This window comes from Nerophis lumbriciformis, linkage group LG24, assembly GCF_033978685.3.
Source record: "Nerophis lumbriciformis linkage group LG24, RoL_Nlum_v2.1, whole genome shotgun sequence".
In the NCBI taxonomy this organism is placed as follows: Eukaryota; Metazoa; Chordata; class Actinopteri; order Syngnathiformes; family Syngnathidae; genus Nerophis; species Nerophis lumbriciformis.
In genome coordinates this window covers 42,205,900-42,273,494 of record NC_084571.2, presented here as the reverse complement: position 1 = coordinate 42,273,494, position 67,595 = coordinate 42,205,900, and the positions used below count along the sequence as shown (strand labels likewise).

At 40.2% G+C, this 67,595-nt stretch overlaps 1 protein-coding gene across 3 annotated transcripts; it reads right to left on the bottom strand.

Moving 5' to 3' along the window:
- Positions 1-35,567: 35,567 nt before the first annotated feature.
- Positions 35,568-67,127, bottom strand: raver1 (ribonucleoprotein, PTB-binding 1). 3 transcript variants are annotated; one of them, XM_061982121.1, is made up of 15 exons: positions 66,723-67,127; positions 62,160-62,226; positions 57,521-57,990; positions 52,184-52,375; positions 50,608-50,731; positions 50,443-50,543; positions 50,282-50,317; positions 44,155-44,233; positions 43,913-44,088; positions 40,953-41,034; positions 40,789-40,892; positions 38,493-38,555; positions 38,335-38,427; positions 38,133-38,186; positions 35,568-36,443 (listed from the first exon to the last, which is right to left on the bottom strand). In XM_061982121.1, exons 1-15 carry the CDS (start codon positions 67,041-67,043, stop codon positions 36,309-36,311), a joined length of 2,097 nt encoding a protein of 698 aa, XP_061838105.1. In that variant the 5' UTR covers positions 67,044-67,127; the 3' UTR covers positions 35,568-36,308. The 3 variants fall into 3 exon arrangements, with proteins under 3 accessions (XP_061838105.1, XP_061838106.1, XP_061838107.1); XM_061982122.1 differs by lacking the exon at positions 50,282-50,317 and having other exon boundaries at positions 44,155-44,236; positions 66,723-67,126; XM_061982123.1 differs by lacking the exon at positions 50,282-50,317 and having other exon boundaries at positions 66,723-67,126.
- Positions 67,128-67,595: the final 468 nt, after the last annotated feature.

Here is a 67,595-nt window from a genome sequence, read left to right as displayed (position 1 = left end):
TGATTTTTTGATGTGGTGACATCCAAAAAGAGTCATGATACGGGAAGGGAGGGGGCGCACCGTGCGTGGGGAGGAGGGGGGGCGTAATGTTCTAACAAATAATATTTCTATTAAATAGGCTTTACTTTGCATTTTAATTAACGGAGATTATTTTTTTGTATTTAGAAATAATAGTAACAACTTTTTTTTCCTTTTTTTTTTTCTCCAACATTTGTTGCACTGGCGTGGCGCCCCCTGATGGACGGCGCCCTTAGCATTTGCCTATACGGCCTATGCCACGGGCCGGCCCTGGTTCCGGGACATTCTTCCCATGTTGGAAATGAATAGACAAGTCTTCAAACATTTCCACCGTCAACACATTCCAGTTAAGGCTTCTACTGATACCAATATCATACTCTACTGATACCAATATCATACTTCTACTGATACCAATATCATACTTCTACTGATACCAATATCATACTCTACTGATACCAATATCATACTTATGATACCAATATCATTCGTCTACTGATACCAATATCATTACTCTACTGATACCAATATCATACTCTACTGATACCAATATCATACTTCTACTGATACCAATATCATACTTCTACTGATACCAATATCATACTTCTACTGATACCAATATCATACTCTACTGATACCAATATCATACTTCTACTGATACCAATATCATACTTCTACTGATACCAATATCATACTTCTACTGATACCAATATCATACTCTACTGATACCAATATCATACTTCTACTGATACCAATATCATACTCTACTGATATCAATATCATACTTCTACTGATACCAATATCATACTCTACTGATACCAATATCATACTCTACTGATACCAATATCATACTTCTACTGATACCAATATCATACTCTACTGATACCAATATCATACTTCTACTGATACCAATATCATACTTCTACTGATACCAATATCATACTTCAACTGATACCAATATCATACTTCTACTGATACCAATATCATACTTCTACTGATACCAATATCATACTCTACTGATACCAATATCATACTTCTACTGATATCAATATCATACTCTACTGATACCAATATCATACTTCTACTGATACCAATATCATACTTCTACTAATACCAATATCATACTTCTACTGATATCAATATCATACTTCTACTGATACCAATATCATACTTCTACTGATACCAATATCATACTCTACTGATATCAATATCATACTTCTACTGATACCAATATCATACTTTTACTGATACCAATATCATACTCTACTGATACCAATATCATACTCTACTGATACCAATATCATACTTCTACTGATACCAATATCATACTTCTACTGATACCAATATCATACTTCTACTGATACCAATATCATACTCTACTGATACCAATATCATACTTCTACTGATACCAATATCATACTTCTACTGATACCAATATCATACTTCTACTGATACCAATATCATACTCTACTGATACCAATATCATACTTCTACTGATACCAATATCATACTCTACTGATATCAATATCATACTTCTACTGATACCAATATCATACTCTACTGATACCAATATCATACTCTACTGATACCAATATCATACTTCTACTGATACCAATATCATACTCTACTGATACCAATATCATACTTCTACTGATACCAATATCATACTTCTACTGATACCAATATCATACTTCAACTGATACCAATATCATACTTCTACTGATACCAATATCATACTTCTACTGATACCAATATCATACTCTACTGATACCAATATCATACTTCTACTGATATCAATATCATACTCTACTGATACCAATATCATACTTCTACTGATACCAATATCATACTTCTACTAATACCAATATCATACTTCTACTGATATCAATATCATACTTCTACTGATACCAATATCATACTTCTACTGATACCAATATCATACTCTACTGATATCAATATCATACTCTACTGATACCAATATCATACTTCTACTGATACCAATATCATACTTCTACTGATACCAATATCATACTTCTACTGATACCAATATCATACTTGCCAACCTTCACACCTCCGAATTCAGGAGATTGGGCGGGGTCGAGGTGGGTGGGGCCAGAGGCGGGGTTAAGGGAGAGGAGTATATATTCAGTGAAATTCAAGTATTTCTTATATATATATATACAGTATATACATACTTGCCAACCTTGAGACCTCCGATTTCTGGAGGTGGGGGTGGGGGTGTGGGGGGGTGTGGTCGGGGTGGCTGGGGGCGTGGTTGGGGCGTGGCTAAGAGGGGAGGAGTATATTTACAGCTAGAATTCACCAAGTCAAGTATTTCATATATATATATATATATATATATATATATATATATATATATATATATATATATATATATATATATATATATATATATATATATATATATAAGAAATACTTTACTTTCAGTGAATTCTAGCTATATATATAATTATTTTATTATATATGTATATATATATAAATAAATTTGAATTTCAGTGTTCATTTATTTACACATATACACACACATAACACTCATCTACTCATTGTTGAGTTAAGGGTTGAATTGTCCATCCTTGTTCTATTCTCTGTCACTATTTTTCTAACCATGCTGAACACCCTCATATAACTTGATACATGCTAACAATAGCCTGCTAGATTCATCTCCAGTTCTTTAAAAGCTGCATCAGAGGCTAATTGTAGTATTTGATCGGAGTTGTACGGTAATTCACTTATAAGGCAGTAAACTTTGTTCAAATGTTCCATAAAAGGAAACATGAAATATGTGCTGTATGGACTCGCCCTCAAGACCCAGCCTCATTCTTCATCTGGTGTCGGCTCTCAAAATCAATAAGTGTCTTGCTTCTATTTTGGGTGATAATTATCGTGCTCGTTTTGAGAGTGATGGCAAAACAAAACAAAAGCGAGTGATTCACCTCAATAAGTTTGGATCCGAGATCCTTCAACGCCAACAGAGGTCTTGCTCTGACTTACAAAAGCAGTGAAGTTGTCAGGTTGTGTAAATGCTCAATAAAAAGAGAATACAACAAATCCTTTTCAACTTATATTCAATTGAATAGACTGCAAAGACAAGATATTTCATGTTCACACTGACAAACTTTGTTCTTTTTAGCAAATAATCATGAACTTAGAATTGAATGGCAGCAACACATTGCAAAAAAGGCATTTTTACCAGTGTGTTACATGGCCTTTCCTTTTAACAACACTCAGTAAACTGAGGAGACACATTTTTGAAGTGGAATTCTTTCCCATTCTTGCTTGATGTACAGATTAAGTTGTTCAACAGTCTCCCTTCTCATATTTTAGCCTTCACACATTTTCAATGTCTGGACTACATGCAGGCCAGTCTAGTACCCACACTCCTTTTAATATGAAGCCACGCTGTTGTAACACGTGGCTTGGCATTGTCTTGCTGAAATAAGCTCGGGGCCCAGCAAAGCCGACGGCGTTTCTGGGTGTTGTTGATAAATGGCTTTGGCCATAGTAGAGTTTTAACTTGCACTTACAGATGTAGCGACCAACTGTAGTTACTGACAGTGGCTTTCTGAAGTGTTCCTGAGCCCATGTGGTGATATCCTTTACACACTGATGTCACTTTTTGATGCAGTACCGCCTGAGGGATCCAAGGTCACGGCCATTCAACGTTACGTGCAGTGATTTCTCCAGATTCTCTGAACCTTTTGATGATATTACGGAGCGTAGATGGTGAAATCCCTAATTTCCTTGCAATAGCTGCTTGAGAAATGTTGTTCTTAAACAATTTGCTCAGGCATTTGTTGACAAAGTGGTGACCCTCGCCCCGTCCTTGTTTGTGAATGACTGAGCATTTCATGGAAGCTGTTTTTACATACTTGCCAACCTTGAGACCTCCGATTTCGGGAGGTGGGGGTGGGGGGCGTGGTCGGGGGTGGAGAGGGGCGTGGTTGGGGGCGTGGTTAAGAGGGGAGGAGTATATTTTCAGCTAGAATTCACCAAGTCAAGTATTTCATACATATATATATATATATATATATATATATATATATATATATATATATATATATATATATATATATATATATATATATATATATATATATATATATATATATATATATGTATGTGTGGGGAAAAAAACCACAAGACTACTTCATCTCTACAGGCCTGTTTCATGAGGGGGTTCCCTCAATCATCAGGAGATTTTAATGGGAGCATTCACATACCATGGTTTATATAGGGCACAGAGTGGGTGGGTACAGGCTGGCGTAGGGGCGTGGTGATTGGCTCATGTGTTACCTAGGAGGTGTTTCCGTCTGTGGCGGCATGCTGTTACAATTTCGCTGCGCTTGTTGAGGGATGACAGGTCTGGACGGTAAATAATAAACAGTTTCTCTTTCAAGCATAGGTTGCATCTTTTATTACCACTATTGTAAGGTGTGCTGGATGCAAGAATTTGCCATGTTATTGAATATTCAACATTATTGTCTTTGAGGTCCCAAATGTGTTTGCTGAGTTCTGTGGTATTCCGCAGGTTTTGGTTCCTGAAAGAAGCCTTGTGATTGTTCCATCTGGTTTTGAATTCTCCCTCGGTTAATCCTACATATGTGTCGGATGTGTTAATGTCCTTGCGTGTTACCTTAGATTGGTAGGCAACTGATGTTTGTAAGCACCCCCCGTTGAGAGGGCAATCAGGTTTCTTTCGGCAGTTGCAGCCTTTGTTGGTTTTGGAGTCGCTCTGTCCGGGGGCCGACGGCTCATTTGCAATTGTTTTGTTGTGGTTTGAGATAATTTGTCGTATATTGTTCATACAGCTGTATCTCAATTTAATGTTGTTCTTGTTGAATACTTTTCTTAGGGTGTTGTCTTTGGGAAAGTGTTTTTCAATCAGATTGAGGAATTTGTGTCCAATGTTAGTTGAGACGTTTTTGCTGTATGGGGGGTTGTACCAGATGATGTCGTTTCGTTTTCTGTTCTTTTTTGGTTGGTTTCCTGGCGTGGGTTCATAGGTGAGGGTGAAATTGTATCCGCTTTCATCAAGGGCTTTTTGGTACGGGGGGGTTGCTTGGTCAAATTCAGCTTTGCTAGATGACAGCATCGATAGCCTTTTATTAATTCCGGTAGGTATTCTTTTCGTGGTGGTGGGTATATATATATATATATATATATATATATATATATATATATATATATATATATATATATATATATATATATATATATATATACATCCTGAAAAAAAGCAAACAAAACTGTGTTTGGATAATTGATACTTCAAACTTGCATTAATAAATATTAAGGAATATAACATAACTTGGCTTCTGAGAGCTTCAAAATGTAATGAATAAAATGCTAAAGTTGTTGATAAACAAGCAATTATTTTAATAATTAAATATGGTCATTTTAAATGAATTATTATGATAATTTAAAATTAATTATTTCAAATATGTTTATTTTAATGTATAATTCTATGGCTGGATGTAATAAGGAGTCAGAAAAAATACAAATACAATTAATTTTGATGTTTTTAGCAAAATATAGTAAAAAAAATATATATATATTTTTTAAATTAATAAATATATTTATTTTTAGGTAAGATAAACATAATAATACAATGTATGTCTAGTCTGGATGATTTAGTTCTTGTCACCCTGTTGTCCTCCCATCGTGAAAAAAGGCTGTCCTCACTCAGGTCCGCATGGAGCTGGAGGGGGCGTGGCTTCCAGATACGGCTGAAAATCGGGAGATTTTCGGGAGAATATTTGTCCCGGGAGGTTTCCGGGAGAGGCGCTGAATTTCGGGAGTCTCCCGGAAAATTCGGGAGGGTTGGCAAGTACCGTATTTTCCGCACCATAAGGCGCCCTGGGTTATAAGCCGCGCCTTCAATGAACGGCATATTTCAAAACTTTGTCCACCTATAAGCCGCCCCGTGTTATAAGCCGCATCTAACTGCGCTAAAGGAATGTCAAAAAAACAGTTAGATAGGTCAGTCAAACTTTAATAATATATTAAAAACCAGCGTGATGTGGGCGCGCATGGAGTCGTATATCAACATGGACGGAGCTGCGTGAAAAAAGCCACCCGGCCTCTTCGCGTAAACTTCCCTTAACCACTCGCTCATCTTTTCTTCATCCATCCATCCCTTCGAGTTAGCTTTTATGATGACGCCGGCTGGAAAGGTCTCTTTTGGCAAGGTCTTCCTTTTGAATATCACCATGGGTGGAAGTTTCTGGCCATTAGCATGGCAAGCTAGAACCACAGTAAAGGATCACTTCTCATTCCCTGTGGTGCGAATATTCACCGTACGTGCTCCCGTTGTATCCACAGTGCGGTTCACAGAAATATCAAAAGTCAGTGGAACCTCGTCCATGTTGATAATGTTCTCTGGCCGGATCTTTTTTTCAGCTATCTTGTTTTTACAATATGCACGGAAAGTAGCCAGCTTTTCTTGAAAGTCTTTAGGCAGTTGCTGTGAAATAGTAGTCCGTGTGCGGAAGGAGAGATTGCGTCTTTTCATGAACCGGAAACCTGTCGCTTAGTAGGAGCCATTTTGTGGTCTTTACAGATGTAAACACACAAAGGAAATGAAACGTACGGTAATATCCGCGCGCTTCTTCTTCTTCTACGCGGGCGGGTGGTTGCTTACAGTAGAAGAAGAAGCGCTTCCTGTTCTATGGGGGCGGGTGCTTACCTTGGCGGTTGCTTGCGTAGAAGAAGAAGCACTTCCTCTTCTACGGGGAAAAAAGATGGCGGCTGTTTACCGTAGTTGCGAGACCGAAACTTTATGAAAATGAATCTTAATATTAATCCATATATAAAGCGCACCGGGTTATAAGGCGCACTGTCAGCTTTTGAGTAAATTTGTGGTTTTTAGGTGCGGCTAATAGTGCGGAAAATACGGTATGTGCTTTTATACCCAATCATGGCACCCACCTGTTCCCAATTAGCCTGCTCACCTGTGGGATGTTCCAAATAAGTCTTTGATGAGCATTCCTCAACTTCCTCAGTCTTCTTTGCCACTTGTGCCAGCTTTTTTGAAACACGTTGCAGGCACCAAATTCCAAATGAGCTAATATTTGCAAAAACTAACAGTTTTCCAGTGTGAACATGAAATATCTTGTCTTTGCAGTCTATTCAATTGAATATAAGTTGAAAAGGATTTGTTGTATTCTCTTTTTATTGACCATTTACACAACGTGACAACTTCACTGCTTTTATAAAACAATTATAATGGACAACTGGATCATTTCATTTCTTGTGTTGATAAAAATCCGTAGAGTTCTTGCCTGTAAGTTGGAGGGTTGTGATGGTGTCAGTGCAGTGCGTGGCTGCATAAACAAACATGCTGATGGCCAACATAACGAGTATCAGGCTGCACGTCAAACCTTCTCAGGCAACAAGTCCATATCATGCACACTTCTTTCCGCTCCTGCACATATTGCAAACGCTATTTTACTGTTAGTACCTTTTTAATGGCCCCCGCGCCTTATTGCTTAAAGTGATTTGTCATCAAATATTCCACATCAGTTGTGTTATGTAAATGAGATTGAATAATTCATCCTGGCTGTTAAGGTGCAGCTGCTGTCTAGACTGAAGTCAACACTGGTCGGGAAGTGGATGTCTATCAATACATTTGCCATTAAATACTCCAAATAATGTTGCTTTTCAGTCAACCGACTGCCGCCAGGTGTGTGGACTCCAAAATGTTTACCAAGCTGCAGGTCAAAATCAGATTTAACAACTGTGGCTGTAGGCAAACTCCCCATCTTTGTGGTGCTAGTAAGTAGCCGCATTGAAAGTAGCAGTTCAATTGAAAGCCACACTTGTTTAAGGTGAACTCATCAGCGCTATTTATGCTGACTCAGCAGTTTGCTATGGCAACACATGATGTTAATAAATGGCCATGCGCTAGAGATGCGCGGATAGGCAATTATTTCATCCGCAACCGCATCAGAAAGTCGTCAACCATCCGCCATCCACCCGATCTAACATTTAATCAAACCCGCACCCGCCCGCACCCGCCCGTTGTTATATATCTAATATAGACGATGCAAGGCATTAGTGAGGTTATAAAGCTTTTGCCTGTTAAAGAAAGGAGACTGATCCAATGCAGCACAGACATTCGCGTGCCACGCTGTCACGACCCAGACGCACACCAGTGCGCAATCATATGGGAGCCGCGCTGAGCGCACCTCCAAGCGCGTCTCGCTGCCGGCGACGGCCGGGTATGGGCCCGACGCTCCAGCGCCATCCATTTTCAGGGCTAGTTGATTCGGCAGGTGGGTTGTTACACACTCCTTAGCGGGTTCCGACTTCCATGGCCACCGTCCTGCTGTCTATATCAACCAGGGTGAGCCCCACCCCTTTCGTGAGCGCACTGGGCGCGGAGTGACCCCTGTTGCGCGCCCCCGGCAACAGGGGTGGCGGGCAGGTAAGCTGCGCGGGCGGAGCGCGCAGAGTGACCCCTGTTACGAGCCCCCGGCCACGGGGGTGGCGGGCAGGTAAGCTGCTTACCTGCTGCGCGTGACGCCGGCCGCGGCGAAGGCGGACGAGGCGGGGTGTCGGTGCGGTGGGCGCGGTGGTGACCCTGGACGTGAGTCGGGCCCTTCTCGCGGATCACCTCAGCTACGGCTCCCAGTGGGGCCCTCTCGGGGGAAGGGGCCTCGGTCCCGGACCCCGGCGAGGCGTCCCTTCTCCGCTCCGTAAAAGTGTCCATCTCTTCTTTTTTTTTTCTTCTGTTGTGGCATATGCAGCAGGTGCCTGCTCGTTTTTCGTATGTGGGTAACAACATTTAACTATGTATATATATTTCCCAATTGGTTTAACTGCCACCCGCCTGAATCTATTTAAAATCTAATTTTTTTTTTATTTCATCCGCCCGATCCGCGGATAATCCGCGAACTCCGCGGTTGTGCCCGCAAACCGCGCATCTCTAGTGTACTTGTATTGTTTGTCTGGGTGGAGGTCCTGCTTTGGAAATAATTTGTACCCCTTTCAGACATTGCATTTAGTTCCCATTAAAACATTCACATGTTGCACAATGAGATGTAAGCAGGGGATCATGTGTACATTCCTGCAACTTGTAAAAAATATATTTTTATTAGTATTTATTTAATATACTAACAGCATTTCATGATTAATATTTATAAATGAAGATTCCTAATAAATGACACTAGAATAAGCACACATTTGATTGGTAAATCATAGGGTAACCACCTGGAATGACACTTTATGTGTGGTGTTGGAGTTGTCCCACTTTTTGTGTGTCTGTAAACGCATCACTGGCTAAGTGCCATATGTGCATGTGTTGGCGCAAGTGAGAAAGAGCGAGCGGTAGTGATGGGTCCGGCAACACCGATGCATCGGCGCATGCGTCGAGCTCATAGAGCGAAACCCTGTGTCGGTGCGCGTACCGCTTTTAGAAAGTCACGTGACCCATCATGAGCTGTTTTGGTCACGTGACCGATACGCCAACTGTGTCGCACTGACGCCTCCTCTGTGCCCTGTGAGCGGCTCTTTTCTACAGCCGGAGAAATAATAACTAAGAAGAGAAATCGTCTAAAATGTAATACGTCGGAAATACTTTTTTCTTTCTTTTTTTTAATAAAAATGTGTAAAAAAATTAAATTAAAAAAAATTCCCAGTCCACAATCATCCACAACACGTTCTCTTAGATTTCCATGTTATGATACATGTTCACATTATTTATTGACTGTATCTAAAAAAGATAAAAATATATTTTTATTTAAATGAAGATATGAAATAATCCTAAATGAAATACAATGACTTGGTTTATATTATTGTATATACTAGGGCAGGGGTCACCAACGCCGTGCCCGCGGTCACCAGGTAGCCCGTAAGGACCAGATCAGTCGACCGCTGGCCTGTTCTAAAAATAGCTCAAAGAGCAGCACTTACCAGTGAGCTGCCTCTATTTTTTAAATTGTATTTATTTACTAGCAAGCTGGTCTCGCTTTGCTCGACATTTTTAATTCTAAAAGAGACAAAACTCAAATAGAATTTGAAAATCCAAGAAAATATTGTAAAGACTTGGTCTTCACTTGGAATAAGCGGTAGAAAATGGATGGATGGATGGGTCTTCACTTGTTTAAATAAATTCATTTATTTTTTACTTTGCTTCTTATTACTTTTAGAAATACAATTTTAGAGAAAAAATACAACCTTAAAAATGATTTTAGGATTTTTTACCTTTTAAATTTCTTCCTCTTCTTTCCTGACAATTTAAATCAATGTTCAAGTAAATGTATTTATTTTTTATTGTAAAGAATAATGAATATTTTAGCTTCTGTTTTTTCGACGAAGAATATTTGTGAAATATTTCTTCAAACTTACTATGATTAAAATTCAAAAAAATTATTCTGGCAAATCTAGAAAATCTGTAGAATCAAATTTAAATCTTATTTCAAAGTATTTTGAATTTCTTGTTCTGGAAAATCTAGAAGAAATACTGATTTGTCTTTGTTAGAAATATAGCTTGGTCCAATTTGTTAAATATTCTAACAAAGTGCAGATTGGATTTTAACCAATTTAAAACATGTCATCAAAATTCTAAAATGTATCTTAATCAGGAAAAATGACTAATGATGTTCCATAAATTCTTTTTTTTATTTTTTCAAAAAGATTCAAATGAGCTAGTTTTTCTCTTCTTTTTGTCGGTTGAATTTTGAATTTTAAAGAGTCGAAATTGAAGATAAACTATGTTTCAAAATTTTATTTAAATTTTTTTCGTGTTTTCTCCTCTTTTAAACCGTTCAATTAAGTGTTTTTTTCATCATTTATTCTCTACAAAAAACCTTCCGTAAAAGGAAAAAAAATGTACGACGGAATGACGGACAGAAATACCCATTTTTTTATATATATAAATGTATTTATTTAGCTATTCTTGTTTAAATCACACTTACGTGTAACTTACAAATGACAATATATTTATTTATTTAAGTGTGTATCAAACTGGTAGCCCTTGGCATTAATCAGTACCCAAGAAGTAGTTTTTGGTTTCAAAAAGGTTGGTGACCCCTGTACTAGGGCATCAAATCAGTGTCAGTTGAGTCGGTCCATAGGTTGCCTGTAGGGATTTTTAATGTCCAGCAGATGTCAGTATTTAGTGACACAGTATCGACACAGTATCAATACAGTTTTGCAATGTGTCGAAACGCTTCATGACGCCTCATCAACCCATCACTAGGGGTTAGTGCGTCTGCCTCACAATACGAAGGTCCTGAGTAGTCCTGAGTTCAATCCCGGGCTCGAGATCCTTCTGTGTGGAGTTTGCATGTTCTCCCCGTGACTGCGTGGGTTCTACTCCGGCTTCTTCCCACCTCCAAAGACATGCACCTGGGGATAGGTTGATTGGCAACACTAAATGGTCCCTAGTGTGTGAATGTTGTCTATCTGTGTTGGCCCTGCGATGAGGTGGCGACTTGTCCAGGGTGTACCGCGCCTTCCGCCCGACTGTAGCTGAGATAGGGATCCAGCGACCCCCGCGACCCCAAAGGGAATAAGCGGTAGAAAATGGATGGATGGATGGATGGATATTTACACTTCTTGTAGTAAATGAACACTCCACTCTAAACAATTTACAACACATCTGCTATATTGCTATTCAAATGCCAAATTAGGCGGAATGTAAAGCAAAGCTTAGTCCGCCAATCAAGAGACATGGAGGCCGTGCACCCACCTTCTTGTGGACCGACGAGGACACATTTAGGTGTCTTGCAAGAGTTGACCACATGGTCCTGGACCTCCCGTCGTGCTTCTGCAAATTAAAAGAAGAGAATGAAAGAACGTGACTTGAAAGAAATCAAGTGAGGAGATTTTGTTTAAAGCATAAACAAAGGTGTTTCCCTCCAAAAGCAAAGGCAGCAATGGAGTGTGTGAGTGTGTGTAATGATGGCCATTACAGCCTCCACACCGTAATTAACGGTGTTAGCTAACCACTGACACGCTGACGAATTGTTCCCTTTTCATTCCATCTCCCAGCTGAAATTAAATCATTATTTTTATTTTGTGCTCGGGTCCAATAGCTAGCAGCAGCATCAATACAACACTGCTGCTCTATTTTCTCTTCTGATGGCAGGGGAATGAAAAACTGCTTCATTAGTGGAGAAAAAGACAAATTACAGTGCACGTATTGTACAGGTCAATTATTAATAATGGGTTTCAGCCTGATTCATTAACATGCATAGTTAAAATGTTTTTGTTTGATTTTATTTTACTAATTTAATATTTTCACTGTATTCATTCAAAGTTATTGATAATATTTAATTTGTTTAAACATATTGAATTATGGAGTTGTTAAATAGTATTGAATTCATTAATAATACTACTAATACTTACAATTTATTGTATTTAAAATAACTTTTTTATTTAAAAAAAAAAAAAAGCAAATCTGAAATAATTGTCCAAAAATCAGACATAAATACAAATAATAAAAAATATAATAAAATAAATCATTTTTGTGGTCCCCTTTATTTAGAAAAGTATCGAAATACATTTTGGTACCGGTACTAAAATACTGGTATCAGGACAACCCTAATATACACATAATTATACATATATACACATACATATAGAATTATGGAGTTAATAAATAGTATTGAAGTATTTAATTAATAATATTTAAAAACGAAATGATAAACAGCAATTTATTGTATTTAAAAAAAAAAAATTTAATAGCAAATCTGAAATAATTAAAAATAAAGTCTATAATGCCATTATTGTGGTCCCCTTTATTTAGAAAAGTATCTAAAAGTATTGAAATACATTTTGGTACCGGTACCAAAATATTGGTATCAGGACAACCCTAATATATACACATAATTATACATATATACACATACATATAGAATTATGGAGTTAATAAATAGTATTGAAGTATTTAATTAATAATACTTAAAAACGAAATGAGAAACAGCAATTTATTGTATTAAAAAAAAAAATGTAATAGCAAATCTGAAATAATTAAAATAAAGTCTATAATGCCATTTTTGTGGTCCCCTTTATTTAGAAAAGTATTGAAATACATTTTGGTACCGGTACCAAAATATTGGTATCGGGACAACCCTAATATATACACATAATTATACATGTACACATATATACACATTGAATTATAGAGTTGTTAATAAATAGCATTAATTAATTAATTAATAATACTTAAATAAAATAATGATAAACAGCAATTTATTGTATTTAAAAAAAAAAATTATTTTTTAAATAGCAAATCTGAAATAATTGTCCAAAAATCAGATATACATCAAAATACATTGCAGAGGCACACACACAAAAAAACATGTATTTAATACTGTCAGCAAAAGTATTGCATTATTATTAGTCTTAGTTTTGTGAAATGACCTTACCGACAAGTGACAAGACTCTGCAGCATCGCGTGGACATCGGGGGCGGTACCTCTGGATTGGCAGACCGGGGTGGTGGTTCCTCTCTTTAAGAAGGAGAACCGGAGGGTGTGTTCTAACTAACGTGGGATCACACTCCTCAGCCTTCCTGGTAAGGTCTATTCAGGTGGCCGGATAGTCGAACCTCGGATTTAGGAGGAACAGTGTGGTTTTCGTCCTGGTCGTGGAACTGTGGACCAGCTCTATACTCTGGGCAGGGTCCTTGAGGGTGCATGGGAGTTTGCCCAACCAGTCTACATGTGCTTTGTGGACTTGGAGAAGGCATTCGACCGTGTCCCTCGCAAAGTCCTGTGGGGAGTGCTCAGAGAGTATGGGGTATCAGACAGTCTGATTGTGGCGGTCCGCTCCCTGTATGATCAGTGCCAGAGCTTGGTCCGCATTGCCAGTAGTAAGTCGGACACGTTTCCAGTGAGGGTTGGACTCCACCAGGGCTGCCCTTTGTCACCGATTCTGTTCATAACTTTTATGAACAGAATTTCTAGGCGCAGTCAAGGCGTTGAGGGGATCTGGTTTGGTGGCTGCAGGATTAGGTCTCTGCTTTTTGCAGATGATGTGGTCCTGATGGCTTCATCTGGCCAGGATCTTCAGCTCTCACTGGATCGGTTCGCAGCCGAGTGTGAAGCGACTGGGATGAGAATCAGCACCTCCAAGTCCGAGTCCATGGTTCTCGCCCGGAAAAGGGTGGAGTGCCATCTCCGGGTTGGGGAGGAGATCTTGCCCCAAGTGGAGGAGTTCAAGTACCTTGGAGTCTTGTTCACGAGTGAGGGAAGAGTGGATGGTGAGATCGACAGGCGGATCGGTGCGGCGTCTTCAGTAATGCGGACGCTGTATCGATCCGTTGTGGTGAGGAAGGAGCTGAGCCGGAAGGCAAAGCTCTCAATTTACCGGTTGATCTACGTTCCCATCCTCACCTATGGTCATGAGCTTTGGGTTATGACCGAAAGGACAAGATCACGGGTACAAGCGGCCCAAATGAGTTTCCTCCGCCGGGTGGCGGGGCTCTCCCTTAGAGATAGGGTGAGAAGCTCTGCCATCCGGGAGGAGCTCAAAGTAAAGCCGCTGCTCCTCCACATTGAGAGGAGCCAGATGAGGTGGTTCGGGCATCTGGTCAGGATGCCACCCGAACGCCTCCCTAGGGAGGTGTTTAGGGCACGTCCGACCGGTAGGAGGCCGCGGGGAAGACCCAGGACACGTTGGGAAGACTATGTCTCCCGGCTGGCCTGGGAACGCCTCGGGGTCCCACAGGAAGAGCTGGACAAAGTGGCTGGGGAGAGGGAAGTCTGGGCTTCCCTGCTTAGGCTGCTGCCCCCGCGACCTGACCTCGGATAATCGGAAGAAGATGGATGGATGGATGGATGGACCTTACCGACAATACACTGTACTGTATGAGGTCATGTGATCCCTGGGATTTGTTAGTTGGTTAGTCAGTTGGTTAGTTAGTTAGCAACATAAGTCAAAACGTTATTGTCAGAATTTTCCGAAAATTTCAGGACATGTCAGCAATGGGATAAGGAACAATTGATTACATTTTGGTGCTGATCTGGATCATTTCTACTGCTACCTTAAGAACTTCCAATTTGTGTGTGTGTGTTTGTGTTTGTGTGTGTGTGTGAGCGCTCACACTCCTGATGCCATGCAGCATGCACTAGACACCATGTCATCAGTCTACCGCTCACTAGGTCTGGTGATCAACATTCAGAAAACAGAGGTTCTCATCCAGGAGAGGTCCCCATCCCCTACACCCCCTGTCTTTACCATCAGCGGCACACCCCTCAAGCTCGTTGAGCAGTTTTGCTACCTCGGCAGTATTCTGACCCCAACATGCCAGATTGATGATGACATCCAGGCTCGTATCAACTCAGCCTCCTCTGCCTTTGGAAGACTGCGCTCCCGGGTGTTTGAAAACAACCACCTTCGAACCTCAACGAAAGTGTTAGTCTACAGGGCGGTGTGTGTTTCAACTCTGCTGTATGGGTCAGAAGCCTGGACAATATACCGCAGACACATCTGCTGCCTTGATGCATTTAACATCAGATGTCTCCAACGCATTCTTGGCATCACATGGCAGGACCGAGTTCCTCATACGGACATCTTGCAGCGCACTGAGTCCATAAGCATAGAGGCCACCCTGGCAAAGCGACAACTCCGGTGGGTTGGTCACACCATCCGGATGCCCGGACACCGATTGCCTCGTCAGATGCTTTATGGTCAGCTCCTTTCAGCCAGCAGAAAGCCTGGAGGACAAAAGCTGAGGTACAAAGACCAACTGAAAGGGATATTGAAGAGGTGCAACATCAAACCCCACGAACTTGAGACAGCTGCAGCCAATCGATCGCTGTGGCGTTTGCTGTGCCATGACGGGGTCATGTATCTGGAGGAGTGTCGGAACCAACACCGGAGGGATCAGCGGAGGCGAAGACACCACCCTGCAGTTCCAGAACCATCCCAGCCCCCTGATCCAGGCCTGACATGTCCCCACTGTGGCAGGACGTGTGGTTCCAGGATCGGACTTCATAGTCATATGGCGTGGCATCGTCGCCAGCAACGATAGCCACCGACCAGAGCAACAAAATGGAAGCTACGTCATCTTCGACTACGATGGACCGCCTAAGCAAGTGTGTGTGTGTGTGTGTGTGTGTGTGTGCTTGCAGCCTGCCTCCACCCACAGAGAGAAAGAGGGCCGGGGTTAGAGGGATGATTGAGAAGAGACTTAACTTTATTTCATTCTGCTATTTATATTATATGTATATATTTATAAGTTACGGGCAGATTTTGATCAAATTTCCAGGAAATGTTAGAAATAGGATAAGGAACAAGTGATTACTTTTTGGTGGCTGATCCGGATCAGGACTTCTTTTTTACTATTGGTAGATAAGGCCTGGTGGAGGTCTGCGCTCTGAGTACTTTCTAGTTTATTATTAATAACTGTTGATTTTCAAAACTTTTTGTTGCAACCTTAAATGGCGGAATTTTTTTTTTACAGAAAGTTGTTGTAAAAGTTGCGATGTTTTGAAGCAAAAATGGTAGCTCTTGTATCGACGAGTACTTAAACCTATCTTCCGGCTCCTCATGGTTCAACACACTGGACCTTAAAAGTGGATGCTACCAAATCCCCCTTTCTCCTGAATCCCACCCTAAATCCGCTTCCTGTACTTTAGGGGTTATGTGGCGGTCCAAGGTCCTCAGTTTTTTTCCAACCTATCTTGTCCAGCCTCAAGGGCAAATAATATAGATGTCCGTATCTGCTGTGCAGATTGACTTTAGTGTGGGACTTCTTGTGTTGCAAAAAAGCGTGCAGTATAAGGCTGAAACGACGCGTCGACGTAGTCGACGTCATCGGTTACGTAAATACGTCGACGTCGTTTTTATGCTTCGACGCGTTGCATATTTACGTCACACTGCCGTCATGGCGGAGCGCAAAGCAGATGATGCGAGCGGTGCGAGCGAGGGAAAAAAAGCACGCCAAAAGTCGTCAAAAGTGTGGGAGTATTTCAATAAACAAATGTATATAATTCGGCATTATTTCGGCCAGTCGGCTTATAAAATCAGAGCCGATCAGTTTACGTTCACGCGCAGGTATAACGCGGCGCACTCCCGTCTCATCTGCTGGTGCGCGAGCCCGGTAATTAGACCGCTGTGTCAAATCAAGGAGTACAAAAGACGCCAGCGCATAGTGGAAAAAGGTTTAGTTCATTACAGATAACCCAGAGTTGTGACAAAAGTATGTAAGATTTAATATTTCTCTTCGTGGGTGTGGCGCACTTGTTGCGCTGGTGAGATGGGAGGGGGGGTTGTGTGCATGTAGCGTGCTTAGTCTGGAGGCTAAATACACACAGTGTGTTATGTAACTGTTGTTTAGTGTTGATATTCTTTGCTTAGTTTGATAAATGTTGGAGCAGTTTGCTTCATCAGGAGGGTGAAGTCGCTCAACTTAAAGTGTTGGATTTAACTGTGTTGGTGAGGGCGTAGAAAAAGGGGCATTTTTCTACCAGTAGACAGCGTTTAAGATTGAGTGTTTCACTGCTAAATTAATAATATATTTATATTGAATATGGATTTTAAATATGTATCTAAATAGGTGGTTAATTGGTTAGGTATTTATGTATTTGCATATTGGGTTTTCTGTTGCATTCATCTATTGTGTTTCTGGGTTTAAATGTATTTTATATGTATCTTGGTGCATTTATGTTGAGACAATTTATTTAAAATCTGTTTTAACTTAAAGGGAAAAGATGTGTCCATTTTCTTGCACTTGTTTAATGGTTAAGAGTTTGATAGCCTAATTAATAGTTGTAAATTATGGGATTGATAATTGATTGATTTTTTACAGCATGTTAATCTTGTGGTGTTTTGTCCTTAAAGGTTTTTCACCTACTAAAGAAGCTAAAGGCTACTAAAGACAGCTAATGACAGCTAAAGAAACTAAAGTCTATTAACACTGCTAAAGACTGCTAAAAAGACTAAAGAAGAAAAAAGAAGCTGTTTCTTGGTTGGAAAAACTGTTGCAAACTAAAGGAAAATAAAAGGAAAAAGTAACTATGGTCTGGTCTTTTGAGTGAAATCCAGAAGCCACATTCAGCATTGGTACATCCCTTCAAGTGTGGGATAAGCACAGAGAAAAAAGCAAAACACTTGACAGTTGTTGTATGCACACTGTGTCGAGCGGAAATGGCCTATCATAGCAGCACAACGGCTATGAAGGAACATTTGAAAAGAAAACACCCGACAGCGTTCTTGCCATCACCATCAACTAGTCAATCGTCCGCGTGAGTATACATTGTCATCATTACACAAAATCATGAATGTGTCATTTGTATCTGCGTTGTAAATTCATAAACTAAAACACTGTTTCGCTCTGAGAGGCGCGTTTGGCATGCCTGTTCAGTGTTTACAAAGACGCGCTCCTCTTTAACGCTAACGTTAATTAGTTGTGCAAATACCTTTTACAACATTAACAGTTACATATACTATGTACAAACCAACAATTAACTTTCACTTTAATCATACTATCATTGTTGTGTTATTAAGCAAAATAAGCAATACTTTTACTTTTGTTGAAATGTTTACACTGTTACAGAATATTTCGTTTGCACTTTTTTGTATTGGATGTTTATCTTTATTTTTGCACATTTTAAAGCAAAATAAGCAATACTTTTACTTTAGAAATGCTTATACTATTGCAGAATATTAAGATTTGCACTGGATGTTTACTTTTATATTTGCACATTAAAAAGCAAATAAGCTACTTTTAATTTTGTTAAATGTTAAAAGTTTTAAATGTTTACATTGTTACAGAATATTTTGTCATGTTGTTGTCAATGTTGACTGAGTGGCCATACTTTTTTTTTTGTATATAAAAGTCATGCCTTTTGAAAAAACTGGCCAACATTTATTTTTTCATCTTCATTTTAAATAAAAAAAATTATCGGCAAAAGGAAAAATAATCTATAGATTAATCGAAAAAAATAATCTATAGATTAACCGATTAATCGAAAAAATAATCTATAGATTAATCGATAGAAAAATAATCGTTAGCTGCAGCCTTAGTGCAGTATGTCTATGCTTCAAAGTGCCACGTTGCAGATAACTGGCCGCCTTGCTCCTTGAAAAGGTGAATGCACACAAGAAAAGCGTAAAGAAAAGTGTTTTTCTGCTTGGTGAATATTCTTTGGAGTGTCTGTTCTGTATGTTGGTGCAAATAATGAAGCAGACATGAAGAATTATGTGCTTTTGGCTTCAAATGTTGAAACGCCGCCAATAGAATCTTGATTTTATCCGAGGTAATGCTTCTTCTTGCTCTGAGATTTAGCAGCAGGGCTTTCCCCACCTAACGCGCTGGCATCAGGGGGAAATAATTGAAATGTCAAACGGACGGCGTTTTTGTGGTCCACTCAATGTTTTATAAATAATAGCAGACTCTCCATCACATGAGTCATGGCTGTCCGAGGCCGCTTCAGCTGACCTTCTGTGGACGTGGTAAATAATACATCGCTGTCAGCTTGCCTTTATTGAGAGTCCCAAACGTGCCGTTGGCTTGAAGTGGACCATTTGACGAGTTCAAGTGACAGCCAGCAGACCCCAAATCAAGAGGAATGCTGGGAAAGTCTACTACAAATATTAATGATGGCGGCTGCTGCTTGTCACATGACAGGCCAATGTTGACACATTTGGGTCTGTGTGCAAATAACTGCCAGGGTTCTTTAAAAAAAAGATAATAAAAACCTCCCAATGTCGGTTTGATTAACATCAGCAGTTATTAAGTAAGTAATGTCACCAAGTAGAAGTAGCTGCCTTTGAAGTCTAATGAGTGGTAAGAAACTCAAGGGTGTTTAAGTATCTTTTACCTATGAATTGATACGGAACCAAGGTACCTAACCAATCTGGCGCCCTAGGCAAGATTTTAGGTGGCGCCCCCCCACATCGGCAGTGAAGTGTATATACTCACAAGAACCCGAATAGCTTTGTCTTTGACCTTTTTTTTTTACTTACAACTATACCTAATATATAAAGGGGTGGAAAAGTGACGATTACCTGCAGGGCAAACATTAGCTAACCAGAAGGCAATAACAATGTAAACAAAAAACACCTGCTTAAAAGATCTAATACAAACATTTATATGCACGTACAACACTTAGAACTTTTAGCATATCAGTATGTGGAATTAAATGATGGAATGGATTAAGTAAAGAAGTTAAAAATTGTACTGATATGATCCAGTTTAAGAGGTTGTTCAAAATAATAGTGCTTACAGAGTACAAAGAAGAAGAATTATGAGAAATACTTTCAACCTTATTGAAAATAAGATATTCTTCATCTCAGTATGTTAATAATGACTGAATTAATTAATTAATTACATATTACAAAACTGTTGTATACTAATTCATAGATGTTATTTTATTATATAAAAAGGTCAGTAAATGATTCTATAAATTTGTAAACGCTTTGAAGTGGGAAAGGGGTAGGATTAAATAAGCTTTGCTTCTTCCTACTCCTTTTCGGGCATGATGTAAAATGAAATGATATGAAATTGTGTGATGTATTATGATGTAAGTGTGTTCATGTTCCAAATAAACTAAAGAAAGAAAGAAATGTCCCTGAGGAATGTAAGGTGGGAGTACTGTAATTACCTAACGTTACATTATTATTTTCCAAAACAATTTAGCCCCCTCCACAATATTAACCCGACGTTAAAACAGAACTAGCTATTTATTGATTAGCAATTGCCGAATCATGTAACATTAGCTTAATGCTAAAAAGCCAGGTTACTATCACATTCTGTAACAGACAAATAATTTCATGTAGGCTAACGTTACCTACCTGCTACCTCTGTCTTTTCTCGTTTCTCCTCTTCTTTTCTCTTTTTTCTTCCCTGGGCACCTGACAGTTTTGGCCGTTTTGACATCTTGTGTTGATTTTTTGATGTGGTGACGTCCAAAAAGAGTCATGTTACGGGAAGGGAGGGGGCGCACCGTGCGGGGTGTGGAGGGGGGGGCGTAATGTTGTAACAAATAATATTTCTATTAAATAGGCTTTACTTTGCATTTTAATTAACGTGGGATTATTTTTTGTATTTAGAAATAATAGTACCAACATTTTTCTTTTTTTTTTCTCCAACATTTGTGGCACTGGCGTGGCGCCCCCTGATGGACAGTGCCCTTAGCATTTGCCTATACGGCCTATGCCACGGGCCGGCCCTGTACCTGGGACTCCATACCAGGTAGTAGCATACTTGTCAACCTTGAGACCTCCGATTTCGGGAGGTGGGGGGTGTGGGCGTGGTCGGGGATGGGGCAGAGCGTGGTTAAGAGGGGAGGAGTATATTGACAGCTAGAATTCACCAAGTCAAGTATTTCATACATATATATATATATATATATATATTTATTTATATATATATATATATATATATATATATATATATGTATATTTATTTATTTATATATATATATATATATATATATATATATATATATATATATATATATATATATATCCTGAAAATATGCAAACAAAACTGTGTTTAGATAATTGATACTTCAAACTTGCATAAATAAATATTAAAGAATAGAACATAACTTGGCTTCTGAAAGCTTCAAAATGTAATGAATAAAATGCTAAAGTTGTTGATAAACAAGCAATTATTTTAATAATTAAATATGGTCATTTTAAATGAATTATGATAATTTAAAATTAATTATTTCAAATGTGTTTATTTTAATGTATAATTCTATGGCTGGATGTAATAAGGAGTCAGAAAAAATAAAAATAAAAATACAATTAATTTTGATGTTTTTAGCAAAATATAGTAAAAATGTTTTTTGTTTTTAGTTAATAAATATATTTATTTTTAGGTAAGATAAACATAATAATACAATTTATCTCTAGTCTGGATGATTTAGTTCTTGTCACCCTGTTGTCCTCCCGTCATGAAAAAAGGCTGTCCTCACTCAGGTCCGCATGGAGCTGGAGGGGGCGTGGCCTCCAGCTCCGGCTGAAAATCGGGAGATTTTCGGGAGAATATTTGTCCCGGGAGGTTAAGTGGTGAACTTTCTCTTAAATGAAAGCTAAGTGTATTTTGCTGCGTCACCATGGTTACCGTCGGACCAACGTCCGCCATCTTAGAAAATAACCCTGAATGTGACTCGTTTTTAACTCATAAAATTAACAAAACAGACCTTAGCTTAACATTGTTAACTCTAAAAGGTACATAATAAATGATACTACTGCTTGAATGTGTTATATGCAAACCAGCTTACCCGCAAAACCATTAAAAGAGCGTTACAACCGGAGCTTGATGAGTCTGCTCTTTGTCATATGACGTAATGACAGACTTCTTCTACAGCGCCAGCTACTGAGACCACAGGCAGCAAGCGCCCTCTGCTGGTGGAACTAAATATTGCATGCTGCATAGAAACACATAGGAAACCTTCACATCACAAAAAACTGAATTTTAATGGAGTTTTATAACCTTAAAAACTTTTTAATTGGGGGGGGGGGGGCACTTATGTTAGTTAAAAGGTGATTTCAATGCTTAAGATGATTACGTTAGTTAAAATGTGATTTAAATGCTTATGAATACGTTAGTTAAAATGTGATTGAAGCCATCGCCTGTGCAATCAATGCAGGTTCCGTCAGGGCCACAGGTTGACCCCGGAACGGACCATTTCTATTTGGCATTTCTTCCAGTTGCAAAGCGAAGGTTGTGGAAAAAAACGTGTTTGACTTTGGAGCTTCTACTGCATTCTTCTTGTGAGTCCCGAGGAGGAAGGAGCTTGTCAGAGGGCGAGGCAGGGTTTCACTTCAGGGACCTGCGATGACGCCGCAACTCCATTTCAGAGCTTCCAGAAAGTTCCTGCTAATGGCTAGAAGCAGAAACCGGAGACGGGAGGGCCAGCGCCTGAGTGACCACAGTTGGGTTTATTCCCTGCAGACTAGTAAGGGTTACAAGACTTCTCTCTGCAGACTAGTAAGGGTTACAAGACTTCTCTCTGCAGACTAGTAAGGGTTACAATACTTCTCTTTACAGACTAGTAAGGGTTACAAGACTTCTCTCTGCAGACTAGTAAGGGTTACAAGACTTCTCTCTACAGACTAGTAAGGGTTACAAGACTTCTCTCTGCAGACTAGTAAGGGTTACAACACACTGGCCTTCTCTCTGCAGACTAGTAAGGGTTACAAGACTTCTCTCTACAGACTAGTAAGGGTTACAAGACTTCTCTCTGCAGACTAGTAAGGGTTACAAGACTTCTCTCTGCAGACTAGTAAGGGTTACAAGACTTCTCTCTACAGACTAGTAAGGGTTACAAGACTTCTCTCTGCAGACTAGTAAGGGTTACAACACACTGGCCTTCTCTCTGCAGACTAGTAAGGGTTACAAGACTTCTCTCTGCAGACTAGTAAGGGTTACAACACACTGGCCTTCTCTCTGCAGACTAGTAAGGGTTACAAGACTTCTCTCTACAGACTAGTAAGGGTTACAAGACTTCTCTCTGCAGACTAGTAAGGGTTACAAGACTTCTCTCTGCAGACTAGTAAGGGTTACAAGACTTCTCTCTACAGACTAGTAAGGGTTACAAGACTTCTCTCTGCAGACTAGTAAGGGTTACAACACACTGGCCTTCTCTCTGCAGACTAGTAAGGGTTACAAGACTTCTCTCTACAGACTAGTAAGGGTTACAAGACTTCTCTCTGCAGACTAGTAAGGGTTACAAGACTTCTCTCTGCAGACTAGTAAGGGTTACAAGACTTCTCTCTACAGACTAGTAAGGGTTACAAGACTTCTCTCTGCAGACTAGTAAGGGTTACAAGACTTCTCTCTACAGACTAGTAAGGGTTACAAGACTTCTCTCTGCAGACTAGTAAGGGTTACAACACACTGGCCTTCTCTCTGCAGACTAGTAAGGGTTACAAGACTTCTCTCTGCAGACTAGTAAGGGTTACAAGACTTCTCTTTACAGACTAGTAAGGGTTACAAGACTTCTCTCTACAGACTAGTAAGGGTTACAAGACTTCTCTCTGCAGACTAGTAAGGGTTACAAGACTTCTCTTTACAGACTAGTAAGGGTTACAAGACTTCTCTCTGCAGACTAGTAAGGGTTACAACACACTGGCCTTCTCTTTACAGACTAGTAAGGGTTACAAGACTTCTCTCTGCAGACTAGTAAGGGTTACAACACACTGGCCTTCTCTCTGCAGACTAGTAAGGGTTACAACACACTGGCCTTCTCTCTACAGACTAGTAAGGGTTACAAGACTTCTCTCTGCAGACTAGTAAGGGTTACAAGACTTCTCTCTGCAGACTAGTAAGGGTTACAAGACTTCTCTCTGCAGACTAGTAAGGGTTACAAGACTTCTCTCTGCAGACTGGTAAGGGTTACAAGACTTCTCTCTGCAGACTAGTAAAGGTTACAACACACTGGCCTTCTCTCTGCAGACTAGTAAGGGTTACAAGACTTCTCTCTGCAGACTAGTAAGGGTTACAAGACTTCTCTCTGCAGACTAGTAAGGGTTACAAGACTTCTCTCTGCAGACTGGTAAGGGTTATGACACACTGGCCTTCTCTCTGCAGACTAGTAAGGGTTACAAGACTTCTCTCTGCAGACTAGTAAGGGTTACAAGACTTCTCTCTGCAGACTAGTAAGGGTTACAACACACTGGCCTTCTCTCTACAGACTAGTAAGGGTTACAAGACTTCTCTCTACAGACTAGTAAGGGTTACAAGACTTCTCTCTACAGACTAGTAAGGGTTACAAGACTTCTCTCTGCAGATTAGTAAGGGTTACAACACACTGGCCTTCTCTCTACAGACTAGTAAGGGTTACAAGACTTCTCTCTGCAGACTAGTAAGGGTTACAAGACTTCTCTCTGCAGACTAGTAAGGGTTACAAGACTTCTCTCTGCAGACTAGTAAGGGTTACAAGACTTCTCTCTGCAGACTGGTAAGGGTTACAAGACTTCTCTCTGCAGACTAGTAAAGGTTACAACACACTGGCCTTCTCTCTGCAGACTAGTAAGGGTTACAAGACTTCTCTCTGCAGACTAGTAAGGGTTACAAGACTTCTCTCTACAGACTAGTAAGGGTTACAAGACTTCTCTCTACAGACTAGTAAGGGTTACAAGACTTCTCTCTGCAGACTAGTAAGGGTTACAAGACTTCTCTCTGCAGACTAGTAAGGGTTACAACACACCAACAAAGTCCACAGTGGGAGTTCTACAGTATGACAACACAGAAGCAAAAGTATTTGGACTACAAAAAAAACCTTCCAGCTGTGAATTAAAGCAGTTTATTATGCAGTGATACTCATTATTTAAGTACAGTCTTTTATTTTCCTGCATTCACAGTGTTACTGTTCAAACTCTCTGTAATGTTACAGTGGCCAAAAATATTGAATATACTTAATGAATACTTAGATCTACTACACCAGTGGTTCTCAACCTTTTTTCAGTGATGTACCCCCTGTGAAATTTGTTTTAATTCAAGTACCCCCTAACAGAGGTGTGGACTCGAGTCACATGACTTGGACTCGAGTCAGACTCGAGTCATGAATTTGATGACTTTAGACTCGACTTGACAAAATGTAAAAAGACTTGCAACTCGACTTAGACTTTAACATCAATGACTTGTGACTTCACTTGGACTTGAGCCTTTTGAATTGACATGACTTGACATGACTTGCTACTTTCCCCAAAACCCAAAGATGAAAAAGTTATTCGGGAGCGCTCCGTATTTTTCATTGTGTACTTGTCTATCAGCGTTGCGTGTGTCAGCTGGTGTGCTCTCAGTACAACAGCCAATCAAATTACATCTACTTTGTTTTCATCACACAGCATTCATCCAATCAAATTGCAGGACAACCAACGAAGAAGACATGTCCAAACCACACGCCGGTGAACAAAAAATGATACCTAAAATAATTTTGTTTGGGTATAAAAATTACGAGGTGGTCAACACAAAACGGTTTGCAGTATGCAACACATGCGGTTCCAAAATGACTGATGGAGAGGCAACAACTTCCAACTTCGTCCGGCATTTGAAGTTGCACAAAGAACGGTAAGTTTTGAATGTAAGATAACGTTTATTGGCTAAGTAACGTGACTTTTATTTGCTGTGTAGTTAAATCAGTGAGGCTGTAAACTCACTGCTAACGTTATAACGTTATTGCAAACACGGGAATCTGTTGCAGTTCACTACCTTATTCATACTTTTTGTTCAGTGATTTTTTTTAAGCAGGGTTACGTTAGTCAATATATCACACGTAACGTTAGACGGCGGTCAGCAGCACCGCGTATTTTAGCCACCTAAAAAAAGACAAAAATAGTCAAATAAAGGTCAGTTAAAATGTATACTATATTATGAATATGTGTACCGTTTTAGCTAGCTTTCTGACATACTGTTGGTTGTTTACCTCAGTGGTCCCCAACCACCGGGCCGCGGCCCGGTACTGGTCCGTGGATCGATTGGTATCGGGCCGCACAAGAATTTATTTTTTTTTTCTTTTTTTAATTAAATCAACATAAAAAACACAAGATACACTTACAAGTAGTGCACCAACCCAAAACAACTCTCTCCCCCCTTTTGTTCTGGGCATTGAACATGAAGACTCTTCCTTCACTGTTCCGAGTGGCCATGAGAGTCTTGGCAGTGCCTGCCTCCAGTGCTCCAGTGGAGCGAGTTTTCAGCCATGGTGGCATCATACTACGCCCCCATCGTGCACAAATGACTGACAGACTCTTGGCTAATTTGGTCTTTTGCAAATGCAATGCAGCATAGGGCCCTGACATATAAAAAGTACAACTTTTTTGTTATGTTCACGTATATGTCATGTTTTTTCAATGTTAACACTTTTGTACAAATAAGTACATTTGCACTTTATTTTTCAATGTGTTTGTTCTGTAAAGGAATGCGTTAATGTTTAAAATGACTGGTTAATAGTGCTATTATAAAGTGCAATGTCAGCACAATTTTCTTTCCTGCAATTTAAAATGCACTTGTTTTAATAAATAAATACAGCGTTTGAAAAGCATACACAATCTGTGTTAATATATTAGTCTGTGGTTAAAAGGACTTGAAAGGACTCGAAACTCAAAATGCAGGACTTAGGACTTGACTTGAGACTTTGCAGTCTTGACTTTGGACTTGACTCGGGACTTGACTCGGACTTGAGGGCAAAGACTTGAGACTTACTTGTGACTTGCAAAACAATGACTTGGTCCCACCTCTGTCCCCTAATCAGACCAAAGCATTTTCGGTTGAAAAACAGATAAAATACAGCACTATGTCATCAGTTTCTGATTTATTAAATTGTATAACAGTGCAAAAATATTGCTCATTTGTAGTGGTCTTTCTTGAACTATTTGGAAAAAAATGTAGGTTTTTATTTATATTTATAAAGGATTTTTGAATTGTTGCTATTTTTAGAATATTTAATTAAAAAATCTCACGTACCCCTTGGAATACCTTCAAGTACCCCCAGGGGTACGCGTACCCCCATTTGAGAACCACTGTACCACACTACTGTATTTAATGTTGTCATTATGGTGGTACTTGATGAATACTTAGGTCTACTACACTACTGTATTTAATGTTGTCATTATGGTGGTACTTAATGAATACTTAGGTCTACTACACTACTGTATTTAATGTTGTCATTATGGTGGTACTTAATGAATACTTAGGTCTACTACATTAATGTTGTCATTATGGTGGTAGTTGTAGGTAGTACTTGGTGATAAACAGTGAGTACTGCATCAGGTGTACTTGGATGGTGCAGACATGAATTTATGAGGGAGAAAAAGAAAAAAATAACATCTACAACTCTTCAATTCTGTCGGCAGCCACCCAAAAATATCTCTCTCTCACACACACACACACACACATACACGCACACGCAGAGAGACAGGAGGTAATTGCATGCTGATGGTGTGGCAGACAAGTGGCAGCCAAGGAAAGAAGGAATGCAAGAGCAGACTATTAATACGAGGGAGAGGAGGATGAGAAATACCAGGAGAATATTTTCCTTTTATTATCATTATTACAACTTTAAGTTCTGGAAAGTGTCTTGTTGTATTGTCTTTTACAGCAAGCAGGGCCGGCCCGTGGCATAGGCCGTATAGGCAAATGCTAAGGGCGCCGTCCATCAGGGGGCGCCACGCCAGTGCCACAAATGTTGGAGAAAAGAAAAAAAGTTGGTACTATTATTTCTAAATACAAAAAATAATCCCACGTTAATTAAAATGCAAAGTAAAGCCTATTTAATAGAAATATCATTTGTTACAACATTACGCCCCCCCCCTCCCCCGCACGGTGCGCCCCCTCCCTTCCCGTATCATGACTCTTTTTGGACGTCACCACATCAAAAAATCAACACAAGATGTCAAAACGGCCAAAACTGTCAGGTGCCCAGGGAAGAAAAAAGAGAAAAGAAGAGGAGAAACGAGAAAAGACAGAAGTAGCAGGTAGGTAACGTTAGCCTACATGAAATGATTTGTCTGTTACAGAATGTGATAGTAACCTGGCTTTTTAGCATTAAGCTAATGTTACATGATTCGGCAATTGCTAATCAATAAATAGCTAGTTCTGTTTTAACGTCGGGTTAATATTGTGGAGGGGGCTAAATTGTTATGGAAAATAATAATGTAACGTTAGGTAATTACAGTACTCCCACCTTACATTCCTCAGGGACATTTCTTTCTTTCTTTAGTTTATTTGGAACATGAACACACTTACATCATAATACATCACACAATTTCATATCATTTCATTTTACATCATGCCCGAAAAGGAGTAGGAAGAAGCAAAGCTTATTTAATCCTACCCCTTTCCCACTTCAAAGCGTTTACAAATATATAGAATCATTTACTGACCTTTTTATATAATAAAATAACATCTATGAATTAGTATACAACAGTTTTGTAATATGTAATTAATTAATTAATTCAGTCATTATTAACATACTGAGATGAAGAATATCTTATTTTCAATAAGGTTGAAAGTATTTCTCATAATTCTTCTTCTTTGTACTCTGTAAGCACTATTATTTTGAACAACCTCTTAAACTGGATCATATCAGCACAATTTTTAACTTCTTTACTTAATCCATTCCATCATTTAATTCCACATACTGATATGCTAAAAGTTCTAAGTGTTGTACGTGCATATAAATGTTTGTATTAGGTCTCTCTCAAGCAGGTGTTTTTTGTTTACATTGTTATTGCCTTCTGGTTAGCTAATGTTTGCCCTGCAGGTAATAGTCACTTTTCTACCCCTTTATATATTAGGTATAGTTGTAAGTAAAAAAAAAAGGTCAAAGACAAAGCTATTCGGGTTCTTGTGAGTATATACACTTCACTGCCGATGTGGGGGGGCGCCACCTAAAATCTTGCCTAGGGCGCCAGATTGGTTAGGGCCGGGCCTGACAGCAAGGAGACATTTTATCCAACAGGAGACTGAGGGCAGCAGGAAAGTGGAGATTGAGGAGCATAATACTGCCATTTAAAAGCAACATGTATATTGTAACCTGGCCTGGGCAATTATTTGGACTCGGGGGCCAAATTCAGAGAAAAACAATGAGTCTGGGGGCCGGTATATCTATTTTTAGGAACACATCAGGACTTCCTGGGAACAGGTGTGGACAAACACCTCATTAGCATCAAAGCTACAAACGCACACACTAGCATGGGACTTAGCCACTTCAAATGTTAGCGTTTTGGACAACAGTGCAGAAATAAACAAAACGGTTTTGATTTGTTGCTGAACTAAAAAGGTTCTCCTTGAGATAGAATAAGGGACTTCCTAACGGACCGACCCCAGAATGTGAGACTTGGCCCGCACCTCTCATCCTCCCGCACGCTGAGCATCGGCTCCCCACAGGGCTGTGTGCTGAGCCCCCTCCTCTACTGCCTTTACACCCATGACTGCAGTCCGGCCCACAGTGACAACCTTACCGTCAAGTTCGCCGACGATACCACAGTGGTCGGGCTCATCTCCAGGGGTGACGAGGCTGCCTACAGAGAGGAGGTCCTGAAGCTGACGGCCTGGTCTTCGGAGAACAACCTCGCTCTCAACACCAGCAAGACCAGAGAGATCATCGTCGACTTCAGGAGGAGCAGCACCGACCCTGCCCCCCTCTACATCAACGGCGAGCGTGTAGAGAGGGTCCACACCTTCAGGTACCTTGGAGTCCACATCTCTAATGACTTCTCCTGGACAGTCAACACCACATCAATCATCAAGAAGGCTCAGCAGCGGCTACACTTCCTTAGAGTCCTCGGGAAGTACAACCTGAAGCCTGACCTGCTGCTGACCTTCTACCGCTCGTCCATCGAGAGCCTGCTGACCTACTGTATTACGATATGGTACGGCAGCTGCACTGCAGCAGACAGGGAGAGGCTGCAAAGAGTGGTCAAGACGGCTCAGAAGATCATCGGCCGCCCTCTCCCCTCTCTGACGGACATCTACACCTCCCGCTGCCTCAACAGAGCCAGTGCCATCATCAAGGACAGCACCCACCCTGGCTCTGACCTGTTCCACCTGCTGCCCTCTGGGAAGCGCTACAGGTGCATTAAAACCAAAACAAACAGGCTAAAGAACAGCTTCTTCCCCAGGGCCATAACCATCCTGAACAGACTGCCCCATTGTCCCTCATAACTGCCTTCTCTTCGGTGCAATAACCCATTCCACCAACCACCCTGTTTTTGTTTTTGTTTTTTTCATGTATATATTCATTTCACACCATATTCATTGCACTTCTACATTTTTTATATTTTTATATATTTGCACATTGTTTTTCTAGCATGCACACATCGCACTGTATGGAATGGCCTCAATCTCGTTACCTTGCGTAATGACAATAAAGCTGATTCTGATTCTGAATATTGTTGGAAAAAGAGCAACTGAATGGTCTTTCCTTTGGGAGGAAGCTGCTTCTTTCCCATCAACACCTCAGTGGGAGAATGTGAAGGGGGGGGGCTTGAGGGGCTCCGTCCCTCCACGCCGCCAATCATCTGGACAGGCCGCTTTAATCTGGATAAAAAGTCATTGGTGTTGCTGTTACCTCTGGGCTCCTTCAGCAGCACACGTCCGGCTTGGAATTCAACACAAAATGTCACCAGGCTTCTTCCACCTGCTTGACTTTTTTTCTCTCCTGTTAAATCCACTCGTCGTTTGAGGCAATTATTCAACAACAAGCTGCTAAATATTCATACATGCACTAATGGGGCTATTTGAGGCCAACACACACACACACACACACACACACACACACACGCTTCTTTTCGGGCAAGAGCCAGGGATGCGACCTTGACGACCGAATGGAGTCTTTTGAACGGCTCTTTTAAGTGAGCGATCAGAAAGGATTCCCAGTTATGAGCGCAGGTGGAGAGAGAAGTGAAAATGTGTACTCAAGTACAAGTCGGCGGTATAGCTCGGTTGGTAGAGTGGCCGTGCCAGCAACATGAGGGTTCCAGGTTCGATCCCCGCTTCCGCCATCTTAGTCACTGCCGTTGTGTCCTTGGGCAAGACACTTTACCCACCTGCTCCCAGTTTCACCCACACTGCTTTAAATGGAACTTAGATATTGGCTTTCACTATGTAAAGTGCTTTGAGTCACTAGAGAAAAGCGCTATATAAATATAATTCACTTCACACAAGTACTGTTACGCTGCTTCAATCACAGGTGTCAAAGTCAAGGCCTGGGAGCCACATCTGGCCCGCCACATCATTTTATCTGGACCACAAACACCTGGAAATGATATGTGTCAATAAAGCACTTCATATTTTCTCACTAAATGTCATATTTTTTTCTGTCAAAATGAACAAAAATCAGTATGTACTTCTTCAACCTGCTAGTGGTTAGAGTGTCCGCCCTGAGATGGGTAGGTTGTGAGTTCAAACCCCGGCCGAGTCATACCAAAGACTATAAAAATGGGAGCCATTACCTCCCCTGCTTGGCACTCAGCATCAAGGGTTGGAATTGGGGGTTAAATCACCAAAAATGATTCCCGGGCGTGGCCACTGCTGCTGCTCACTGCTCCCCTCACCTCTCAGGGGGTGAACAAGGGTGATGGGTCAAATGCAGAGAATAATTTCGCCACACCTAGTGTGTGTGTGACAATCATTGCTACTTTAACTTTAATAAGATAAGGCCCCTTAGTTTGATATTCGCATATATATATATATATATATATATATATATATATATATATATATACAAATATATACATATACATGTGTGTGTATATATATATGTGTGTATATATATATATATGTATATACACATACATATTTACACATATACATCCATACATACATATACATACATACATACATATTCATCCATACATACACATACATATACATACATACATACATACATACATACATACATACATACATACATATATATATATATATGTGTATCAGTGACGTGCAGTCACTAGGGGCAGGGCCTCACCTGCCATCATGGAAAGAAAAAAATGTAAAAAGAAGAAAAAAAATTAAATTGTTATATGTATCCAGTGATTATACTATAAAGTTATTTTCCATTTAACTTCACCAGTTTTAGATTATTTTTATTCAAAATCGCTGAATTTTCACATTTGCCGTTCAAATACTGAGAAGAGACGGTGCGGTGAACAGCAGCCAGTTGAGGCACGTCACTCAGTGCCTCAACATGGATTGCGGACTCGGCTAACTGCTGGCCTGCTGTGCAGTGAGACCGTATTGCTATATGAATTATATTATACATTTCCATAGTTTAGTTAGCTGAGGTATATAATGTACAGTGTATTTTGTCAACAACTGTATGTGTGTAACGTATTTCTTGTGCTGAGCGATCATAAAACGGCTGCAAAAGACGCACTGGCTGAGGCTCCAGTAATCCCGCCTCCTGCACCCCCGCCGTAGAATTGTTATATCAACTAAAGCCCACACTTAAACTTTCCACGTGCAAGATTGAATCAATTTAACAAAGTTATTTCATAAGAAGCCAAAAAGTGCAAAAACAATAATGTTGGTGTTGGAGGAGTTGTGAATGACTGCAGGGCCACAACATTAGATACACCTGCAGACTGCAGGTGTACCTAATTCACAACTCCTCCAACACCAACATTATTGTTTTTGCACTTTTTGGCTTCTTATTAAATAACTTTTGTAACCTATTTTCATGGGCTTTCCTCTTTGTGATGTTAAGTTCCTGTTATGCGCTGTTATACAGTATATGCCTTGACCTCTTATTTTGAAGGCGCTAAGAGCGGAAGTGATGTCACGTTGCGGAGGTTTTTGAAAGAAGGTAAATAAAGTGGTCCTCGTGTAAACTGGAGCCTCCGTGTTTGTTATTTTGTAGTTTCATACAGTATAGGCCACATTTATAAACCCTCGGTTACACTTTTTTAAATAGATTCAATCTTGCACGTGGAAAGTTTAAGTGAGTTTAGTTGCGGTGCATGGACTTCATTTATAAGTAAAGGTAAGACCATAACGTTTTTTTTAATTAAATGTGCTTTTTTGTGTGCTACAGTTTGTATGTGTAAAGTTAAAGTTAAGTTAAAGTAGCAATGATTGTCACACACACACACTAGGTGTAATGAAATTTGTCCTCTGCATTTGACCCATCCCCTTGATCACCCCCTGGGAGGTGAGGGGAGCAGTGGGCAGCAGCGGCGCCGCGCCCGGGAATCATTTTTGGTGATTTAACCCCCAATTCCAAGCCTTGATGCTGAGTGCCAAGCAGGGAAGAATGCTGGTATGAGCTTTTAAACATAACCCGTTAACTGCTGCCAATCAAATGGTGAATAAGATACTCTTTAGGGTTCATATGTTTGTAAATCTGACTGTGATGAAGTCAGTGCCTCACCAGCCATCAACCTCACGTCACTGATATATATACATACATACATACATACATACATACATACATACATACATACATATATATATATATATATATATAGGTAAAAGCCAGTAAATTAGAATATTTTGAAAAACTTGATTTATTTCAGTAATTGCATTCAAAAGGTGTAACTTGTACATTATATTTATTCATTGCACACAGACTGATGCATTCAAATGTTTATTTCATTTAATTTTGATGATTTGAAGTGGCAACAAATGAAAATCCAAAATTCCGTGTGTCACAAAATTAGAATATTACTTAAGGCTAATACAAAAAAGGGATTTTTAGAAATGTTGGCCAACTGAAAAGTATGAAAATGAAAAATATGAGCATGTACAATACTCAATACTTGGTTGGAGCTCCTTTTGCCTCAATTACTGCGTTAATGCGGCGTGGCATGGAGTCGATGAGTTTCTGGCACTGCTCAGGTGTTATGAGAGCCCAGGTTGCTCTGATAGTGGCCTTCAACTCTTCTGCGTTTTTGGGTCTGGCATTCTGCATCTTCCTTTTCACAATACCCCACAGATTTTCTATGAGGCTAAGGTCAGGGGAGTTGGCGGGCCAATTTAGAACAGAAATACCATGGTCCGTAAACCAGGCACGGGTAGATTTTGCGCTGTGTGCAGGCGCCAAGTCCTGTTGGAACTTGAAATCTCCATCTCCATAGAGCAGGTCAGCAGCAGGAAGCATGAAGTGCTCTAAAACTTGCTGGTAGACGGCTGCGTTGACCCTGGATCTCAGGAAACAGAGTGGACCGACACCAGCAGATGACATGGCACCCCAAACCATCACTGATGGTGGAAACTTTACACTAGACTTCAGGCAACGTGGATCCTGTGCCTCTCCTGTCTTCCTCCAGACTCTGGGACCTCGATTTCCAAAGGAAATGCAAAATTTGCATGGTTGGGTGATGGTTTGGGGTGCCATGTCATCTGCTGGTGTCGGTCCACTCTGTTTCCTGAGATCCAGGGTCAACGCAGCCGTCTACCAGCAAGTTTTAGAGCACTTCATGCTTCCTGCTGCTGACCTGCTCTATGGAGATGGAGATTTCAAGTTCCAACAGGACTTGGCGCCTGCACACAGCGCAAAATCTACCCGTGCCTGGTTTACGGACCATGGTATTTCTGTTCTAAATTGGCCCGCCAACTCCCCTGACCTTAGCCCCATAGAAAATCTGTGGGGTATTGTGAAAAGGAAGATGCAGAATGCCAGACCCAAAAACGCAGAAGAGTTGAAGGCCACTATCAGAGCAACCTGGGCTCTCATAACACCTGAGCAGTGCCAGAAACTCATCGACTCCATGCCACGCCGCATTAACGCAGTAATTGAGGCAAAAGGAGCTCCAACCAAGTATTGAGTATTGTACATGCTCATATTTTTCATTTTCATACTTTTCAGTTGGCCAACATTTCTAAAAATCCCTTTTTTGTATTAGCCTTAAGTAATATTCTAATTTTGTGACACACGGAATTTTGGATTTTCATTTGTTGCCACTTCAAATCATCAAAATTAAATGAAATAAACATTTGAATGCATCAGTCTGTGTGCAATGAATAAATATAATGTACAAGTTACACCTTTTGAATGCAATTACTGAAATAAATCAAGTTTTTCAAAATATTCTAATTTACTGGCTTTTACCTGTATATATATATACATATATATACACACACACACAGTCTGTGTTGTAGGGTACAAAGTACATTGTCAGTTTGAAAATAGCTGTTTTTATTTGACTAAAGGCTGCAAATGACCCCACGGCTGACCTTTGGACACCAGCGGCTCAGGTCATTGATGTGTGGTCACCATGGCAACAGCAGCCAAATGCTGGGTGCTGGTCTTAGTGTGGCTTCAAAGTCCCTGGAAATGACTCAATGGAGTTTTTTTTAAATAACATTTACTGACCAACAGTACAGAAGAGACAGCAGTTACACACCACATGAACAAACTATTTACACGGCAAATGGAAAAAAAAGAGAAGAAGTAATTGTAGCTAACACTGTCAAGGCTGAGGATCATCAAGAGGTAATCAGTTCTCACAATCAAACTTGAAAAATATATATATGCACTCCTGTGGTGATTGTTCTGGTGCATCACTTGGACACAAACACCTAAAACATCAAGCAGCTCCAGAGACCACAAAAGCATCCAAAGAGTGCCAATCACAAGACAAAACAACGTGGAAAGTTTTAAAGTCGACGTGCCTTTTCTTCCGCACGTCACAAGTGAAATGTCTAACAGCATCAAAACTATCTGCTCTCACGCCATTCAAAAGGAGAGAAAAAATCTGACATTAGCATTATTAACCACTTCTTTTCACCACCTGCTTTTATGTCAACACATTTTACAGGAAACTAAAAGTGATATTAAAAAAAAAGTTTAAAAATGCATTTAGCAACACACTAAAAATGATAATAGAGAAAGAGAGAATGAGGGAGTTGACACCTTGGCTTCAGAAGATTCTCTTGCGCTTCAGGTAGGAGTCTGCATAATGTCCCCCCAGACCCTGCGAGTGCTGCCCCACGTAACCTCCTTCTGGGCTGGGCTCCGGAGACGGGATGAGGCGCTTGTGGCCGCCCATGGGAGTCTGTGGAGTCAAGTGGGTGGAGATGTCACTTACTAACATGTCTGCAATAGTGAAGTGGTCGTACCACCTCGTCACCACAACTATTCATCAAGTTCAACTCACAATGCAATACATTGAGTGACGTGGACACGTTTGTTACTGGATACTTTCTAACACTGCTACCTCAGAGACTTTGTATGTGTGCAAGTCACATGCAACTAGAATTACTTCTTTATGTTGACAAATGTGGGATTTTAGAGGACACGTATTACAAACCCCGTTTCCATATGAGTTGGGAAATTGTGTTAGATGTAAATATAAACGGAATACAATGATTTGAAAATAATTTTCAAGCCATATTCAGTTGAATATGCTACAAAGACAACATATTTGATGTTCAAACTCAAACTTTTTTTTTTTTTTTTTGGCAAATAATCATTAACTTTAGAATTTGATGCCAGCAACATGTGACAAAGAAGTTGGGAAAGGTGGCAATAAATACTGATAAAGTTGAGGAATGCTCATCAAACACTTATTTGGAACATCCCACAGGTGTGCAGGCTAATTGGGAACAGGTGGGTGCCATGATTGGGTATACAAGTACCGTATTTTCCGCACTATTAGCCGCACCTAAAAACCACAAATTTACTCAAAAGCTGACAGTGCGGCTTATAACCCGGTGCGCTTTATATATGGATTAATATTAAGATTCATTTTCATAAAGTTTCGGTCTCGCAACTACGGTAAACAGCCGCCATCTTTTTTCCCCGTAGAAGAGGAAGTGCTTCTTCTTCTACGCAAGCAACCGCCAAGGTAAGCACCCGCCCCCATAGAACAGGAAGCGCTTCTTCTTCTACTGTAAGCAACCACCCGCCCGCGTAGAAGAAGAAAAAGCGCGCGGATATCACCGTACGTTTCATTTCCTTTGTGTGTTTACATCTGTAAAGACCACAAAATGGCTCCTACTAAGCGACAGGGATCCGGTTCATGAAAAGACGCAATCTCTCCATCCGCACACGGATTACTATTTCACAGCAACTGATATTCCTGTGAACCGCACTGTGGATACAACGGGAGCACGTACAGTGAATATTCGCACCACAGGGAATGAGAAGTCATCCTTCACTGTGGTTCTAGCTTGCCATGCTAATGGCCAGAAACTTCCACCCATGGTGATATTCAAAAGGAAGACCTTGCCAAAAGAGACCTTTCCAGCCGGCGTCATCATAAAAGCTAACTCGAAGGGATGGATGAAGAAAAGATGAGCGAGTGGTTAAGGTAAGTTTAAGTTTACGCGAAGAGGCCGGGTGGCTTTTTTCACGCAGCTCCTTCCATGTTGATATACGACTCCATGCGCGCCCACATCACGCTGGTTTTTAATATATTATTAAAGTTTGACTGACCTATCTGACTGTTTTTTTGACATTCCTTTAGCGCAGTTAGATGCGGCTTATAACACGGGGCGGCTTATAGGTGGACAAAGTTTTGAAATATGCCGTTCATTGAAGGCGCGGCTTATAACCCAGGGCGCCTTATGGTGCGGAAAATACGGTAATAATGAAATGCAAGTATGATAATATGATGAGGAGAATCCCTCTGCATTTCTATTCATGAATGATTTGTGGTTGTAAGCACTGACATGTGAAATATGCTCCACATGGGCCCTCCACCACTCAGATGTGTGTGTTACTTGTGAAATGTAAAGGCTACCTTCAGTGTGTCTCCCAGTCCTGGAGGGTAGCTCACAGGAGGCATCCCCACAGCCTGAGGAGAAAAGAGGCTTTTCACACACATACCAGCGTTGATCCAATATCGCTAGGGAACATGTGCCTCCTTTCAAGCACACAAAGACAATGGACGCTCCACAAAAAAAACGGCGCATTAAAAAGAGAAAAGTCCACTTTGGACTCACCCTATTGAGCTGGCTGGGCGGGAGACTGCCATCAGGCCGTGAGCTGGGAGGGTAAGTGAAGTGCCTTTGGCTGTACTCTGACGGACAGGAGAGCTGCAGCGAGGAAACAAAAGGGGATTAGCGCCTGTCTCACCTCATTGGTGGACTGAGCAAACTACCTGCACCTGCTGGCTGAACCCTGCCAGGTTCTCCTGCTCCTCATACAAGTGCTGCAGCTCACCCTGAGGAGACACACCAGCCATGACATCTGCACTCAGGTAAACATGCCTTTCCTACGCTGCTACACTAAACCACTGCCGGTATAGTACCACCATACTAATTCATCATATTCCGTACTATACCACCTCTAAAAAGTACCTGTTCCCTCCCACCCCTGTCACGTCATTGCTGGTTTTATGAGCATGTTCAGCGGCGCGCACACACACACAGAGTACTTACAAGCAGACACAGTGTGTAGACAGAAAAAGGAGAATGGACACATTTTGGTGTAAAAAGTCAAGATAAAGGTGAAGTTATAACACTGAAACACCCTCAGGAAGAGCTGCTTTAAGACATGCAGCTAACATCCATCCACAGTGTTTTAGCTACTTCTAAATCACTAATCCTGGTCTCCATGGCCACAAATAAATTAAGTTTCTTACAAGCTAAACATGCTTCACTACACACTGTAGCTCACCGCCGTCACAATGTAAACAAACGCCATGGGTGGATCGACTCCTGACATCCACTGTAATGATACCAAGTACAGGAGCGTATCTAGTCGATACTACTATGATTACATCAATATTTTATTGTCACAAAATGTTTTTTTCCTTTTTTAAATGTATATTATGTTTATAAAGTCAGTAAATACGTCCCTGGACACATGAGGACTTTGAATATGACCAATGTATGATCCTGTAACGACGATTGATACCTAAATGTGTGGTATCATCCAAAACTAATGTCAAGTATCAAAGAAGAGAAGAATAAGTGATTATTATATTTTAACAGAAGTGTAGATAGAACATGTTAAAACAGAAAATAAGCAGATATTAACAGTAAATGAACAAGTGGATTAAAAATCTATTTTTACAGTTTGTCCCTCATGTGTACAAAATAATAGGTGTATAAATGACACAATATGTTACTGCATACGACTAATTAGGAGTCTTTGTTTGTTTACTTTCTACTGAAAGACAAGTTGTTTAGTATGTTCAACATTTTATTTAAGGACTAAATGACAATAATAAACATATGTTTCATGTACACTAACATTTTTTGTTCAATGAAAGCCAATAATGACATTTTTGTGGTCCCCTTTATTTAGTACCGTATTTTCCGCACCATAAGGCGCCCTGGGTTATAAGCCGCGCCTTCAATGAACGGCATATTTCAAAACTTTGTCCACCTATAAGCCGCCCCGTGTTATAAGCCGCATCTAACTGCGCTAAAGGAATGTCAAAAAAACAGTCAGATAGGTCAGTCAAACTTTAATAATATATTAAAAACCAGCGTGATGTGGGCGCGCATGGAGTCGTATATCAACATGGACGGAGCTGCGTGAAAAAAGCCACCCGGCCTCTTCGCGTAAACTTCCCTTAACCACTCGCTCATCTTTTCTTCATCCATCCATCCCTTCGAGTTAGCTTTTATGATGACGCCGGCTGGAAAGGTCTCTTTTGGCAAGGTCTTCCTTTTGAATATCACCATGGGTGGAAGTTTCTGGCCATTAGCATGGCAAGCTAGAACCACAGTGAAGGATGACTTCTCATTCCCTGTGGTGCGAATATTCACCGTACGTGCTCCCGTTGTATCCACAGTGCGGTTCCCAGGAATATCAAAAGTCAGTGGAACCTCGTCCATGTTGATAATGTTCTCTGGCCGGATCTTTTTTCAGCTATCTTGTTTTTACAATATGCACGGAAAGTAGCCAGCTTTTCTTGAAAGTCTTTAGGCAGTTGCTGTGAAATAGTAGTCCGTGTGCGGATGGAGAGATTGCGTCTTTTCATGGACCGGAAACCTGTCGCTTAGTAGGAGCCATTTTGTGGTCTTTACAGATGTAAACACACAAAGGAAATGAAACGTAATATCCGCGCGCTTCTTCTTCTTCTTCTTCTTCTTCTTCTTCTTCTTCTACGGGGGCGGGTGGTTGCTTACAGTAGAAGAAGAAGCGCTTCCTCTTCTATGGGGGCGGGTGCTTACCTTGGCGGTTGCTTGCGTAGAAGAAGAAGCGCTTCCTGTTCTATGGGGGAAAAAGATGGCGGCTGTTTACCGTAGTTGCGAGACCTAAACTTTATGAAAATGAATCTTAATATTAATCCATATATAAAGCGCACCGGGTTAGAAGCCGCACTGTCAGCTTTTGAGTAAATTTGTGGTTTTTAGGTGCGGCTAATAGTGCGGAAAATACGGTATTTAAGTATGTAAATACATTTTGTTAGCGGTATGTAGAGCAGGCGAGGGTGTGCTCACCTGGTGTAGAGGAGGGTAGTCGTGGTAGTGGGGCTGCATGTGTTGGTTGGACAGGTTACTCAGCGTGGGTCTCTTCCTGTACGGGTGAGGTCTGCAGTGGGCTGCTGGAAGTAGGCACACATGAGCGGCTGCATACCGACAACTTCGTTACACTGGCGACCCACCTGAGGGATACGCGTGGTTGACGGCAAGAAAAGAAGTCTGGGGAGGAGTCAGGTCTTTGGACTGATCTCCGAGCATGGAGACCTGAAGGAGAAGAAACATGTGGAATGTGATGGTTTGAGTCAAAATGCTTTGGAAGGCATAAATGTGATGCAGCAGTGATATTCAACTACCGGTATTCATCATGTGTCAAAGTCAAGGCCCGAGAATTAATGACCTATGATGATATTTGATTAGTATTACAAGCTGCTGCACCAATACTCCATCAGTGTTGGTGCTAGGAATGTTCAAAATGGGGTCCCAGGGACCCCATCAAGTCATAAAAATGGGGTTCCACAGTACATTTTTGGGGTCCCACTTTTTTGTAAGCGTTTTGGAAACAAATGATAAATGGGGCGGCATGGCGTAGTGGGTAGAGCAACCGTGCCAGAAACCTGAGGGTTGCAGGTAGGCTCCCCGCCTCTTACCATCCAAAAATCGCTGCCGTTGTGTCCTTGGGCGGGACACTTCACCCTTTGCCCCCGGTGCCACTCACACCGGTGAATTGAATGATGAATGATAGGTGGTGGTCGGAGGGGCCGTTGGCGCAAATTGCAGCCACGCTTCCATCAGTCTACCCCAGGGCAGCTGTGGCTATGAAAGTAGCTTACCACCACCAGGTGTGAATGTTTGATGGGTTCTACATGTAAAGCGACTTTGGGTACTTAGAAAAGCGCTATATAAATCCCAGTTATTATTATTATTATGATAAATGTATGATTATCCTGTTATATCTCACATTCTATATTGTCTTTTGTCATAAACATTACTTAATTCATTACAAAAATAATTAGGGCTGCAACGAACAACTAATTTGATAATCGATTAATCTGTCGATCATTATTTCAATTAATTGATTAATAATCGGATAAAAGAGACAAACTACATTTCTATCCTTTCCAGTATTTTATTGGGGAAAAAAACAGCATACTGGCACCATACTTATATTGATTATTGTTTCTCAGCTGTTTGTAAATGTTGCAGTTTATAAATAAAGGTTTACCGTATTTTCCGCACTATAAGGCGCACCTAAAAACCACAAATTTACTCAAAAGCTGACAGTGCGCCTTATAACCCGGTGCGCTTTATATATGGATTAATATTAAGATTCATTTTCATAAAGTTTCGGTCTCGTAACTACGGTAAACAGCCGCCATCTTTTTTCCCGGTAGAACAGGAAGCGCTTCTTCTTCTACGCAAGCAACCGCCAAGGTAAGCACCCGCCCCCATAGAACAGGAAGCGCTTCTTCTTCTACTGTAAGCAACCACCCGCCCGCGTAGAAGAAGAAAAAGCGCGCGGATATTACCGTACGTTTCATTTCCTTTGTGTGTTTACATCTGTAAAGACCACAAAATGGCTCCTAATAAGCGACAGGGATCCGGTTCATGAAAAGACGCAATCTCTCCATCCGCACACGGATTACTATTTCACAGCAACTGATATTCCTGTGAACCGCACTGTGGATACAACGGGAGCACGTACGGTGAATATTCGCACCACAGGGAATGAGAAGTCATCCTTCACTGTGGTTCTAGCTTGCCATGCTAATGGCCAGAAACTTCCACCCATGGTGATATTCAAAAGGAAGACCTTGCCAAAAGAGACCTTTCCAGCCGGCGTCATCATAAAAGCTAACTCGAAGGGATGGATGAAGAAAAGATGAGCGAGTGGTTAAGGTAAGTTTAAGTTTACGCGAAGAGGCCGGGTGGCTTTTTTCACGCAGCTCCGTCCATGTTGATATACGACTCCATGCGCGCCCACATCACGCTGGTTTTTAATATATTATTAAAGTTTGACTGACCTATCTGACTGTTTTTTTGACATTCCTTTAGCGCAGTTAGATGCGGCTTACAACACGGGGCGGCTTATAGGTGGACAAAGTTTTGAAATATGCCGTTCACTGAAGGCGCGGCTTATAACCCAGGGCGCCTTATGGTGCGGAAAATACGGTATATATATAAAAAAATAATAATATAGTAGCCTCTGCGCATGCGCATAGCATAGATCAGTGGTCCCCAACCACCGGTCCGTGGATCGATTGGTACCGGGCCGCACAAGAAATTAAAAAAAATAATAATATTTTTTTTTTTATTAAATCAGCATAAAAAACACAAGATACACTTAGTGCACCAACACAAAAAAACCTCCCTCCCCCATTCACACTCATTCGCACACAAGTGTTGTTTCTATCTGTTATTAATATTTCTGGTTCCTACATTATATATCAATATATATCAATACAGTCTGCAGGGATACAGTCCATAAGCACACATGATTGTATTTTTTTATGACAAAAAAAACACCATTCCATATCCCCCCGGTCCGTGGGACAAATTTTCAAGCACAAGCAACACAGGAGGGTGAAGGTGTGCCATTGGAGTTAGTTACAAGTGTTACAGTTAACAAGACTTATCAGGTAGCGTATTTTTCGGAGTATAAGTCGCACCGGCCGAAAATGCATAATAAAGAAGGAAAAAAACATATATAAGTCTCACTTGAGTATAAGTCGCATTTTTTGGGGAAATGTATTTGATAAAAGCCAACAGCAAGAATAGACCTTTGAAAGGCAATTTAAAATAAATGAAGAATAGTGAACAACAGGCTGAATAAGTGTACGTTATATGAGGCATAAATAACCAACTGGTATGTTAACGTAACATATTATGGTAAGAGTCATTCAAATAACTATAACATATAGAACATGCTATACAATCTGTCACTCCTAATCGCTAAATCCCATGAAATCTTATACGTCTAGTCTCTTACGTCAATGACATCAATAATATTATTTGATATTTTACACTAATGTGTTCATCATTTCACACATAAGTCGCTCCTGAGTATAAGTCGCACCCCCGGCCAAACTATGAAAAAAACTGCCACTTATAGTCGGAAAAATAGGGAAGTTTTGTGTAAGCTCACCCCCTGAGCCGTGAGGCCCTCTGGCCCCATCATGCCAGCCATCATTGGCACAGACAGACCCTGCAGAGTGGGAGGGGGAGTCTGCGGGAAGCTGGGAGACTCCTGATCTCTGTCCACGCTTCTGCCCAGGGGCGCCTGCTTCAGAGAGGCCAGGGGATCAGTCTGAAGGCCAAGACCTGAGAACACATTGGAGTTATTTTAGAAAATTCAACCACTGGGTCACATTCAGGAGAGAGTCGGACCTTGGGACAGCTCTCCGAGCAGATGGATTCCCTGCTGGACGGGCAGAGAAGCCAGAGGATTCTCCGCCATGAGTCCTGCCTGCTGGGCAGAGGGGAGAAGGCAGGTTGAATGTCAGAGGGAAGGTCACAGAGAAGTCTGGATGCTGCACTCCAGCGAAGGAAAACATCACACGTCACACATCACACATGATGGAGCAGACCCACATTCTCACAAAGTCACTAACACATTACAAGCTTTGAGGTCATTTCACTTCATCCACGCTATTTCCTTGGAACTCTAAAATCTTCTTTAACTTTAAACCTGACAATACACCTCTTTAATTACTCAATATGTGAATTTGACAATCTCAGGCAAATGTATTTCACTTTTGTACACGCATTTGATTAACAGGAGTAAGTTTGTAATGTATTTTAATGTATTTCACTTTTGTACACGGTTCCTAAGGACACATTTGATTAACAGGAGTAGGTTTTTAATGTATTTTACTTTTGTACATGGTTCCTAAGGACGCATTTGATTAACAGGAGTAGGTTTTTAATGTATTTTACTTTTGTACGGTACATGGTTCCTAAGGACGCATTTGATTAACAGGAGTAGGTTTGTAATGTATTTTAATGTATTTCACTTTTGTACATTGTTCCTAAGCACGCATTTGATTAACAGGAGTAGGTTTTTAATGTATTTTACTTTTGTACATGGTTCCTAAGGACGCATTTGATTGACAGGAGTAGGTTTTTAATGTATTTTAATGTATTTCACTTTTGTACACGGTTCCTAAGGACGCATTTGATTAACAGGAGTAAGTTTTTAATGTACGGTATTTTAATGTATTTCACTTTTGTACATTGTTCCTAAGGACGCATTTGATTAACAGGAGTAGGTTTTTAATGTATTTTACTTTTGTACGGTACATGGTTCCTAAGGACGCATTTGATTAACAGGAGTAGGTTTTTAATGTATTTTAATGTATTTTACTTTTGTACATTGTTCCTAAGCACGCATTTGATTAACAGGAGTAGGTTTTTAATGTATTTTACTTTTGTACATGGTTCCTAAGGACGCATTTGATTGACAGGAGTAGGTTTTTAATGTATTTTAATGTATTTCACTTTTGTACACGGTTCCTAAGGACGCATTTGATTAACAGGAGTAAGTTTTTAATGTACGGTATTTTAATGTATTTCACTTTTGTACATTGTTCCTAAGGACGCATTTGATTAACAGGAGTAGGTTTTTAATGTATTTTACTTTTGTACGGTACATGGTTCCTAAGGACGCATTTGATTAACAGGAGTAGGTTTTTAATGTATTTTACTTTTGTAAATGGTTCCTAAGCACGCATTTGATTAACAGGAGTAGGTTTTTAATGTATTTTAATGTATTTCACTTTTGTACATTGTTCCTAAGCACGCATTTGATTAACAGGAGTAGGTTTTTAATGTATTTTACTTTTGTACATGGTTCCTAAGGACGCATTTGATTAACAGGACTAGGTTTTTAATGTATTTTACTTTTGTACATGGTTCCTAAGGACGCATTTGATTAACAGGAGTAGGTTTGTAATGTATTTTAATGTATTTCACTTTTGTACATTGTTCCTAAGGACGCATTTGATTAACAGGAGTAGGTTTTTAATGTATTTTACTTTTGTACGGTACATGGTTCCTAAGGACGCATTTGATTAACAGGAGTAGGTTTTTAATGTATTTCACTTTTGTACATTGTTCCTAAGCACGCATTTGATTAACAGGAGTAGGTTTTTAATGTATTTTACTTTTGTACATGGTTCCTAAGGACGCATTTGATTGACAGGAGTAGGTTTTTAATGTATTTTAATGTATTTCACTTTTGTACACGGTTCCTAAGGACGCATTTGATTAACAGGAGTAAGTTTTTAATGTACGGTATTTTAATGTATTTCACTTTTGTACATTGTTCCTAAGGACGCATTTGATTAACAGGAGTAGGTTTTTAATGTATTTTACTTTTGTACGGTACATGGTTCCTAAGGACGCATTTGATTAACAGGAGTAGGTTTTTAATGTATTTTACTTTTGTAAATGGTTCCTAAGCACGCATTTGATTAACAGGAGTAGGTTTTTAATGTATTTTAATGTATTTCACTTTTGTACATTGTTCCTAAGCACGCATTTGATTAACAGGAGTAGGTTTTTAATGTATTTTAATGTATTTCACTTTTGTACATTGTTCCTAAGCACGCATTTGATTAACAGGAGTAGGTTTTTAATGTATTTTAATGTATTTCACTTTTGTACATTGTTCCTAAGCACGCATTTGATTAACAGGAGTAGGTTTTTAATGTATTTTAATGTATTTCACTTTTGTACATTGTTCCTAAGCACGCATTTGATTAACAGGAGTAGGTTTTTAATGTATTTTAATGTATTTCACTTTTGTACACGGTTCCTAAGGACGCATTTGATTAACAGGAGTAGGTTTTTAAGCATGGAATTTGCAAATACATGAAACGTGGCCTCATGGCATTTATGTTAATAGCCTGTTGACACCAAGCACATTACACCGATTCAACAGTATTTTAAAACGCCCCCAAAATATTTTAGGTAACAGGACAGAGCCTCTCTACCCCTCTCCATACTTGGAATATCAGATAAATGACATCAGTTACTTTTGGCCTGCAGCGGATGTGAATGACACAACTTGGCGTGGACCATGTGCATACCTGCCAACTTTTGAAATCAGAAAAACCTAGTAGCCAGGGTCCAGGGGCCGCAGGCCCCGGTAGGTCCAGGACAAAGTCCTGGTGGGGGGTTCAGCTTCGCCCCCCGACGCAAAATGATTATTAGCATTCAGACAGGTTAAAATGTTGCTAAAACCATCACTTTTCTATCAGTCACAGTGACTTTTCAAAACAAAAATATTACAGCAAAAATCATATGGGTTGATTGACATGTTTATTCTGTAAGCTAACTTCAATAGTTTGAAATTATTTTGACAGTTAATGCCAGTTATCCTGTCAACCTTTCACAAGACTTCAATTTGTTCATTGAAAGTATAAACACTTTTTACAGTAAACAAATGGTAAAACAGTACTAAACAATTCCATTAAAAAAAAATTGGTGTCATTATTAACTTTCTGTCCAAGCTTGTATAATCTACTGCCTTGTTCAATTGTAAAAAATATTCTGTGCCTAAAATTCACATTTCTATCACAATTATCATACTGTAAACATGGTAAGCTAACTTCATTAAAATTAATAGTCCTGTCAATAGCATGGAATTACAATTCAAATGTAGTTTTTTTGTAAGCCTTTCAAAAGAATTCAAAATATGAAAAATGAATGAAAATGAATTGAAGCCATCAGACACTTGAAAAGTGGCACATCACATCTCTAATGTAATCATTTGAACTTTTCAACAGAAATAGCACTGCAAAAATATTAAGGACATACTTCTGTATTTTGGTAGTTATGCTGTCAACATTTAACAAGATTTCTTCAACTTGGACTTGAAAGGATAAATAGTATAAACACTTTTAACAGTATAACAGTACTAAACAATTCCAATAGATAACATTGGTGTCATTACCTTTTTGTGGCTAAAATCCAAATTTATTCTATCAGATTGATCATACTGCAAAAATGATATGGTAACTTTATGATAAGTTTACTTCATTAAAATGTTATTCAATAGCATCATAGAATTAAGTAATAGAATAGTATGATAGTTATATGTTACTTGTTTTGAACATGTTATCGTTATCACAAATAAAAAGATATACTGTACAAAGAAATTATTTTTGATTTGATTTATTGTTTATGTAATAAAAGATTTACTTAAAATTGTATGTTTTGTGAGTTTTTTTATGCTACGAACTGTACTTACCGGCGATGTAAACCGAAGGAGACCTTTCCGTAATGAAAGCTGCAACACCCTTTTTAGATCCCATCATCACTGCAGCATTATCGGCAGCAAAGCAAACCAAATTCTGCCAAGGAATTTCGTTTGAGTCTATTTCTTCCGCGAGTATTTTGTAAATGTTTTCGCCTGTGGAAGCCGTATTGCATTACCTCAAAGACAGAAGTACTGACAATACTTTTCCAATGTCGTCATCGAAATATCGAACAGAAGGTGCAATTTGCGTAGTTTTCACCCTTTTTGGAACGGATAATTATTCTCGCATAGGCTTTTGAATATTCTTCACGGAATGACTGCAGTTTTCTTTTCGGTTTAAGACTCGTTTGGGATTTTTCTCCGGCTGATTCCATGATCGTTCGCTCGTTTGGAAACAATGGCAACTGGTGCCTCGTGCTTGGCAGCGGTGCTATAAATAGCCTCGCGCATGGCATTCGGAATGGCTCGATAGGAAGTTACGGGAAGCAGTGTCGATTGTCATTGTTGTTACGCGATTTCGTGAATAAAACTTAAAAAAAAAAAAAAAATTTAAATTAATGAAAAACCGTATTTTTTATCACTGCAACCGTAACCCGGAATAGGTTGATGAAAACCGTACTAATTACGGGAAAACCGGAGTAGTTGGCAGGTATGCATGTGACTTGGGGAATATGCCACTTTTTCAAGGTTGTAATATGCTAAGCTAACAGAATGAAAACCCTGGGATTCTGTAGGAAAACAAACTATGTTGATAAGTAACAAAATAGTTGTGTTCAAAGAATCAATCTTTTAAATTGCATTTATTAAATATGCAATCAGGTGAATGTGCATGGAAGCTTGATTACATTTTTTTATTTTTTATTTTATGGTTAATTTTTCCATGGATTTATAATTTGTATTTCCTGGGTGAAAATGGCAGTGATTCGATGAAATGGCCCAATGGTTTTAGAAAAAGATCAAAACAGCTGCATAAACACTCACTGGCCACAACATTAGGCACACCAGCACAATTTAGGGAACCAACACAAAAAAACGTACCATATTTTCCGCACTATTAGCCGCACCTAAAAACCACAAATTTACTCAAAAGCTGACAGTGCGGCTTATAACCCAGTGCGCTTTATATATGGATTAATATTAAGATTCATTTTCATAAAGTTTCGGTCTCGCAACTACGGTAAACAGCCGCCATCTTTTTTCCCCGTAGAAGAGGAAGTGCTTCTTCTTCTACGCAAGCAACCGCCAAGGTAAGCACCCGCCCCCATAGAACAGGAAGCGCTTCTTCTTCTACTGTAAGCAACCACCCGCCCGCGTAGAAGAAGAAAAAGCGCGCGGATATTACCGTACGTTTCATTTCCTTTGTGTGTTTACATCTGTAAAGACCACAAAATGGCTCCTACTAAGCGACAGGGATCCGGTTCATGAAAAGACGCAATCTCTCCATCCGCACACGGATTACTATTTCACAGCAACTGCCTAAAGACTTTCAAGAAAAGCTGGCTACTTTCCGTGCATATTGTAAAAACAAGATAGCTGAAAAAAAGATCCGGCCAGAGAACATTATCAACATGGACGAGGTTCCACTGACTTTTGATATTCCTGTGAACCGCACTGTGGATACAACGGGAGCACGTACGGTGAATATTCGCACCACAGGGAATGAGAAGTCATCCTTCACTGTGGTTCTAGCTTGCCATGCTAATGGCCAGAAACTTCCACCCATGGTGATATTCAAAAGGAAGACCTTGCCAAAAGAGACCTTTCCAGCCGGCGTCATCATAAAAGCTAACTCGAAGGGATGGATGGATGAAGAAAAGATGAGCGAGTGGTTAAGGTAAGTTTACGCGAAGAGGCCGGGTGGCTTTTTTCACGCAGCTCCGTCCATGTTGATATACGACTCCATGCGCGCCCACATCACGCTGGTTTTTAATATATTATTAAAGTTTGACTGACCTATCCGACTGTTTTTTTGACATTCCTTTAGCGCAGTTAGATGCGGCTTATAACACGGGGCGGCTTATAGGTGGACAAAGTTTTGAAATATGCCGTTCATTGAAGGCGCGGCTTATAACCCAGGGCGCCTTATGGTGCGGAAAATACGGTAGTTTAAAAATGTGTAACGTGTGACCGCTATAAAAACAAAAAAAGGTATCCAATATCAGGTAAAGCTACACCCACAAGAATAAACATGTGAACATGAGTGCAGAAGCAGGAAACACTTCACACAAGAGGTGGGTTGTTAGTGTGCAGCACCTGAGCCCAAAGAAGAGGATTCCCCAGAAAGGCTTGCTGATGGTAAAGTGGGGAGGAGAGGAGGACAAACATGCGTCAAAAAGAATGAGTCAAACCCGTCGGGAGTACTGGAGGAGGATATTTGAGAGCGTGTGTGGGGGGTGAGGTTAAGGTGGCGGTACCTGCTGTGCCTTCGCCTGATTCTGAAGCAGCAACTGCAGCAGCATGCCAGGCAGGGCCGGATTGGCGAGCAGCGGCACAGCGGGGGCCATCCCGAGAAGACCTGGCAGCGCAGCGAGACGTCAGGCATGTGGCACAGAGCGCCGTGGCAACATTGAAGCGGTCACCTTGTTTATTGTGGCCCTGACACAGCGGGTTGAGCAGCATCTTGAGGGCAGCAGGGTTGCTGAGGCCTGTGAGGATCTGCATGGCCGTGGGGTCGGGGAGGAGACCTTTGCCCCGGTTGACAGCCTGGGGAGAGAGGGACCATTAGACAATGAGCACCAGATCAATAAACAGTGGTTGGTTTGCTTTACTCACATGAAGAAATATCACATACACGATTAAAAAAGAGCAAAAAGGAGTACCGTATTTTCCGCACTATAAGGCGCACCTAAAAACCACAAATTTTCTCAAAAGCTGACAGTGCGCCTTATAACCCGGTGCGCTTTATATATGGATAAATATTAAGATTCATTTTCATAAAGTTTCGGTCTCGTAACTACGGTAAACAGCCGCCATCTTTTTTCGCGGTAGAACAGGAAGCGCTTCTTCTTCTACGCAAGCAACCGCCAAGGTAAGCACCCGCCCCCATAGAACAGGAAGCGCTTCTTCTTCTACTGTAAGCAACCACCCGCCCGCGTAGAAGAAGAAAAAGCACGCGGATATTACCGTACGTTTCATTTCCTTTGTGTGTTTACATCTGTAAAGACCACAAAATGGCTCCTACTAAGCGACAGGGATCCGGTTCATGAAAAGACGCAATCTCTCCATCCGCACACGGATTACTATTTCACAGCAACTGATATTCCTGTGAACCGCACTGTGGATACAACGGGAGCACGTACGGTGAATATTCGCACCACAGGGAATGAGAAGTCATCCTTCACTGTGGTTCTAGCTTGCCATGCTAATGGCCAGAAACTTCCACCCATGGTGATATTCAAAAGGAAGACCTTGCCAAAAGAGACCTTTCCAGCCGGCGTCATCATAAAAGCTAACTCGAAGGGATGGATGAAGAAAAGATGAGCGAGTGGTTAAGGTAAGTTTAAGTTTACGCGAAGAGGCCGGGTGGCTTTTTTCAGCAGCTCCGTCCATGTTGATATACGATTCCATGACTGTTTTTTTGACATTCCTTTAGCGCAGTTAGATGCGGCTTACAACACGGGGCGGCTTATGGGTGGACAAAGTTTTGAAACATGCCGTTCATTGAAGGCGCGGCTTATAACCCAGGGCGCCTTATGGTGCGGAAAATACGGTATATAAACTATCACCTGTCAAGCCCTCTTCCAGCCTTCACAATAAGAGCGCTGTGCACAACATTTGGTGTGTGCTTACAAAATAAAGGTTTCAAAAAGTACCTTACAGAAGCTCTTTGTAAGTAAAAGCACTATTTGCTACATTTATGTTACAAAATAATTACAATTTGACCTAAAATATTGGTTAAAAAAAATGCAATGATTTATTTCACCAATAAATGTAAGAATTTCTGCCTTTAATTAATGGACATTTTGGTGGTGAAATACGGAATTTGAAAAAAAAATAAAAAAATGAGGGGCCCTAAAATGCTATGAATGTCTTTTCATATGTTGAGAAAAGCTTGTTTAAATAGCTCACAGTCCTCGTTTAGGAGTCACCATTTTCTACCAGGGAGAGGTAACCTTAAAAAAAAAGGTGAAAATGGTGTGTTAAAAGTGACATTACCATGGTCTGGGCCGCGATCAGAGCGGCGAGCATGCTGCGTCCAGGCAGTCCGGGGGCACAGAAAGAGGCCCTGATACGCGTCCCGCCCAGCAGCTTGCCATCTGCCACACGCTGAGCGTCCTCCGCCATTTCGGCCGTCGCAAACTCCAAGATCGCGAACCGCCGAAAACTTCCATCTTGTCCCTGAGCCAACTGAATATCATGGAGACAAAAGAAAAGAAAAAGGTCACTTAAAACAAACACAACTCCAAGCAAGTGTGTGAGACGTGGATGTTCAGCACATATTGGAGAACAAAAAAAAAAAAAAAGTTGACTTTGTTCAGCTTTGTCACCAACACAATAGGAGTGAACACCCCTCCCCCTCGCATTCACCATGTATGAACACATAACACCCCTCCCCCTCGCATTCACCATGTATGAACACATGAGAGCAGAAATGCTGACATCGGCCATAAAATAAAGCCAATGCTAAAAAAAAAGCCTACACATTTCTCACATGATCCTCATTTAACAGGAAAAAACCTGGAAATCAACTGTTAAAAAGCCGAAAAGTCTGAATGACCCCACCTGGGGGCAGTCAGGTGGTCATCACCATAGAAACCAGCAATGCTCTCTGTGGCTGCTGCATGACAAACGGGGGTAAAGGTGAATGGCTATTTTTTTTTAATGATATTCACACAAAGTCAAAGGCTCTTTTCAGGATTCACCTAAAATGACCTATAACGTGTACAGGTGAACTCAGACAGTATTTCAGTACTTGTAGCAGGAAGAAGAGAAATGTACAACGTGTGTGTGATTGATGAATGACCAATTTCAAATAGAGCGTGACGGTCAGTCCCTCTGATGACCCCCAGCTCACTCGCCACTTCTCCACTGACAACATCCTGTTTGAAGCCTTGCTCTGTCCATGTCAACAGCAGCATGTTCACATATCAATTCCGATGGAACCAGATTAATAGATCTCACACACACGTGAATTTGGCCATTTATCTCCTTGTTAGAAAACAGCAAGTTTTGCAAAAAAGAGACATAAAAATGTAAGTTCTGTCAGAAATTCCACCCCAAAGCTGAGTCTTGTACATAGAAAAAAACAGGCCAGATAAAAAGAAGGTCAGCTTATAGCAAAAGTATGTTTCTAAGGCCGTGGTTCTTAACCTGGGTTGGATGGAACCCTAGGGGTTCGGTGAGTCGGGCTCAGGGGTTCGGCGGAGGTCAAAACACACCCGACTCATCGTGTAAATAAAAACTTCTCCCTATTGGTGTATTACGGATACGACAACAGTAGAAGTCAGACTGATTTGCAGGTGTGTCATTTGTTGTGAGTTTATGTTGCTTTTGTTGTTTGAACAAGGTGATGTTCATGCACGCTTCATTTTGTGCACCAGTAATAAAACATGGTAACACTTTAGTATGGGGAACATATTCACCATTAATTAGTTGCTTATTAACATGCAAATTAGTAACATATTGGCTCTTAACTAGTCATTATTAAGTACTTATTAATGCCTTATTCAGCATGGCCTTATTATAACCCTAATCCTCTAACCAAAACACTCTAAATTAAGTCTTTGTTACTTAGAATATGTTTCCCATACTAAAGTGTTACCAAAAACATATAACTTTGTCTTGAATTTGAAAAAAAGAGTTGGGTGAATGCACATATGAAACTGCTGGGATTCAGTACCTCCAACAAGGTTAAGAACCAGTGTTCTTCTAATTGAACTCATTAGAAAGGAGATTAAAGACAACGCATCCCAGCTACAACTGGGTTCTATGAACACAGATACAACTGTATCTACGACGGATACTGCAATACAAAATAGTCTCTCTCTTTTTGATGAAATAACATTAGAGGAACTATTACGGCGTGTAAGTGGGATAAAACAAACAACATGTTTACTTGACCCACTTCCTGGGAAACTTATCAAGGAGCTTTTTGTATTATTAGGTCCATCAGTGCTAAATATTATAAACTTATCACTTTCCTCTGGCACTGTTCCCCTAGCATTCAAGAAAGCGGTTATTCATCCTCTGCTCAAAAGACCTAACCTTGATCCTGACCTCATGGTAAACTACCGACCGGTGTCCCACCTTCCCTTTATTTCGAAAATCCTCGAAAAAATTGTCGCACAGCAGCTAAATGAACACTTAGTGTCTAACAATCTCTGTGAACCTTTTCAATCCGGTTTCAGGGCAAATCACTCTACGGAGACAGCCCTCGCAAAAATGACTAATGATCTACTGCTAACCATGGATTCTGATGCGTCATCTATGTTGCTGCTTCTTGATCTTAGCGCTGCTTTCCATACCGTCGATCATAATATTTTATTAGAGCGTATCAAAACACGTATTGGTATGTCAGACTTAGCTTTGTCGTGGTTTAACTCTTATCTTACTGACTGTTTTAATTGGTTTTACCCTTTGAAATTGTTTTTAATCATATTTATTTTATATTGTTTTTAATTGTGTTTAATATTGTTGTGCAGCACTTTGGAAACATTTTGTTGTTTAAATGTGCTATATAAATAAAGTGGATTGGATTGGATTGGACAGGATGCAGTGAGTCTCCCATAATAATGTGACCTCGGACTATGTTAAGGTAACGTGCGGAGTTCCTCAGGGTTCGGTTCTTGGCCCTGCACTCTTTAGTATTTACATGCTGCCGCTAGGCGACATCATACGCAAATACGGTGTTAGCTTTCATTGTTATGCTGATGACAGCCAACTCTACATGCCCCTAAAGCTGACCAACACGCCGGATTGTAGTCAGCTGGAGGCGTGTCTTAATGAAATTAAACAATGGATGTCCGCTAACTTCTTGCAACTCAACGCCAAGAAAACGGAAATGCTGATTATCGGTCCTGCTAAACACCGACATTTATTTAATAATACCACCTTAACATTTGACAACCAAACAATTACACAAGGCGAATCAGTAAAGAATCTGGGTATTATTTTCGACCCAACTCTCTCCTTTGAGTCACACATTAAGAGTGTTACTAAAACAACTCTCTCCTTTGAGTCACACATTAAGAGTGTTACTAAAACAACTCTCTCCTTTGAGTCACACATTAAGAGTGTTACTAAAACGGCCTTCTTTCATCTCCGTAATATCGCTAAAATTCGTTCTATTTTATCCACTAGCGACGCTGAGATCATTATTCATGCGTTCGTTACGTCTCGTCTCGACTACTGTAACGTATTATTTTGGGGTCTCCCTATGTCTAGCATTAAAAGATTACAATTGGTACAAAATGCGGCTGTTAGACTTTTGACAAGAACAAGAAAGTTTGATCATATTACGCCTATACTGGCTCACCTGCACTGGCTTCCTGTGCACTTAAGATGCGACTTTAAGGTTTTACTACTTACGTATAAAATACTACACGGTCTAGCTACGCCCTATCTTGTCGATTGCATTGTACCATATGTCCCGGCAAGAAATCTGCGTTCAAAGAAGGGGCTATATAAATCAACATTGATTGATTGATTGATTGATTGTTCTAAGGACATGCCAAAGCAACAGATGTCATTTTAAACTCTAACTAAGGCAATTTTCAGGCACTTTATAATCCCGACTACCGTATTTTTCGGACTATAAGTGGCAGTTTTTTTCATAGTTTGGCCGGGGGTGCGACTTATACTCAGGAGCGACTTATGTGTGAAATGATGAACACATTAGCGTAAGATATCAAATAATATTATTGATGTCATTCACGTAAGAGACTAGACGTATAAGATTTCATGGGATTTAGTGATTAGGAGTGACAGATTGTATAGCATGTTCTATATGTTATAGTTATTTGAATGACTCTTACCATAATATGTTACGTTAACATACCAGTTGGTTATTTATGCCTCATATAACGTACACTTATTCAGCCTGTTTATTTATTTTAAATTGCCTTTCAAATGTCTATTCTTGCTGTTAACTTTTATCAAATACATTTCCCCCCAAAAATGCGACTTATACTCCAGTGCGACTTATAAATGTTTTTTTCCTTCTTTATTATGCATTTTCGGCTGGAGCGACTTATACTCCGGAGCGACTTATACTCCGAAAAATACGGTATTTAAGTTAATTCAAAATATATAAGCCAATAATAAACCAGTAACAAACCATGATTACATCAAATCTAAAAAGTGTGATTAACTTTGAGAGCAGAAAAATAAGCACTTTTTAAAAAGGTATGTTCATGGCACTACAACAGTTCCAGAGAATTGTGTTAGAATATTTATATACCGGTACAAGTTATCACAACTCTTATGCTTAAAGGCCGTTGCTCTAGTTATTAGAGATGTCCGATAATATCGGACCGCTGATATTATCGGCCGATAAATGCTTTGTAATATTGGAAATTATCGGTATCGGTTTCAAAAAGTAAAATGTATGACTTTTTAAAAGGCCGCTGTGTACACGGACATAGGGAGAAGTTCAGAGCGCCAATAAACCTTAAAGGCACTGCCTTTGCGTGCCCCACACACACAAGTGAATGCAAGCATACTTGGTCAACAGCCATACAGGTCACACTGAGGGTGGCCATATAAACAACTTTAACACTGTTACAAATATGCGCCACACTGTGAACCCACACCAAACGAGAATGTCATGTCCGAAATTCCAAGCTGCTGTTTTGAGGCATGTCAAAAAAAAAAATGCACTTTGTGACTTCAATAATAAATATGGCAGTGCCATGTTGGCATTTTTTTCCCATAACTTGAATTGATTTATTTTGGAAGACATTGTTACATTGTTTAATGTATCCAGCAGGGCATCACAACAAAATTAGGCATAATAGTGTGTTAATTCCACGACTGTATACATCGGTTGATATCGGTATCTGTAATTAATTCCATGAAATGGAAGAAGTGGCCTCGCCGCATAGGTTTTCTGTCTTTCAGCCTTGCTAACAGCCAAGGACGAACCAGCACCTCAACGAAGATAGGGCAAAGCAGAGACAGGGCGCAATCACAACTCCCCCAGCACATTCCGTCACATATTGTGCGTACTAGAGCTTCTTGCATAATGTGTGACCCCTCCCTTTTGAAGCAGCCTCAGCCATGTAATTAGGGAACTCCCAAACTGATTAAATAGAGGAACACGTGGACTGTTCCTCAAAGCGTAGGGTGAGACTGTAACTGAGTGTGCAGCGCCATGCGTTCTCCTCATGAGCTAAATTGAACTCTGTCTCTGCCCGATTCCTTGCTTCTTGTTCTGTTTAATAGATAGTTTGGTGCTTAAATTTGACAAATTGTTCCTTTGAAGCCACCCTAAATGATCTAAAGACATATGGGTTGAATCTAATATTGACGTAGTGTGTGTGTGGTGATGCTGACCTGGCAGAAGACGGGAGGGTGGGTGTCAGCCAGTGCGTTGCGGAGGTCCTGTGCGCTCACCAGACTGTGAGGCAGGCGGTCCACGCAGAGACACTTGGAGTGCAGCAGGGGGTACGTGAGCGAGCCCACCTCCGTCCAGTGCACGTAGAGCATGCGTGAGCCCAGCTGCTTGCCCAGGAGTTCCGACTTGGCCCGGGCGGCCGAGTCCTTCTTCATGTACTCCACGAAGCCGTAGCTCTTGGAGTGGCCGCTGGACGCCCTGTACACCAGGAAGCAGCGCTCCAGGTTGCCAAACGGCCGCACCAGCTCTTCGAACTGCTGCTGGGTGAAGGAGCGCGGCAGGTTGGCGATGCACAGCAGGGCGTCGGTGGGCTGCAGCTGCACGGAGATCTCCCGCTCGCGCAGCACGCGCTGGTGGAACTCCCTGATGGCGCTCTGAGCCTGCTCTCCGTTTAGCAGGGTGACGAAGGCTGCAAGGTGAGCACCACAAATTGTCACGTAATGGAGATGCACTTCTACTTTTCTTTCAAGCATTGCATGAAGAGCAACGATAACACACACACACACATTTCCCCCCAGGGATTCATAAGTATTTCTGATAACTATTAGTTATATTATCTGTTATATTAGGGTGGGGACAATAAACACATTTCCCCCTGGGGGTTAATAAGTATTTCTGATAAGTATTAGTTATATTATCTGCTGTATTAGGGCGGGGCCAATAAACACATTTTGCCGAAGGATAGATTGTGCACAAATTTATAATAAACAACATTTTTGTCTGCATTATTTTGTGAGCAAATGTAATCATAAGTATTTTGTTGCCATCACGACATACTCCCTTGTTGTTCGCCCGTGTTGATGGGCTCATATTGCCCATCCGGTCTGAAGCTGAAATATTCCCACAACAGGATATGGACTTTGTTATGGTGTTATATTGGCATACCTGCCAACTTTTGAAATCAGAAAAACCTAGTACCCAGGGTCCAGGGGTTGCAGGCCCCGGTAGGTCCAGGACAAAGTCCTGGTGGGGGGTTCAGGGCTTCGCCCCCCGACGCAAAATGATTATTAGCATTCAGACAGGTTAAAATGTTGCTAAAACCATCACTTTTCTATCAGTCACAGTGACTTTTCAAAACAAAAATATTACAGCAAAAATCATATGGGTTGATTGACATGTTTATTCTGGAAGCTAACTTCAATAGTTTGAAATTATTTTGACAGTTAATGCCAGTTATCCTGTCAACCTTTCACAAGACTTCAATTTGTTCATTGAAAGTATAAACAGTATAAACACTTTTTACAGTAAACAAATGGTAAAACAGTACTAAACAATTCCATAAAAAAAAAAAATTGGTGTCATTATTAACTTTCTGTCCAAGATTGTATAATCTACTGCCTTGTTCAATTGTAAAAAATATTCTAAAATTCACATTTCTATCACAATTATCATACTGTAAACATGGTAAGCTAACTTCATTAAAATGAATAGTCCTGTCAATAGCATGGAATTACAATTCAAATGTAGTTTTTTTGTAAGCCTTTCAAAAGAATTCAAAATATGAAAACACTTGAAAAGTGGCACATCACATCTCTAATGTAATCATTTGAACTTTTCAACAGAAATAGCACTGCAAAAATATTAAGGACATACTTCTGTATTTTGGTAGTTATGCTGTCAACATTTAACAAGATTTCTTCAACTTGGACTTGAAAGCATAAATAGTATAAACACTTTTAACAGTATAACAGTACTAAACAATTCCAATAGATAACATTGGTGTCATTACCTTTTTGTGGCTAAAATCCAAATTTAGCAACGGCATTAGACTTGTGTTTTTTTGTCCCAACGTGGTCTTTTACATCGCTAATTCCTCCGTGTCCGATCGAAAAATCTTGTCTGCACAAGGTGCAATTCGCGTAGTTTTCACCCTTTTTGGAACGGATAATTATTCCCGGATAGGCTTTTGAATATTCTTCACGGAATGACTGCAGTTTTCTTTTCGGTTTAAGACTCGTTTGCGATTTTTCTCCGGCTGATTCCATGATCGTTCGCTCGTTTGGAAACAATGGCAACTGGTGCCTCGTGCTTGGCAGCGGTGCTATAAATAGCCTCGCGCATGGCATTCGGAATGGCTCGATAGGAAGTTACGGGAAGCAGTGTCAATTGTCATTGTTGTTACGCGATTTCGTGAATAAAACTTTTTTTTAAATATTTTTTTTTAATTAATGAAAAACCGTATTTTTTATCACTGCAACCGTAACCCGGAATAGGTTGATGAAAACCGTACTAATTACGGGAAAACCGGAGTAGTTGGCAGGTATGTATTGGTACCGGTACCAAAATGTATTTCGCTACTTTTCTAAATAAAGGGGACCACAAAAAATTGCATTATTTTCTTTATTTTGGCAAAAAATGTTAGGTACATAAAACATATGTTAATTGTTGTAATTTAGTCCTTAAACAAAATAGTGAACATACTAGAATATTGTATTACAGTAGTATGGTGGATTTGGTGAAGATCCACCAGTTATCAGCGCTGATTTATGGCATTTTGACGTGTAACTGTAACTACAACTTAACTACATCAGTAGATACAATGTATACACATATGGTACCATTTAATATACAGTATATATATGCACCGTATTTTTCGGAGTATAAGTCGCACCGGCCAAAAATGCATAATAAAGAAGGAAAAAAAACATAAGTCGCACTGGAGCATAAGTCGGATTTTTGGGGAAATGTATTTGATAAAAGCCAACAGCAAGAATAGACATTTGAAAGGCAATTTAAAATAAATAAAGAATAGTGAACAACAGGCTGAATAAGTGTACGTTATATGAGGCATAAATAACCAACTGGTATGTTAACGTAACATATTATGGTAAGAGTCATTCAAATAACTATAACATATAGAACATGCTATACAATCTGTCACTCCTAATAACTAAATCCCATGAAATCTTATACGTCTAGTCTCTTACGTGAATGAGATAAATAAAATTATTTGATATTTTACGCTAATGTGTTAATCATTTCACACATAAGTGCACCCCCGAATGAAAAAACTGCGACTTATAGTCCGAAAAATACGCTAGTATATATTTAATATATACAAATCAGGGTTGTCTCCATACCAATATTTTGGTACCAGCACCAAAATGTATTTCTATATTACTTTGATACTTTTCTAAATAAAGGGGACCACAAAAATGTCATTATTGGCTCTATTTGAATAAAAAATGTTAGTGTACATGAAATATATTTTTATTATTGTAATTTAGTCCTTAAATAAATGTTGCACATACCGGTACTAGACAACTTGTCTTTTAGTAGTAAGTAAACAAACAAAGACTCCTAATTAGTCGTATGCAGTAACATATTGTGTCATTTATACACCTATTATTTTGTACACATTATGAGGGACAAACTGTAAACATTTATTATTAATCTACTTGTTCATTTACTGTTAATATCTGCTTATTTTCTCTTTTAACATGTTCTATCTACACTTCTGTTCAAATGTAATAATCACTTATTCTTCTCTTCTTTGATACTTGACATTAGTTTTGGATGATACCACACATTTAGGTATGGATGTGATACCAAGTAGTTACAGGATCATACATTGGTCATATTCAAAGTCCTCATGTGTCCAGGGACATATTTACTGACTTTATAAATCTAACATACATTTAAAAAAAGATTTTGTGATGCTAAAAAATATCGATGTAATTATAGTATCAACTAGATAAGCTATTGTACTTGGTATCGTTACAGTGGATGTCAGGTGTAGATCCACCCATGGCATTTGTTTACATTGTGATGCCCATGAGCTACGGTGTGTAGTGAAGCATGTTTAGCTATTCCTCCAGACAGATTAGTTTTTTGTATTTTTGGTCCAGTATGGCTCTTTCAACATTTTGAGTTGTGGACCTCTGGCCCAGGCCTGCGTTATATTCATATATTTGTGTCAGAAATATTACCATTAAGACATTTTGCCATCAAATTCCACAAAGACTATTGTGTCATCATAAAAGAAAACATGTTTTATAAAAACGTTACTCTTGGGATGGTTATTGTGAATAGTTTGTAATAGTTAACATCTTGTTTTATTGGATGCAAAGCCACAAAAAAAATGCATAAAAATGTCAAAAAAACAACAATAAAATTAAAAGAATTGCATTGATTTTTATATTATTTTTTGTTGACGAACTTAATCCAGCCAAACAAAGTCCTCTTAAGTTTAAATCTACCATATGCAATTCACTCTTTCAAGCTTGTCTGCAAGAGCCAAGTGGACAGTTAAGTTAAAGTAGCAATGATTGTCACACACACACACTAGGTGTGGCAAAATTATTCTCTGCATTTGACCCATCACCCTTGTTCACCCCCTGGGAGGTGAGGGGGGCAGTGAGCAGCAGCGGTGGCCACGCCCGGGAATAATTTTTGGTGATTTAACCCCCAATTCCAAGCCTTGATGCTGAGTGCCAAGCAGGGAGGTAATGGCTCCCATTTTTATAGTCTTTGGTATGACTCGGCCGGGGTTTGAACTCACAACCTACCGCCCTCTAATTGTGTTTGTAATAAAATGTTTCTGTGCTTAAAAAGACAACACCATTCTAAAAAACCAACCTGTGCCTTTGTATTTGTCTACAAAGCAGTACTTCAGGTCATAGTTGGCCAACAGCTCATGGACCTCCTGAAATTTAGAACGCAAAAAACATGATTGAAACAAAAACACCAAAATAATACAATTATAAATGGCTGAAAAATAATTATTGTAAAAAAAAAAAAAAAATTCAATGAGATTCTGTCAAATATATTTTAGAAAATTCAAGTTTACAATAGACAGCTTATGATAGAATACAACAATTATATACTGCATAATATGTAAATATTACATATGTTATATTTTATATTGCTACTATGGTACATTTTTAGTCCACCGTATTTTCCGCACCATAAGGCGCCCTGGGTTATGAGCCGCGCCTTCAATGAACGGCATATTTCAAAACTTTGTCCACCTATAAGCCGCCCCGTGTTGTAAGCCGCATCTAACTGCGCTAAAGGAATGTCAAAAAAACAGTCAGATAGGTCAGTCAAACTTTAATAATATATTAAAAACCAGCGTGATGTGGGCGCGCATGGAGTCGTATATCAACATGGACGGAGCTGCGTGAAAAAAGCCACCCGGCCTCTTCGCGTAAACTTACCTTAACCACTCGCTCATCTTTTCTTCATCCATCCCTTCGAGTTAGCTTTTATGATGACGCCGGCTGGAAAGGTCTCTTTTGGCAAGGTCTTCCTTTTGAATATCACCATGGGTGGAAGTTTCTGGCCATTAGCATGGCAAGCTAGAACCACAGTGAAGGATGACTTCTCATTCCCTGTGGTGCGAATATTCACCGTACGTGCTCCCGTTGTATCCACAGTGCGGTTCACAGGAATATCAGTTGCTGTGAAATAGTAATCCGTGTGCGGATGGAGAGATTGCGTCTTTTCGTGAACCGGATCCCTGTCGTTTAGTAGGAGCCATTTTGTGGTCTTTACAGATGTAAACACACAAAGGAAATGAAACGTACGGTGATATCCGCGCGCTTTTTCTTCTTCTACGTGGGCGGGTGGTTGCTTACAGTAGAAGAAGAAGCGCTTCCTGTTCTATGGGGGCGGGTGCTTACCTTGGCTGTTGCTTGCGTAGAAGAAGAAGCGCTTCCTGTTCTACCGGGAAAAAAGATGGCGGCTGTTTACCGTAGTTACGAGACCGAAACTTTATGAAAATGAATCTTAATATTTATCCATATATAAAGCGCACCGGGTTATAAGGCGCACTGTCAGCTTTTGAGAACATTTGTGGTTTTTAGGTGCGCCTTATAGTGCGGAAAATACGGTACTTTATACCTGCATTATCCTTTCCATCCTTACCCTTTCCAACCTTTGTAACTGAGCTACTGTGTGGAACAATTTCCCCTGTGGATCAATACAGTTTGTCTAAGTTCCAGCTTGTATTCTTAGGTTATTTCATTTAAGAGGAGAAATCTATAATTTACGGGGGATATTGATTTTTGAAATAGGTAAAGTAAGAAGGAATATAAAATACAAATGTATTTAAGTTTTAGGAGTTTAATGGTGGAACAAGCTCAGTGATGAGTTGAAGACATGTACTTCTTTGTTAAGGTTTAAGAAAACCTTGAAAGGTGAAATAATTGAAAATTATAAAATATAATAATAATTACTTTCATCCCATTGATTGTTTTAACGACGTTCCAGGTAATTTTATTTTCAGTGAATGTATAGGATAGGCAAATATAAGATTTGGCTTCAGTCTATTCCTTTTCAGTCATTCTTTTTCTTTTCTTTTTGTGTGTAAATGTGTATGATTGTTAAATATGTATAATCTGTGCTGTTAAACTGATCACACAAAATGGTTGATGATTGATTATATGACCGAAATAAACTTACCGTATTTTCCGCACTACTAGCCGCACCTAAAAACCACAAATTTACTCAAAAGCTGACAGTGCGGCTTTTAACCCGGTGCGCTTTATATATGGATTAATATTACGATTCATTTTCATAAAGTTTCGATCTCGCAACTTCGGTAAACAGCCGCCATCTTTTTCCCGGTAGAACAGGAAGCGCTTCTTCTTCTACGCAAGCAACCGCCAAGGTAAGCACCCGCCCCCATAGAACAGGAAGCGCTTCTTCTTCTACTGTAAGCAACCACCCGCCCGCGTAGAAGAAGAAAAAGCGCGCGGATATACCGTACGTTTCATTTCCTTTGTGTGTTTACATCTGTAAAGACCACAAAATGGCTCCTACTAAGCGTCAGGGATCCGGTTCATGAAAAGACGCAATCTCTCCATCCGCACACGGATTACTATTTCACAGCAACTGATATTCCTGTGAACCGCACTGTGGATACAACGGGAGCACGTACGGTGAATATTCGCACCACAGGGAATGAGAAGTCATCCTTCACTGTGGTTCTAGCTTGCCATGCTAATGGCCAGAAACTTCCACCCATGGTGATATTCAAAAGGAAGACCTTGCCAAAAGAGACCTTTCCAGCCGGCGTCATCATAAAAGCTAACTCGAAGGGATGGATGAAGAAAAGATGAGCGAGTGGTTAAGGTAAGTTTAAGTTTACGCGAAGAGGCCGGGTGGCTTTTTTCACGCAGCTCTGTCCATGTTGATATACGTATGTTTGTGATTGCACATTTGTGTACATTTTGGGAGTGAACAGAGTTGTTAGAACGCTGGTTTTTAATATATTATTAAAGTTTGACTGACCTATCTGACTGTTTTCTTGACATTCCTTAAGCGCAGTTAGATGCGGCTTACAACACCGGGCGGCTTATAGGTGGACAAAGTTTTGAAATATGCCGTTCATTGAAGGCGCGGCTTTTAACCCAGGGCGCCTTATGGTGTGGAAAATACGGTATTTCATTCATTCAAGTTGTCTAAGTCTGGTGTTGATGGCCATTGCAGCTCAATTTGAGAAAACAAAAAAATTAGTAAACTTTGTAGAAAAATAAAACAAACATTCCAGTCCTAAAGTTGCAAAACAATTATCAACACAAGAAATCTGAAAATATATTTATCACATACATAGCCAGCCATAAAGCATTTTGCACTTTCAAGTATAGTTTGAATTGATAATTCAACCCTGAATAACTAATTTCTGTTTCTCTTGTTATCAATCATGCACAATAGAAGTGTCTAACCAGCAGGGCAAGTGCACTTGTGGGGGGCTGGGGGGGTGATGGCTGACCCTTTGTGCGAGGAGAAATTGTTCTGTGTTGCGTTTGTCCATTCACACACCAATGGCGATGCTGCCTAGCACTTTCTGAAGCGTTTTGTCCGCACGCCTTCCACCTTTTGTTACAAACACACTCGCATCTCGAACTGCCACCGACAGCCCACCCCCGCTATTGGGGAACAATGGTATGGCCCGCCGCTCCACATTAGTTACACACCGACAGCCCACCCCCACTATTGGGAACAATGGTATGGCCCGCTGCTCCACACCAGTTAGACACCTTCCACAAAAAGGGGGGTTTAACTAAATTCTCATGACTTTTCGGGGGAATAAAATTGCAGAAAAAATGTAAACAAACATGTAGGCTCTGACTAATTATAGGAAAGTGTGATTGACTTGAAATTGAAAGCGTTTAATGAGTCAAACAGGGACAAGCGGTAGGAAATGGATGGACGGGTCAAACAGGCCACATTAGTGACAGTTAACGACACAGACATCTGTTGCTTCATCCTGGACAATATTCATGACAAATTTGTGCTTTGTTTTCTCCTTTGCAACCTCATTATGTTATTGGCTAAGTTTTATATTCATAAATGTAAGTTTCTCAATACCCGACCTGCTTTTTGTGTTTTTTAAAAAAGAATTAGAACTGTACGTTAAAACACTCTCTTCCTCTAACAAGCAAAAAACTGAAAATGATGATGCTGTGTTCCAAATTTAAATTATTTAATGAAATTGTGTGAGCCTATGGCTTTACACTTTGTTATATATATTATTTTTTTCTTTCTTTCTATTGTAGTTACTTTATTGAGTTTACAACCCCCTGGCGCTGTTTTGTACTGTTTTTGTACTTATTTTGATTATTATTTCTCAACAGTTTGTAAATGTTGCAGTTTATAAATAAAGGTTTATAAAATGTATTTAAAAAAAAACCCCGCTGTTTTGTACTGTTTTTGTACTTATTTTGATTATTATTTCTCAACAGTTTGTAAATGTTGCAGTTTATAAATAAAGGTTTATAAAATGTATTTAAAAAAAAACCCCGCTGTTTTGTACTGTTTTTGTACTTATTTTGATTATTATTTCTCAACAGTTTGTAAATGTTGCAGTTTATAAATAAAGGTTTATAAAAAAAAAATTTTTTTAAACCGCTGTTTTGTACTGTTTTTGTACTTATTTTGATTATTATTTCTCAACAGTTTGTAAATGTTGCAGTTTATAAATAAAGGTTTATAAAATGTATTTAAAAAAAAAAAAAAACGACAGTTGGGATTTAAGTCGAGTCAAAAGCTTCTTTAGAGTTTTTAAAGCATTAATTAGGAAAAATGTTGGCTAAAAGCGTCATTTGGGGATAATGTGTAGCGATAAATGGAACTTTTGAATGGCTAGCACAGCTAAGCTAATGCTAGCTAATACGTCACTTGAAGAAGTCCTACCTGGTTGGTGACGTCACACGGTAGATGTTTAATGATAATCTTCCTCCGGTTATAAAACTCCCGGCGAGTTCTCTCCAAGCGGCCGCTGACCTCCTCGGGTGTCAAGTCCTCCTCGGCCCCCTGCGGCCCCTCGCGGCCCGGAGAAGAGGCCTCCTCGCCGGCTTCCAGCAGCTCGGGGTGACGCCGGCCTTCTCCGGGCCGACACTTCCCGCAGTCGGCGGCGAGGTGGTGGTGGTCGTGAGGCGGGCGAGAGGCGAAGCTGAGCGCGCTGTCTGCGGTGTCTTGTTCGGCGTCGACGCTCGCACACACGACGGCCGCCATCACACGACTCGGGCAAGTTCAACTGTCTTCTCCTCGCTGGAATCACACAGTTTAAACAATACACGCCTGGCCCCGACCTCGCCGCTGATTGGCGGGAGGCCTGTGACGCTCCTGGGCGGAGCTACGGGAGGCCTGTGACGCTGGTGGGCGGAGCTACGGGAGGCCTGTGACGCTGGTGGGCGGAGCTCGCTGTGAGACCCAACCCCAAACCGGAAGTAGACAAGCCGGGAAGCGATTCAAATGTAAACGTTCCACATCACAAATAAGGACGATAAATGATAAATGATAAATGATAAATGATAAATGTAATACAACCTGCACATTAAACATTCTGTTTGACAACTGATGTATCCAACTCCTTTTCATTGAGGGCGACATCGTATTTATGTTTGACAGCTTCTACTTTGCACAAAAACAAACAAACTTCTACTTTGCACAAAAGCAAACTTTTATTTTGTACAAAAACAAACAAACTTCTACTTTGTACAAAACCGAACTTTTACTTTGCACAAAAACAAACTTCTACTTTGCACAAAAAAACACACTTCTACT

Bases quoted from the DNA above. Each gene is read 5' to 3' on its own strand.
- raver1 (XM_061982121.1), bottom strand. From the start codon at position 67,043: ATGGCGGCCGTCGTGTGTGCGAGCGTCGACGCCGAACAAGACACCGCA. The intron at 50,318-50,442 runs GTACCGCCACCT...CTTTACCATCAG, and splicing joins ATCAGGCGAAGGCACAGCAG to CAAGCCTTTCTGGGGAATCC. The intron at 44,234-50,281 runs GTGCTGCACACT...TCTGCCCAGCAG, and splicing joins ATCCTCTTCTTTGGGCTCAG to GCAGGACTCATGGCGGAGAA.